The sequence below is a fragment of the Prunus mume genome, linkage group LG2 (genome assembly GCF_029339155.1).
Source record: "Prunus mume cultivar Tortuosa linkage group LG2, ASM2933915v1, whole genome shotgun sequence".
NCBI lineage: Eukaryota > Viridiplantae > Streptophyta > Magnoliopsida > Rosales > Rosaceae > Prunus > Prunus mume.
This window is the reverse complement of record NC_142699.1, coordinates 21083754-21152760: the sequence shown is the minus strand read 5'-3', so window position 1 is coordinate 21152760 and position 69007 is coordinate 21083754. Positions and strand designations below refer to the sequence as shown.

Genomic DNA, 69007 nt, shown 5'->3' with positions numbered 1-69007 from the left:
ATTTTCTATGTACCATCTACAAATTAACCTTTTTGTTTTATCAGATGACAATAAATAAAAAAAACCCAACCGGTGATAGGTTAGCAAAATATTCAAGATCTTCAAAATCTGGCATACCCTTTTCTTGATTCCATCCTCTTGAACCCTCAAATTTAATGACTAGTATTTATTTTATCTCCAAAATTTTATGATTTTGGAACTCTATCTTCTTATTTTTCTTTCGGCTGTCAAAAATAAGCAACTCCATCGCTTTCCGAAAAGGAATTCATATGATTCGGTTATCATGTCTGTCGATTTCCTATTTCTTTTATAACACGGCCACGGATTTGCAGGCTATAGCATCGACTGCTCAGCTCCATTTTTGTGTTTTTCTGATATGGATTTCTTGGATTTTGGTATCTTATTATGTATTTTGGGTTGTCAATTTGTTGATTTGTATGCCATCAAATAAATTAGGTTGCTGATATCTTATTCTGTAATTTAGGCTACATCTTTATCTCACTCTCTATTTGATGCCCTTAGCCTGTTGTAGACAATCTATTTATCATAAACTTTTTTTGATTTAAAGTTGAAGATAATCTACTCATCACCCAATTTGGTTTAAAATTCAAGAACATGAGAAACCATCTCTTATGTGTTAAACGTTATTGTCTCCTGGCATTATTGTGTATCGTGCTTGTTGCATATTTCAGGCTGTCTATGGGGATAATGGGCCATTTATGTATCATCATGGTTATGGTTATGCATCCTAGGACACATGCAACATCTTTGTTGTGCATCTGAATAGTGCATAGTCAATACTTCAAACGTGTGTCATTCTCGCGTAGCGCTACGTGTCATTAAAGTTTCATTTAGTGTATATTTATCTTAATAAATATACAAAAAATTAATATAAAAAATCAGAAAATACACAGAAAATTTCTACAAACTCCTTGCGACATTATCTTTGACTATGAATCGTGAAATTTCAATTTTGAGTATGAGAAATTTGAAGTAATAATTGGAGGAAGAGTTGTAGTGATGAAGGGTAATGATCTTTATACTTGGAGTTATACAAACTTGACTTCAAGAAATTTTTTGATTTTTTGACAAGTCAAAATTATATCTTAAATCTCAAAATATGTAGAAAATGTCACAAGGAGTTTGTAGGATTTTTGGGGGTATTTTTATGCTTTTTAATAAATTCATTATGATTTTTGGAAGTTAAAGAATTAAAAAATAGTAATAAATTGAAGAGAACGACAAGTGGCAGCACTTGATTGGTGTATTGTCAGTACTTCAGACGTCTATCAATCTCGCGTAGCGCCCCATGTCATTATAGTTTCATTTTGTGTGTATTTATCTTAATAAATACACACACAAAATGCATAAAAAAATCATAAAAATACACCGAAAATTTCAACAAAGTCCTTACGCCATTATCTTTGACTATGAAGTGTGAAAGTTGAAATTTGAGTTTGTGAAATTTGAAGTAATAATTGGAGGAAGAGTTGTAGTGATAAAGGGTAATGATCTTTACACTTGGTGTTATACAAACTTGACTTTGAGAAATTATTTGACTTTTTTATAAGTCAAAATTATATTTTAAATCTCAAAACATGTACAAAATGTCACAAGAAGTTCATATGATTTGACCCAAAAAAAAAAAAAATCATATGATTTTTTGAGTATTTTTCTGCTTTTTAATAAATTTAGTATGATTTTTGGAAGTTAAAGCATTAATAAAATAGTAATAAATGGAAGAGAATGACAAGTGGCAGCACCTGACTGGTGCATCGTCAGGACATGCGTCATTCTGGCGAGCACCGCATGTCATTAGAGTTTCATTTTGTGTATTTATCTTAATAAATACACACACAAAATGAATATGAAAAAATACACCGAAAATTTCTACAAACTTCTTGTAACATTATCATTGACTATGAATTGTGAAAGTTCAAATTTGAGTTTGAGAGATTCGAAGTAATAATTGGAGGAAGAGTTGTAGTCATGGAGAGTAATGATCTTTACACTTGGTGTTATACAAACTTGACTATGAAAAATTATTTGCTTTTTTTATAAGTCAAAATTATATGTTAAATCTCAAAACATGTAGAAAATGTCAAAAGGAGTTCATAAGATTTTTTGGGGTATCTTTCTGTTTTTTAATGAATTTATTATGATTTTTGGAAGTTAAGGCATTAGAAAATAGTAAACAATGGAAGAGAATGACAAGCGGTAGCATCTGAATGGTGCATCGTCAGATGTTCAGACATGTGTCATTCTCACGTAGCGCCACATGTCATTAAAGTTTCATTTTGTGTGTATTTATCTTAATAAATACACTAAAAATTAATTTACAAAATCATAAAATACACCAAAAATTTGTACATGTTTTGAGATTTAAAATATAATTTTGACTTATAAATATTTCAAATAATTTTTCAAAGTCAAGTCCATGTGTAAAGATAATTATTCTTCATTACTACAACTATTCATCCAATTATTACTTCAAATTTCCCAAACTCAATTTTGAACCTTCACGCTTCATAGTCGAAGATAATGTCGCAAGGAGTTTGTTCAAATTTTCAGCGTATTTTTCTAACTTTTTATTCATTTCTTGTGTATTTATCAAGATAAATACACACAAAATGAAACTCTAATGGCACGTGGCGCAACACAAGAATGACACACGTCTAAAGTACTAACGATGCATTGGTCAAGTGCTGCCAATTGTCATTCTCTTCCATTTATTACTATTTTTTAATGCTTTAAGTTCCAAAAATCAAAATAAATTCAATAAAAACCAGAAAAATAACCCCAAAAATAAAAATCCAACGAACTCCTTGTTACATTTGGGATTTAAAATATAATTTTGACTTATAAAAAAAAAAATTCAAAGTCAAGTTTGTATAATGTCAAATGTAAAGATCATTCATCACTACAACCCTTCGTCCCATTATTACTTCAAATTTCCCAAACTCAAAATTGAAATTTCACGCATCATAGTGGAAGATAATGTCGCAAGGAGTTTGTAGAAATTTTCTTTGTATTTTTCTGATTTTTTTATTCAATTTTTTTGTGTATTTATGAAACTCTAATGACACGCGGTGCTTACGCGAGAATGACACACATCAGAAGTATTGACAGAAAACCATTCAGGTACTGTCACTTGTCATTCTCTTCCATTTTTTACTATTTTTTAATGCTTTAACTTCCAAAATTTGTAATAAATTTATTAAAAAACAGAAAAATACCCCCAAAAATTCTACAAACTCATTATGACATTTTCTACATGTGTTGATATTTAAAATATAATTTTGACTTACCAAACATTCAAATAACTATAGTGATTCAATAGAATGTTGTAGTGTTGTTGGGTGCATAACCATAACCGAGATATTGCATGTGTTGTAGAGTGCATAACCATAACCATGATGATACATAAATGACCCATTATCCCCATAGACAGCCTGTAATATGCAACAAGCATGATACTCATCGATGCCATGATACAAAAAAGCATGATACACATGATGATACATAAATGAACCATTATCCCCATAGACAGCCTGAAATATGCAACAAGCATGATACACAATTATTCCAGGATACAAAAAAGTTTATCACGTAAGAGATGGTTTCTCATGTTCCTGAATTTTAAACCAAATTGGGTGACGAGTAGATTATCTTCAACTTTAAATAAAAAAAAGGTTAAAGATAAATAGATTGTCTACAACATGCTATGGGCATCAAGTAGGGAGTGAGGTAGAGATGCAGCCCAAATTACAGAATAAGATATCAATAACCTAAATTATTGGACTGCATACAAATCAGCAAATCAACAACCCAAAATACAGAATAAGATACCAAAATCCAAGAAATCCATATTAGAAAAGCGCAAAAATGGAGTAGAGCCACCGATTAGCATCATTCCAGTAAGAAAAATCAAAACAAAGGGCATCAATCTGGACATGACACCCTCCCTACCCCCCTCCCAGTCATCACCGCCCCACCTGGTCCACCCCTTCCCAGCCAAAACCATACATAGACCCACCTAACGCCCACCCGAAACCCAACCCAGATCTCATCCTCCACTCCTCACCTCTCATATCTTTCCTAAGAATCCTACAACCATCTCAAATTCAAATTTTTTTTGTAAAATCAGTATGCTTCAAGAAAAAAATTTCAAATCTGGAACTTGGGTTTGGTGGATGTCGAAAAGAGAATGGTAAAAGAGAAAGAGGGAGATAGAAAGTGGAGGGTGGGTGGGGGGAGGAGAAACAGAGGGATGATGGTCCTGATTCAGAGTCTCTTGTTGTTAGAGAAAAAATAGTTGTTCTAGTGGGGTCTTGATAGGGAATCTTCAAGACCATGCGGTCTTAACAATTTGGGTGCAGCGTATTGAGACAAGAGCCTTAACGTAGCTCCTTTGCTCATTTTCTTATTATTTGTCTTGACAAAGCAACAGGGCCTTTCTTTTGTTGCTGCCTTTTCTTCTCTTTGGCTGATACTTTCCCTGCCCAAGAAAAGAAAGTGTGATCCCTTCTTGTTTGCTGGCAGTAAGAATATCATCAATTGACTGTTGATGGTGATGGGTTTGACTCCAAAATGGATTGATCCTCAATAGAGTTTATAGGTTTTCCTTCCGAAATGGATTTATTATCCAAATAAAATTTTGGGGTTTCGCACCCATAAAGATTTCTCATACAAATAAATTTCAGATTTTCTCACTCCATAATGAATTTCGTATCCAATGATTTTTCCTTTATGACCTTGCGGGCTTTTATTTTCTTTGAAGCCTCCTATTTTTCCTCCACGGCGATAAGGGGCTTTTCTTTTCCCATAGCCGTGCCTTTTGTAGGCTAGCCATGAGAGATCTTTTTTGTGAAGTACTTTTCATTCAATAGTTAGCTCCATCAAAACAGGAACCACCAAACTTTCTTCAGAGTTTTCATTGGTTGGTTAAACTCCTTCAGGAGATTTGCACATGGGATCAACCCACCTATGAATTGTTTTATCCCTTGGCTTTGAAACTTGAAAAGCTTATTAGATAATTGGCTTTACTTTTTTTTTTTTTTTTTTTTTTGAAACACTTATCATCTATATTAGATAAGGCTTGTTGGACTTGGGCTTAGACAAACACAACCCTCTTTTCTTTTTTTTTGCGAATTTTTTTGGTTCAATATTATGTGTGTAAACCCAAAAATTCTGTGCAAAGGACTTGTCCAACATAATAACTTATATTTTCTATTTCCTAGTCATATACCTATCAATCTATAAATCTATATGTAAAACCCAATTTTAAATTTAAATGACCAATAGGATATAAGAGGTCATATTATTCCTATGTTTTTACATCATTGCCACAAGACTTCATATTTTATTTATAATTTATTTCAAGCATTTCATTAACTGCCATAATTGTAATTAATACTCCCTATTAATAACATATCATTCACCCATTTCTTTTGGTTGCCATTCCCTCTAACATATCGCCTCTAAAATGGCAAACCAAAAACAAAAATTTGTAAAATACATATCCAATAATGTACCTATGAAAAAAATATATGTGTATAACAATATAGGTATGTTATTTAAATAAAATATAGGTTAACCAAAAAATTTACAGAAAAATAGGTACACAATAATTTTAGAAAATATGAATACACAACAATTTATAAAATAAAAAATAATACGTAGATTATTACAAAATAATAGGTAGAAAATAGGTACACAATAATTTGTAGAAAATATAAATACACAATAATTTATATTAAAAAATAATAGGTGGATTATTATCCATAAAAAAACTAGGTACAATAAATGAAATTCAATTTCTAAAATAGGTAGATTATTATCCAAGAAAAAACTGGGTACAATAAATGAAATCCAATTTCTAAAATAGGTAGATTATTATCCAAGAAAGGTGGAACAAAATTTCAAAAATGCAATAAGGAAAACTGTCTTTTTCGGCCAGCACATTGTTGATTGTATTGATGAATTTTAATAATAAAATGGATAATTAATTGCAGACAAAATTTTCATAGGGAATCACCACAATAAATTGGGGAACCAAAAATTAAAACACAACTCCATTACCCGTTGAAATATAAATAAGGGTATTTTGGCAATCAAAAAATTATAATAAATCAGATATTGAGCTTAATAAGGCAACTTGATGAGTTTGATCCTAGTCATGGGTTTTTACTTATAAAAATTGGGTATTATTTTTAGGAACAAAAAGTAAAAGGTTCTAGGTAAGGTAAGTTAAATTTGAAGAGAGTAAGCCAAATTTAATGTACAAAATAATATTTATATTGATTTATCAAGTGTGTAAGTTACAGTCTCGGTAGGTATTCTTTCACAAAAATAAAAGAATTTCCTCTTATTCGATCTCCAAGAGTGTGTGCGGTTCAAAGGTGCCAAGTACTCGATCTTGAATCGGAATTTGAGACTTCGTCGAGGGCCTTCACGACTTGATCTCAAACACATTAGGACCACGAGTAGTCTCACGTGGTGGATAGTCTTCAACTTTGGTAATGAAGGAATCAACACGTGCTTATTATGCTTGTTGATTCTCCACGAGCTTGATAAATAACTTGAGAGTCTAGGAGTTGCTTTGGGTAGAGAGCTTTCTGGTTTTCCAAAGTGTGTGCGCCTCTTTTTCTCTAGGTCTTTTTGTTTGAATAAGAGCCTAGTATTTATACGCCAAGAATTGGGTCTTGGTTTGGAATCCCCAATCTGAATCCTTTCATTTGTAGGATTTTGATTTGATTTAAAATCAATTTCAATAATTTGGAAATTTGGCCAAATCGATTGACTTGATTAATATTTGATTTAAATCAAAGTCAATCACAGAAGATTCTTCCTTTAATTTTATCTCCAATTTGAACCACTTGATGCACTCCGTCGGATGTCGACACGTGTCACCTTTGACAACTAATCCAATTTTGATGAGTCGTACGCCACAAGGGTGAATTATGGGGCCCACAATTTAATCCACCAATTCTGCGTTTTTCTTCTTCAATTTTTCATAGGAATCATAAAGACTGTTGAATTACTTCATCACCACTTCTATCTCAGGTTCTTCAACATTGGAATTTTCATCTTTTTGCACATGAATTCTCCCAGAGAAAGCAACAATTTGATCTTCATTTTCTGAATTTGAATCAATATCAAACTCACTATTACTCCAAGTTACCGCCATTACTTTATTTTTCCCACTATTTTGCTTTTTCAAGTTATTTGCACATTCAGAGTCAAAGTGTCCACATCCATCATATTCAAAGCACTCGGTTGATCTTTAGAGCCCCTTTTCTCCATAGTTCTGGTTGTATGCGATAACTTGTCAGAAGTAAACTCACGAGGACGACTCCCTCTTGTACTTGAACCTAAATTTCCTCTTTGTTCACCAGGTCTTGAATTCTTAGATTTTAAAAACTTACGAAATTGTTTTGTAACCAAAGCATAATCTATTTTGTCTTTAGACACATTGTCACTCTCATCTTCTTTCACTGCATTTAGTGCAATGCCCTTGTTTTTCTTTATTTTTGGAAATTCCATCTCATAAGTGGTAAGAGAACCAATTAACTTAGTAAGTTTATAATTTTCAAATTCTTACACTCTTCAATCGCTATCTTCTTGGTGTGATACATCATAGGCAGAGATCTCAAAATCTTTTTCACTATTCTGTATTCAGGAATTGCATCACCAAGGTTGTTGCAAGCGTTCACCACCACACTCAATCTAACATAAACTCAGCAAATTTTTTAGCTTCAAGCATCTTTATATTTTCAAACTTAGTCATCAGTTGTTGAAGTTCTGATTCTCTGACAATGGCATTTCCTTCATAAGTAATTTCCAAAACATCCCAAGCCTCCTTTTGGTTTTGCAATGACATATAAACTCAAATTTTTCTGCTGATATTGCAGTGAAGAGGGAGTTGAGACCTTTTTTATTGTAGGCACTCATATCAGATTCTTCATCGGCAATCAGGAAACCCTACCTCAAGTCCAGCTAGCTAAAGTACCAAATTTACCCTTCGGAGATTCTCGGAGTTATCGAATCTACACTTTTGATCCAATTCCTTAGAGATTTTTCTTTTCTTTTCTTCTTCTTTTTCTTCTCCCTCCTGCCAAAATCTCACCTCCCCTAGTTCTTAAAAAGATTTCAGCTTCATTAAGAAAAATCTCTTAGGCTAGGTGACTCACCACCTTAGACTAGGTGACTCATCCCCATCCTTTCATAATGGAGGTTTTGAAAGCTTGAGGCAATGGAGGAAGAATGGGAGGAGGATGGTTTAATTCCCTCAACGTTTCATATTCTTCTTTTTTTTTTTTTTTTTTTTTGGCCTACAAGGATATTTTGGTAATTATCCACACATAGGGGTATTTTGGTCATGTTTGTCCAACTTCAAATTAAACACTCTTAATTTTATAGTCTCCATCCAAAATCACTTGATAAAATACCTATAATCATTCTCCACCATAATATTATTTTTCACTAAAATATGAAAATCCCCCTTGAATTTTTCGGGGTATTACAGATACATTTGGAATGTCAATGCCACATCACACGTGCAGCAGCATCTATTCTGTGCACACAAGAATACCACTTTTTTCTCTGTTTCACTTGAGCTAAATAAAAATGTTGTATATTGTTGTGGATGGAACAAGGAATTATGTTTACTGGGTTTGTTAAGGTCAGACCATCTCCAACCCTTGGGGTGGAAACTCAAATTTTGAGTTTAGCCTCCAAATACCATCTCCAACCCATGTATTTTGGGGGGTGGAAATTTGAGAAATCTCAATTCTTGGGTGGAATTCCAGTCCCTTTTTTGCCTGGATGATAATTTTGTGGGGCCAAAATCTGCTTTTTATTATTTTTTTTTGAAGCCCATGTGCTACACAATGTTTCAGTTTGGTTACACTGTTTAGCGAACTTTGTGCCAAAAATCTGATATTGCTTTGGTTTGTTTTTTTGTTTTTTTATTTTAAATATTCCAACAACTATATTTGTAATCAATAATCATGATTAATTTTAAGCAATCTCAACGGTAAAATTTAATGATTGTCGTTTATTTAAAAATGCTTAGATAATTTAAACACACTTACATAATTCAATGAAGAGTTCGAATTATTCCGGGCATACGTATGGTATTGTACTTATTTTTATTTTTTAAGTGAAATTCAATTATGTTTTGGAATTTTATTTTTTTTAGGTTAAAATGTTTAGAAAATTAAATCACGAGTGTTGAAACAAAAATAATGTCAAGAAAAATTAACAAGAAACAAAATTTAGGGGTTAATCATTCTTAAACAATTTAATAAAGTTGCGGACTCAAATTATGAGTCTATAAGATTGGAGGAAAAAAAAATTTGAGTCATGAAAATACATGAATAGTTGTATTTTGGAGGGTGAAAATTTGAGTTTAGCCCCAACATGGTTGGAGATGGTCTCAAGGTGTGTTTTTGTTTCAGAAAGGCCTTTTTTTTTTTTTTTTTTTTTTGCTCTCCTGTTGTGTTGTTGATTATTGGCCATGTTGGTTGTAATAATTCATTTTGGACTTGTTAAATTGCATTATCTTTGGCAGGTATTCCTACTCTCCTTCCCCGAAACGATACAGTAGGTCCCTTTCGAGGTATGTTTCGAGGTTGAGGTCAAGGTCAAGGTTGTGCTTTTAACCAAGCTACTTCTTATTTGGCCCTATTTATTGAATCTTTTTTACTATAATCCTAATTTAATTTCAGTTCTCCCTCTCTCTCCCATAAACATTTCGACTCGGCTTTGTTTCTCATCTGTCCTTTCCTTTCCTTCACTCTATTTATTCTTCTCTTCTCTTCTCTTCTCCTTTGATCCCATTTGTTACATTTCAATTGCAACTGCATGTAGTTCTCTCTCAAGCTTACATATTTGCTAATGGTATCTTTGAAAGAAAATGACATGCATTTGACCCAAACTCTGCCTTTTCTTTTTCTTTCTATTTTCTTCATAAATTGATATTTAAGAGTGTTTCTTAATGGGCTTTTGAGCCCCATTGCAACTTACAACCAAAATGCGATGGACTCACATTTTAATTTGTGTTCGAAAATCTTTTGTAATATGGAGTATGGGCCAACTACTTTTAGACCCACAACGATGTTTTGCAAGCCAGCCATACACCATATTTACTTAAAATATGCCATGTCTTAAGATTGAGAAGAATTGCCACGATAATATTTGAGTGTAGGGCTTACTGTCCATGGTTAATTACTCCAGGGGAGGGTTGTATCATAGCTTAAGATTTAGAAGCTATAAGGGAATAATTTCATATAATTGGTGATTGCCATGCAATGCAATCATGCAATCATGCAATCACCAAAATCATTCAGATACAAAGATTTTATGGGTAAAAGGGTCCCATAGATATTTTATTTCATTTCAAATTGTACACTTGTTTGGTTTTTCGGGTTGGTAATCAATTTGTAGTTTCTTCCAACCACTACATACAAGCAGTTAAAGACAATAAATCATCCAATTTGGTGAGCCACTTCTCTCCAAATTTTGAACATAATCTCGCATTGAGCTCATCAACCTACATTTAATTTCTTCCCCCTAAATATGAAACGGGGTCGTTGACCAATTATTACGTCTTTGGCTTAAATTGGTTTTCAACGCGTGAAGGGCCAACCCTTTCTCAACTGGTAAAAATTATAATGATTAAAGCCCTGAAATTAAGGTGATGAGAAAGTCTCTCCTTTTCTGACTTTCTTTTTTGTTCATTCATTTACCATTTCGTTTCGTACAAGACTCTCTCTCTCTCTCTCTCTCTCTCTCTCTCTCTCAATTCCATTATTATATAAACAAAAGAAAAATTCGGTGATTTACCACCTCAACAAAATGTCCACAATTTTGAGTTTGACATAGTAAACCTACCACGCTCCAATTTTTTTTTAATCATTTATTTAATTAATTATATGAATTAAAAATCCAATATTTGTGTTAATAAAGCAAACGATTGTAGTTAGTGGGATATGAACTTAATCCAATTGGAACGGTCTTATGAGTGGTTGAATATATAAAAGAGCCCGGGAAGGGAAAAATTGGAGACAACCGACTAACAACTATCTTTGAAGCTTTCAGCCACCAAACCCCAAAAAGCACACGACAAATCCAAAGCCATAGACATAGACAACTTCCATTCATTCGATGTCAACAAAAACAATACAGAAGCTTCCAACAGATTCAGTTTCAATAACCCCATCTCTTCAAATCCGCCAAAAGCTTCATGGCTATGATGATTCAGCAGCCATGGCAGCTGCTGCTTCTCAATCTCAACTTGTTCTTTGTTTTTTGCTTTAATGGTATTTTTGTCCTTCCTCTCTGTCATGGCCAAAATATTGAAACTTTCTATCCATTTACAGCCCTAGCTCCAGCTCTAGCTCCAGCTCCAGCTCCAGCTCCAACACCACAGATTGCTCCAATCTCTCCTTCATTGCCCCCGCCAACACAAGCAAAACCGCAGCCACAGCCAGTGCTGCCAGCTGCGCCACAAAAGTCTTCATCCAATGAGAGTTTGATTGCAAAGGCAGTGGGCACAACTGCAGCTTGCACTCTGGTGGTTTCTGGGTTGCTTTTCTTTTTAGTCCAACGGTTCGTGGTTGCAAAGCGGAGAAGAAAGATTAATGGTGGTGGCAGTGGTACTAGTAGCACAGGTTCCCAAGGAGGCCGGCCTCAGCCTCCTGTGGTGGATCGCAATGAGTTTGCAAGATATGATGGAAATCTTAAGGGGTTCATTGTTGATGAGAATGGCCTGGATGTGCTTTACTGGAGAAAGCTTGAAGAGAGAAACTCAAAGAAGAGTTTCAATAAGGAGGTTTTGTGCAATCCCAAGAATGGAGAAGAAATTAATGGTGATGATGATGATGATGATGATGATGCTGAAGGGATTAGAAGGAGAAAGCATGAGCCTATACAAGAAGTTCCTCTGCTCAGAGGAAAGTCTTCATCATCCCACATCAATGATGTATCAGAAGTAAGTGATCCGAATCGAATTAGATCAATGGCTCTCAAGGCTGTTGAGAAATCAGAGGCAGAAGTTGAGCTAACTATTCGATCATCAAGTCCTCCGCCTCCCCCTTCTCCACCACCAACACCGCCGCCGCCACCTCTGCTGCCTCCTTTGCCAATTTCAAATAAGAAAAGCCCCGCGGCACCTCCACCTCCTCCACCACCATCAACAATTGTAGCTATGAATAGTTCTGCACCGCCGGCCCCTCCACCACCAAAGCCTAAAGCACGTAGTTTGAACGCCCTGTCAAAACCGTCTACGGGGCCAAAAGGGATGGAGGGTGATAGTAAACCAGCAGAGTCTTCATCAGGAGCAGGAAATGGTCAGGTAAAACTGAAGCCACTGCATTGGGACAAAGTGAATACTAATAATACTCAGCATTCCATGGTCTGGGACAAGATTGATGGTTCATTTAGGTAATGATAAAAGTTCAATTTTACCAAGATTTATATGCAACACTTACCCCAATTGTATTTGGTTTTGAATATTCTGAAACTAACAATCTTGCTACTTTCAGATTTGATGGTGACCTTATGGAAGCTCTTTTTGGATATGTTGCCACCAACCGGTTATCCCCCAAAAGAGACAGCAACCAAGTGAACCCAAGAGGCACCAACGTTGGTCCATCACCACAGATCTGTATCCTAGATGCCAGGAAGTCCCAGAACATTGCAATTGTTATAAAGTCATTGACCATTTCTCGCAAGGAAATCCTTGATGTGCTCATGGAGGGTAGAGGTCTAAATGCAGAGACTCTTGAAAAGCTTGCTAGAATTGCCCCAACTGAAGAAGAACAATCGCAAATCCTTGAGTACAATGGAGATCCCACAAGGCTTGCCGATGCCGAATGCTTCCTTTACCACATTCTGAAAGCTGTCCCAACCGCTTTTACTCGACTTAATGCCATGCTCTTCAGATACAACTACGACTTGGAGATTCTGAACCTTAAGGGGTCTTTACGAACACTTGAACTAGGATGCAAGGAACTTCGAACGCGAGGACTGTTTATGAAACTGCTAGAGGCAATTCTCAAGGCTGGAAATCGCATGAATGCAGGAACTTCAAGAGGAAATGCACAAGCTTTCAACCTCAGTTCTCTTCGAAAGCTATCCGATGTTAGGAGCAGTGATGGGAAAACTACTCTTCTTCATTTTGTTGTGGAAGAAGTAATTCGGTCTGAGGGGAAACGGTGTGTTATCAACACAAATCATAGCTTGAGTCGGAGCAGCAGCCAGAGCCATAACAGAAACTTAAGCTCTGAGAATCTAAAACCAAAAGAGGACAGAGAGAAAGAGTATATGATGTTAGGATTGCCTATGGTTGGAGGCATCAGTGCTGAGTTCTCTAATGTGAAGAAGACAGCTGCTATAGATTATGACAGCTTTGCAGGGACATGCTCAGCTCTCACAACCCGTGTGGCAGAAATTAGAGAACTTGTAATCCAATGTGAGAACAATGGTGGTGGAAGATTTGTAAGAGAAATGAAGGCTTTTCTTGAAGCAGCCGAAGAAGAGCTAACGGTGGTGAGAGAACAGCAGAAAAGTGTGATGGAGTTAGTAAAGAAAACAACAGAATATTATCAAGCAGGGGCTTCTAAGGATAAAGGGGCACACTCATTTCAACTATTTGTCATAGTTAAAGATTTTCTAGGCATGGTGGATCAAGCATGTGTTGAAATTTCTCGAAATATACAGAAGAGGAAGACGGTGACAACAAGTTTAGGAACATCATCAGCAAACTCACCACCAAGGAACCCCGTAAGGTTCCCAATCTTACCTAAAAATTTCATGTCAGGAAATTCTAGGAGCACTAACAGTGACTCAGATAATGATTTCTGAATTGGATTTTAAAATGTATATAGATTTCGAAAGGCACAATTACAATCAGTATATAGCTGAGTGATTTTTCAAAGTTTCAAGTGTATTCAAAACCTTTGCAAACTTTCAGTCAATAGCTCGTAGTGTTGGTCTTCTTCTGTCTTTCCCAGTAATGCCTACATGCGTTTGATCCACAAATATTTATTCTTTCAATTATTCTTTGGTCTGAGATTATGGTGTAATCATAGTGTCCAGATTTCTGCAACCAACTATAAGATCTCCATGTAATTTTAATATTTCCCACAGTTACATCCTTTCATAGGCAATAAGTACAATTCTGATAACTATTTGGGATAATTAGAGTAGGAGACTAATTTGGCAACGAATGGCAGCAAAGGTAGGTCTTGTCTAGCCATCGAGATACACAGTTTTTCACTCATCATGATCATTTTGTCATCAGCTCAGCAATAATATTTAAGCATGCACCCTTGATGAGAACCAATTCCTTACACATATTTTCTCTTGTCTAGCCTGTGAAGATGTGTTTCACTGTAGATGAAGTGTGACGTTTCGGCCTAGCAGATTCGGTCACCGATGGGTTTCATTCTTGGAACTTTCCTACATATACCATAATCACAGTTCACATTAATTATGGAAAGAAAAAAACCTCAAAACGAATTAACCACACAAATAGCTCTTGAAATGCAGCGAAGTAACTCATTGTACAGATTGAAATGCTTGTGTTAAGGCATACATACATCTTTCCTTCTTGCACATGTGCATTTAATGTGTTGAACTTATTATATTTTTGCATATGCATAACAACCTTTAGTTTTTATACTTGTTCCGAAGAGCTCAACAAATGGGAGGCTTTAGACTCTAATGCAAAGTAAGCCCCTAAACCTGGCTTAAGTTAGACATGAAAGCTCATTTGTGACACAAGGAACTTCGCAAAAGAATGATAGATCTACTCAAAATATACAAAATGGAACAATTGATCTTATGCCATAAGATAAAACCACAATTACGCTATACCTTTTCTGAAGTACTTTTTGACATTTTTTGTCTGCGGTAAGAACCTGGCATGGGAGTAGTCTTAAAATTAAGGCTATGTCTCAGCTTTTTTATCTCTGCTTCGTTTTGACCCTGTGGCAAGCATACAGTTCTTAGAAATAACATTTTCAACTTTTGTAGTACTTATGATATAATTCTATTTCTGATGAGTTATATAGCAAGTCATAGGCTAATATGCTCCTTAAAAGAATAGTTATTTGTGAGATATACCTTTGACTTTGGTTGGTAGTGCAATCTCTCTGCCTCTTTGGGATTGGATTTTGCCTCCTTTCTTTTATCTACTCTTTCATCATTTCTCAAACCAAAAGATGATGGAGCAGCCTTAGGTGTTCCTTTTTCTAGAGACCTATGACGGAAAAATTTAATGCAAACAAAGTAATTCAGACACCAAATAAAGTTTAAATCCACAATGTGAAATAAGATAGCATATAACATGCAAAGCGTGATATTATGCAAGTATCAGATGGACAGAGGATGTATATTACAAATACATCTGTTGGCAGTCAAATGTGAGTTTAAGACATTACCCTCCATTCTCTTTTGGCAGGAGCACTGAAGTGGAAACTCTTGATTCTTTCCCCTTTGTAGAGAGCTGCTTGATAATGAAATTTCCATAATAAAACTTTGATGTTAGACACGCTAATGCAAAACTTACATATAAAATAAAAAGAAGCTGGTCATTTCTTCAAACAATAAAACGTACTTAAATGACAAACCTGCGTTGGTGTTGAAGATTTCTCTTCACTGGAGGATTTCGGTTGGTTGTAATTGTTTTGAAATGTCTTAAATGCTCGTCTGACAATGTCCTTATCTCCCATATTCTCCATAATGAAAGATTTTCTGGCGGTTGTCGGTGAAGCTGAATCAGACTTTGCGGGATCCAAACTAAGTGACATGTGCAAAGACTTAGGAGGAACTTTCTTGGTGTCCTCAATGGAAGGATTTTTGCTCCTAGGTAAAGATGAAGTGTTGCCCATTTTTACTGAGGATCGAGGTGCAGGTGTTGCAATAGAAGTTGATATAGACTTTGACGCTCTTGGGGTGGAAGTAGATATAGGCTTTGACACTCTAGCAGTGGAAGTTGATATAGGCTTTGACAATCTAGGGGTGGAAGTTGATATAGGCTTTGACACTCTAAGGGTGGAAGTTGATATAGGCTTTGACACTCTAGGGGTGGATTTCTGTGGTGTTTTAGTTATTTGTGGAATTGGTTTCTTCTTAACATTTGCCACATTTCTCTCCTTGCTCACTCCAGTAGTAACCTATAAAACAGAAAAATGCAAAAGATATAAGACATCAGACTTCAACCAAACAAGTTCTTAGATTATGAGATATAGAACACGGTATCTGCGGATAAGTTTTCCTAAATGGATTAAAGAAATAATTACTTCACCTTCTGAGATCCCTTCCGAAGAAGCAATCTTGGTTTTTTCTCTTTTTCCTCTTTAACTTCTGGAGCCTTTCCCATTTCATTGTCCAAACTCCTTGGAATTTCCTGTATCCCTTCAGACTCAGCAGGGACATTCTCCGCTTCTTTCTCTAAAATAAGTTCCTCCGGATTGTTCATGTTGGGACTAGCCGTAACGCTATCAGTTGTTTCTTTCTCTCCCTCTGTCAATGAGCTTTGACATTCTATGGTGATAACATCATCCTCCTTGAGATCATCCACATGAGTACTAATTGTCTGATTGTCAAAATTGGTTTCTTGATAATTTGCTTGGGTAGTACTTTGACTGTTAGTTAAATCAATTTCAAAATGTGTCCCGCAATCGATCTGATCTCCACCCTTCTGATCATCTGACCTAAAGGGATCATCTTGCATCTGCTTCTCTTGCTCCAGAAGCTCCTGAGCTTTCCTAGCAGCTATCTTCTTGTAATGGGCTTCAAAATAGGCCCTTTTCTGAGCCACTGAACCAGGCGTCGCACACCTCTCAACTTCTTCCAAGTACTTGTTTGGTGAGAATGTTGACCATTTCTCCCAAGACAGTGAATCATTCTCAAACCTACCGAACGAAACCGACACTTCCAGAGCAGGATTTGAAGAATTTGAAGCAGCTGCCTCTCCCACCTGTTTTATTCAACAGAAAAAACCAAAAATCCAAAAGCATATTCTGAAGCAAGAACAGAGACAACAAACTAGCAAATCTAGCAATCATATATTTTGAATCAATCAGCAACCCACAAAACATAAGGCTCAAAAGACAATAATTGCAAACAAATTTTACAGATTGGTCGCTTTTTTTATCAAATCTAGGGACAAAAAAGTGTACCTCATCAGCATCATTTGCGAAATCTACTATTGATTCACCCATTAGCTCTGCAAGGAAGGGGTTCAAATGTTGAGCTACCAGAGACCTACACAGCAGGACACAAACTGTGTACAGCACGGGGCTTTGACTAGCAGGGGGGCATATCACCAATCTATTGGATCACGCAAGAAAAATATACCAAGAGTAAGAAAAACCAGAATGGGGACAAAAAGAAAAAGACTTCAAAATTGCAAGAAGAAAAGAATTTTATAGATAAAAACATGTCCATGTGTTCTCCTCTGCTCGTTTTCTAGAGTAGCATTATCACTTTACCTTTTTCACTGTTTCTGGCACTTCTGGGAACTCCTACAATGATAAAGCCAATCAATCATCAAAACAAGACAATTGTATGGGAGAAAATTAAAAAAAGAAAGCTCAAAGCTCAAAGCTGAAAGCTGGAGATGACCCACAATATGTTTCCAAAAAAGATTTGGCTTTTACTAGCACCATTCCGAGATGAAAAGGTTAAACAGTCAAGGACTTTCTCTCTCTCAGTCTCAAGTACATGATGAATTGATGACTGGAAATTTGGAAATCAAAAACACACAGCACATGATGTCAAAATGGAAGTGTAATTAATAGGAAAATAGAGATTAGTTGGGTTATTATGAGGGTTCAACAACAAATTAGAGTGGCCATATTGAATAAACAAAGATTAAGACTGTCAATCTTAACAAACTTATAATATTTTTTTGGTGGGAAAAAAGTAGTAATAATGATACCTGTGGAAATCTCTCCTTTCGGGGCTTCAGAGATACACCAAGAAGTTGAAGACAGTGATCAGATCAGGCATGAAAATATGGTAGATGGACCACTTTAGAGTGCACTACAGTAAACAAAGACATGATAGTGAAAGTTACATGTGACAGGTTTCTAAGCCTCTAATCTAAGATCTAAAATTAATAATTATCTTAGCTACTTGGTACGCATGTGGTCCCTCCCCCCATTCAATTTTCAATTGGTTGAACCAAACTATACAAAGAAAACAAGAGTAAAACGACGTCGTTTGAGGATGGCGAACATATGGGCCCAAGGGGCCAAGCCCAATGAACCTACTGATGGCAAAATCACAACAATCTGCATCGTTGAGCCTTTCTGGGCTTTATCTCTCCTTTAACTTGCCTTGTATTTTCCTCCTCTATTGCCCTCTAAGCTACTCAATCGTCTACCCCAATTAACCACTAATTTTGCTAAGCATCATTGTCCCACATTTTCTCTATATATTGCTCCAAACTTTGCTTACTGGAAACCACACAACCAAAATGAGAATCAATTCTTCCTTTGTCCAATTATTTGTCACCCTAGCTCTTCTATTGGGCCAGGCCAAACCCGACCCGGATCCGCTTCAGGATTACTGCGTAGCAGATACAAAAATTCCCCAGTCATTTTACCTCAATGGCGCACCCTGCATCAATCCAAAGCTAGCAAACTCATCCCATTTCACCACATCTGTCCTATCCAAGCCAGGCAACCCGAAAGCTAACCCTTTCGGGTTCAACGCCACCCTGACAAACACGCTTAACCTACCCGGGGTCAACACATTGGGCCTGACCATGGCCCGGGTTGACATAGCGGCCAATGGGTTGGTGCCTCCACATTTGCACCCAAGGGCCTCAGAAGTCGCAATCTGCCTCAAAGGGCTCCTTCTTGTGGGCTTTGTGGACACCTCCAACCGTGTGTTTACCCAGCAACTGAAGCCTGGTGAGTCATTTGTGTTCCCAAAGAGCCTCGTTCATTTTCTGTACAACTACGACTCCGTGAACCAAGCACTGGTCTTGGCCGGGTTCAGTAGCCAGAACCCTGGTGCACAGATTGTTTCACTTGCCACCTTCACTTCAAAGCCTTCAATCCCAGTTGCTATATTGAAGAATGCTTTTCAAATTAGTGACCTGGACGTTGCCAGGATTCGAAAGAACTTGGGAGGTTGAACATATTTATTTGTTTATTATACATGTTGCTTTTGCATATATGGCTGCGAGGAAAGTGGAAAGTTTAGCTTAGGTTTTCAAATAAATACACATGCCAACGGTCACATATATATAACTATATAATATATTGTAATATGAATGGAAAATATGAAGCATGTGTAGAAATGGAAAGAATAAAGTGATTGGATCCCAGCTCATTTACTCAGCTCAGTCAGTCTCAGTGCAAGTTGCAATTGTAGTGAAAAAAACAATTGGTTTTATTGTGCACCTCTTCGCTGTCACGAAAACAAGAAAGGGCTTCTTTTCTATGTTTGGTACCCATCATCACAAAGCAACCAAATTTTTGTCAGCGCTTGGCAGTCATTCACTTGCAAAATTAACTTTGGGTAAAAAGAAACTTTCTGGTAATAACTTGATTCTTAGCAGTAAAAAGGTCAATCTTTATGAACCAAGTTTGATTTTTGATTTTTGATTTTTTAAATAAGCTATAGTCTAAATTACAAAAGGAATGGTTTCTCACACATACTGGTGTGTAAATCAACGTCATTTTTCATTTAGCTCAACTTCGTTGACAAAACCCTTAACCCGGAACCAAGTTTGATTTTGTTAAGCTCAAAGAGTTGGATGGAAAAAGTCCAATTTGAAGAATAGAAGCTCCAACTAACGATGTTCTTAGGAAATTTAGGGAATTTGGCAGCAGCTTATTGGCGTCTCTCTCTCGGCATCATGACATGAATACGTGGTACACAAATTTGCAAAAGCCTCCCAAACCACCCATTTTAATATCTTTTGTTGACGCACATCTTCCGCCAGAAACCGAATGAGCTTGCAACAAGAGTTTAAAAGCTCCTCCCCTCCAACTCCTAGCCACCCAATTAATTAAAATATATCATCTTTATGTTAGTATAAATTAAAATTATGAGTTATATAAAAATTGGAATTATAATTGGGTTGAAAATAACGAAGAGTTTTGTGTTGTGTCAGGCTGTGAGTCTGTGACGCTCCCAAGAAAGGTCCGTGAACCCATTCACAGATCACATTTTTACTATCTTCTTCATTGTCATTCATTTTCTTGGGGTCACTTTCAAATTTGCAATAATGGCAGTAATGGCGAGTCAGTGAAAGGGAAGAGAAGAGCATACACCAAAAACACAGCCTGTAAATAATTAAGATGAACAAAAATAAAAGAATGGAACTTGAAATGAAAGAAGCAAGAACAAGTGTATGATATTCTCTTCCCTCTTGAGACCCAGATTACATACAAAGAAATCATTCAATCGCCAAAATGGTCCCAAGAATTGGAACCTCCAAAATAGGAATTGAATTGAATCTGTCTCATATATGTAAAGCACCAAGAAAATTCAGAAACAAGAACTCCAGTGAAGAAGAAGAAGAAGACACATGAATTTTCTCCAACAATTTCACCTAAAATTCAACCAATCTGTACATGGCCCTATGGCTATCAAAAGAATAGAATCTCTGAACAATGTATGAAAGAATCATAACCCCGCCTCATGACAAATAGCTGGAAAACCCAATCAATGTAGAAGCAGAAATCGACGATAAAGCTTGGAACTTTGCTGCGTTGTGATGACGGAGCGGCTTGTAAAGATCGTAAGGCTCCCAAAGATGGTCAAGCGGACAAGGGTTCTTGGATTCAAGCCTAACCCAAGGCTTGCCTTTGCCACTCCAATGTAGCAAACTCACTGGACCAGGGTGAAGAGACCTGCAGCTCCCTCTGACGTTGTCGCCGCCAAGCCCGTGCTGGTTCCACCTGTGGTCTATAGCCTCCACGTTCCCGGCAAAAACCAGCAAAAATGGTGGCAAAGAACCCAAATCGTAAATCCTTCTCTTTCTCTGCAACTCCATCCAGTTCTCAATCCTCTTTCTGTAATTTCCCTGTCTCCACCTCACCAAGTCCATCACCATCACCCCTGTGTTGAAGTAGCAGGGTCTTCTTGAGGAAAAGACACGGGAAAGAACCGGGTCGGACCAGAACCCGTCGGTGAAATACTTAGTGAAGTTGGCGTGGCAGTACTCCGGGGCTCCGATGACCCGCAACCCGGACAGAGAAATGTTCCAGAGCCTGTGAATGTCGTCGACCACCAGCACATCCGAGTCCAAGTAAATGACCCGGTCCACGCATTGCCCCAAAATATCGCCCAGGTAATTTCTGGCGTAGTTGAGCGGGTTCTCGAGCGCCTGCCGAATCGAAGACGAGATGAGATTAATGACGGTGTCTTCCCGGAAGATGTAGACCTTGAAATTGAGGGAGGGGAAGGTGGATCGGACGAGTTGGGTCAGGACCCGTGGACTCGCCGGGTCGAACTCTGCGGCGACGAAGTGGAAGAAGACGTTCTCGGGGCAAGAAGCGTGCTTGAGAACCGAGTGTACGGCAGCCACGGAGCCTCTGAGATACTCGGAGTCGAGAGTCATGGCGATGTGGACCAGGGAAGGGTCGCAGGAGGACACCATTTCCTTGTTCATCGAAACGGCGCAGTCTGCTCCGTTACGGTAATCCGGCGCCTCAGAGAATCTCGCCCAGGCGGCGGAGGCGAGTTCGGAAGCATCTCCGGCGTCGATCGCCCTGGTCGGGAAGGAGCGAATCCCGATGCAGAACGGAGGGAAGAGGAGGGAGATACTGAGGACGAACAAAACGGCGGCGTATAGCCGGAATGGGAGCATTGCTCGCCGCTTTGGGAGGAGAAATGGGATTTGTTTGTTGTGTTTTCTTCTTCTTCTTCTTCTTCTTCTTCTTTTTCTTTTTCTTTTTTCTTTTTCTTTTTTCTTTTTTTGGGTGGAGAAAATGAATGTTGTAACAGCAATGGTGGGGAATGGTGGGGTGGGTGGGTGTGTGTGTGTGTCTGGGTGTCTGGGTGTGGAGATAGTTATTATAGAGAGAGAGAGGAAAGAGACGGTTGTGGAGATTTGCCATTTGTATAATAACTAATTAGGCAAAGAAAATAATTAATAGGCAAGGTCAAATGCAATCAAATCATAATGTGAAAATAAGGAAATAAAACAAACAAAAAAGGAAATAAAAAAGCCAGACACGCTTGTTGTTGCAAAAATGCGTTTCAAAAGGAAAAAACGAAACGCGGAAATAGAGACAGAGGAACAGGTTCGAGAAGGAGGAAGCATCTCCTCCTCCCTCTGTTTTTCTCTCTGTGTTTTTGTTCCATGATTTGACTTGACTTTCGAACCGCTGCTATATAGCATAGATTTCTGGTTTTAAAAAAACGACGTCGAAACTCTGAAGTAACGATGCTAAAGATTATCCATCATTTAACAAATTCATAATTACAATTTTATAATTATTTTATTTTTCAATCTTTGTACAATTAAAACATCAAAAAATAATTTTTAAAAATGGTTATCCAACTAAATTAAAGGTATTCTGGGTATATTTGTAACTGGGTTAAATTAGGTAACAATAGCACCGTACGTACATGGAAATTATTTGGAACAGTGTGTGCATGAATGATGAATTCCAAATTAGGATTAGGGCTGCGCTAATGAAATTAATTTGCATTTATGTTTAACAACCCTCAGTTTTGCTCCAAATTTGCAGAAGAACAAGGGTTTGGGATTTTGATTTAATGTTAATGGGGATGCTAAATATAAATAAATAAAAACTAAATTTAACAAATAAAGGGATACGGATTGATTTCATTAATGCATTATTGAAAACTCCGATGTCAGAATTAATACTCATTTAACTCTCTCTCTCTCTCTCTCTCTCTCTCCTACCGCATCTCCAGAATCACAAGTCTTTTCCTTGTCACCGCCCAACAAGCCTTAATTCTCATTCATTAAAGATTGATAGTGTGGACAACTGTACATTAATTTTATACAAATTTATAAATAAATCCAATCATAAATATGTATTTATAAAAAAGTTCAAGTACTATTTAAACATAGAAATACACCTAAAATTAACCCCAAAGTTAACTTTTTGGGTGTGTTTATAAATGAGTTTTGAGTGTGTGTAATGATGAGTTTTGGGTGTGTTTATATGTTTAAATAGTGCTTGGGTTTTTCTATAATTTCAACCCCCATTTTAGGTGTTTTAGTGAAACTCCCATTTAACGATTTTTCTTTTTTTTTTCTTTTTTTTAAAAATAAAATTCAAACACTAACAATGAGACTAGCAAAAACCAACTAGCCATTCAAGTCATTACAAATGTGTACCGCCATTATTATTTATGCTAGTCGAATATGAAATCTCATCCAATTGAATATAAACAAATACCATTATATAAAAGACTAGTTTATATTTTATATTATTTATTTATTTGACAACTGAGCAAATGAGAAAATACCTCGTAAACAAAAAAAACTATGAAAAGAAATATAGAAACGAAGTGCCAGGTCAGAGAAGGCAGCAAAAGACAGCTCAGCAACATGGGCGAGGAAATAACGCCCCTTTTTTGTTGTTGCAAATTTGGGACAAAGCTTTTATTCTTCGCCTCCACTGACCAAATGCCAGCTGTTTACTGATGCTGTTGGCGGCTGCGTTCAGCCTGGCAATAAGCATCTCTTCTCTGCCTCTGCCTCTTTCGCTTATGCCCCACGTGCCCCCACGTGCTCCCAAGTTCTCCCCTGCCTAATAATAAGTAACAAGTGGTGTTTCTGTTTCTCCTTTTTTCGTTTTATTAAACGCACGCAAATATGTATATGCTGCAGCATTTATACAAAAACCTTGCTGAATTAGTCAAATTAAGATTATTTAATTTTCAAACGGTATTGTGATTAAAATAAAATTTCCCAAACGGTATGGTACGTTATATTTTTTTCACATTACTATTCTAGTATAGACTCTGTTTTTCTTTATTGTGAAGGATAATTCATGTTTAGCATGTTATGTTGATCGACTATCAATCTCGATCATATATTTAAATGATATTTCACATGATAAATAATTAACACTATAATTTAACAATGTAACGTCTCAAAAAAATATATATATATTTTTCTTTTAGTAATATAAGTGTCTAGCTTCTCTGCAGCACTATAACCTGTACCCTTGTTTTATTCATGAACCTAAGGTGTGATTAATGATTTCCACCTACCACGCTCCATGATCCATGACCTGCATTTTTACCTAGTCAAGAGAAGAACACATCAAACATCATTTTCATGCATCCTACATATTCTTTATCATATTTATTTATTTATTTTTGGATGGCAACAGATCGCTAACATTGGTCTATATATGGTTGTTTTAATTAATTAATTTATTTACATAGACGACAGATTCTACAGAGTATAAATTATACCTCAATCAAATACATATGATATAGTGACAAATGAATGCATGCCAAGTATGATGTAACAAGTGATGTGACAATTCCAAGTACAAATTTCCTCTTTAATATTTAATACTTTTTTAAAGAGTTAGCTGGAGTGAGATGATTTGTTAGCCTAAGACTGCTTATCACTAAATTGACAGAAATTAATTATATGTTATGAATTACCGACACATGACAAATAAGAGGGTGGGACATGCCATTCGAGAAAACAATATATTAAATAATCACTTTTATGTACAAAATTAAATTAGGGGAAAATGACAAGATTTAGAAGAAACAAAATTGCTCTAATTGGAAAATTCGGATATGCTAATTATTAGAAACACCAAAGTCGACGCCCAAAATAATTAACTTCTTTACTTAGTTGAGTGGACGCCAAGAATTAGACAATTCTTTGCTTGTGTTGCTCTAGAAGTTTCCGTCTCCAACAATTATTGTATCAATTCTTTACTTTTAATGTTACATTATTGCTCTTTTTTTCACTTTCAATTTCAAACCTTTTTTTAAAAAATTAAAAATTAAAAATTCCATGGATTCGTCCTTTATACGTGTCAAAAAGCATTGCTTGTGCTGCACAAAGAAGAAACCAGGAAATTCAATCGAAAGAGATGATGCCATGCTTAAAAGTTCAAACCATACTTAACGACTAAGCATTTGGTTCAGACTGACGTAATAGTGCCCTACTATACACGCAAGAAACACAATGAATTGATTTATATTTTGTAATATGTATGGCGCCACTTCGTCCTATATTATAACTTACAATGTATATATAGAATTGTTGTTTGTTTTTAGAAAAATGAAGCGATAATAATATAATAGATGTGGAATGGGTCCGTGAACTTTTCAACCACAAAGATGTCCATCGAATTTTAAACAATAAGAATATGGCCTACCCAATCAACACCTTCTGCTTGACCAAAAAAAATATCAACACCTTCTGATAGAGTCATACTATTTTATCATACACGACACACAGGTATTTGTAAATTGTAATTTAAATATGGAGTGAGGTGGTAAAAAAAGGATTAAGAATTTAAATATTGGAATTAGGTTGATTGAGATTCCGGGCTAATTATACACGACACACAAGTTTACGAATTCCTCCTCCTACTGGCTAATTAATAACTTATCAAAAGCTATTTTCTTTTCTAGAAAAATACAGTATTTTTAATAATTAAAAATAAATAAAAAATCTGAAAAACGGTTCTAGAAAGACAGTAGTTGTTTTTCGGTTTGTTTTTTAGGTTTGCTTTGTGTTTTGAGAGTAAGAGAAACAGTTTTAACTGTCATTTTTAACAAACAAATCCAGAAAGCTTTTGAAAATATGCTTTACTTGATAAAGGTTTGCCTAAAGTGATGAGGAGGTTGTGGTTTTGGAATGGGATTCTCCTCTCTCAAGATAAAACAAAAATTAGTGTCACAACAAATCACAATTAGCTGCTGCTGGGCCCTGCAAACTCCAATGTTATATCCAGAATGTCTGCTTGCGTTACAGGATTGATGATCTAGAAAGCCAAATCAGACGGTCAGGATTGGTGTGGAAAATCACCAAGTCAGATTGTAAGACTGTACACAACAGTGGATTAAATGAAAGGATAATTGAGTGCACGTGTGGGAGGTAGGTTTTTAAGTTAAAAAACATTTAGAGCAAACAAAAAATGATTTTGTCGAATATTAGTTAATTAATTAATTAAATTAAAGAAAAATGGAAGGTGCGGAAGTTTGGTGGCAAAAGTGGGGGGTTGCATTGGATACTTTTGAGCCTCTGACGGTGGCCACAGCACTCAACCAAAATTGAATGATGCAACAACCACACAACACCAGAAGTTGGACAGACGAACGGTGCCGTTTGTACACATTCACATCACATGTGACTTTTTCAATCTGCCACGTGGATATATGCAATGCAAACAAAGCCATCGTCATAGTCACCAAAAAAGGAAGAAGAAGAAGAAGAAGAAAATTTGTAAGTGTTTTTTCTGGCTCGCCCGTGAAACAAGCGTGTTTCATGCTGCTCCTTCTTTCTTTCTTTCTTTCTTTCTTGAGAGAGAGAGAGAGAGTTCACAGATTTCATTCATATCGGGGGATCCATTTGTTTGTTGTTACGTAAAGGACTTGAGATTTTTCAATTTGGCATGAACAAGTGGCAACCGCTGAAAAAATGGTGTTACTTTCGTTTCTGGTGCACGGCAGTTGTCTTCTTCTTGTGATTTGAATTCGGTGTGGCCTAATTGTTGTGTGCTGCTGCCTTTTGGACCACCATCGATATAAATTATAATAGGCACAACACGAGAGAGAAGGTATCTCAATGCACGTGTAAAGTTCGACTGCCCAAGATAATTTATCACATCCTTTACAAAGGAACAGAAAGAAAAATAACAAAGATATCAAGAAAATAAACTGGGAATTGATTGGATGATCAAGCATCACGTAGACGACTTTAAGAAAGTTTTTGAAAAAAAAAAAAAAAACAAAATGACCAATATAATCAGAGATTACTTTCAAAGTTGATATGTAATAATCGAAGCTTATATAAAAATTTTAAAAAAACACTCTTAAGCAGATTCAAGATAACAATTCTACTCCTGAAAAACTAACTTTATTGAACCTAAAGCAAATACTCTTAGCTAAACATCTTCTTACCAACAATTTTGTTGTGATATTAGATTTAAGAAAATTAATAGTAAAGAAAAAATAATTTATAACTTTTTTAGTCCGAGTATAAGCAACATAGTTGTAACTCAAGAGCAGGTGAAATGAGATGAACAAAACTGCCCTGCAAAAACCTAATCCAATAATTGTATGGCATGTAATGCCAGTTAATAAGCTTCAATTACAACTGGGAGAAACAAGAAATCAAATGTCAAAAACACATCCAACATCCAACGGGCATTGAGCAGAAACGTAACTCTGGGAAAACATGCAGATTTCCCTTGAGCAACTGGGTAATATTTTCAAAGCAATCCCAAAAGTGTATCATTGTAAACCTCTCAAGTCTCGAGATCAACTACATTGCTTGCACGCAACGAGTCAGCCCCTGAATACTTGTGAGAAGAATCAATATCCTATACAAAATAGAAGGCGAACATCAAAATATATAGCCGGAAAGGGATGGCCATCTTAAATCGAACCATTTATTGTTTTTTTTTTCTTTTCCAGGAAATTGGAAGGTGTGGTTCATTTATGAGAACAAAGGGACCTTCAGGTTTGAGGGAGGGAACAATCATTGGTCATCGGCAACTTTCCACTCTAGTTTCATGGAAGCACAGTTCTGACTTCTTTCCTATCAGCTCCAAATGACTGCAATAAAACATTTATCAGTATCTATGAAAGGAAGGGTGACCGCATCAAATAAGTAGATTACATGTGAGAATTTAGCTGCAACTGCAGTAAGGATGCAAGTAAGAAAATCTTCTCAACACTAAATTTCAGTGGGAAAGAAAGAGGTAGTAGAGTTAGCAATGCAGGGTCATGCACAATAATCAAGTGATACCAATCAGCTACTGACCCCCCATTCAATAAACTTGAAGTCACACAAATGAATAGCAATTAACTTTGTTATGTCTATTTTCTTTGTTGTTGAGTCATTTGATCAGTCTTTCAAAGCCTACCCTCAACTTCTTGAAAATTTTTTAGGGAGGGTGAGAGAGAGGCAAACGGGGTGTGATCACAGAGAGAACAGTTCTTGAGAAAACAGGGGTAAATAAAGGGACAAGCCAGAATTTATCTTTTCAAAACCACGTCCATGTGGACAGATGACTATTTTACAATACATATGCAGGCTGGATCTGATGAAGTTATCTTTACTCTCACCAAGCACGTCTAAGATATGGTTATAATTTCAATGCATAACTTCTGTATGAAAACTTTTCTCAAGTTTTTTACTACTTAAAAAAAGGAGAATAAGTTGCGAAAGCTTTTTTAAGTTTCTTATGTTACGATTCCAATTTCTATAATTTGCAGGAATGTAATCTATAATGCTCCAATGATCATGATCTCGCTTTCACCTAATAGATGTTGGACAATAACTCGACTTTCAGACTGGTTCAATAACATAGATGATCAAAATTCTTTTATACCCAGGGAAAACTAATAATTTTTAAGAAAGTTATTATTGAAGAAGTTCTATGACTTATAAATATCAGTAACACATCATCACACTCGTATTGGTTAGCATCAGATACCCATCCAAAGCAGTAGTGTCAACTGGCAGTAACTAAAGAAGACAGAAGCTTCTGTTTACTGCCCATGGTGATACAACATAGATAATGAATATTGTGTGCATGTCTGTGTGTTGCTGTATACAAGGGAACAAATATTACCTCAGCCCCATAGCCTTTCACAAAGATATTTGTAAAGAGTTCGGAGGGTTCTGGCATTGGGCTTTCCTGGAAACAGGAAAAACAAACATAAAAAACAGGGTCACTGAACAATATCCGGTTACAATACCTATTATAAAAGCTAAAGAGAGGTCAGATGGCTACATGCATTCAGTTAAAATTAACAAAAATAAAAAAAAAGTTTATGAAATCAAATGACCACCACAGAAAGCTTCTTACTTTAGCTTTAGCAATGGCTTCATCAACTTCTTTCCTCACTTCCTTCTCAATATCCTGAAATAAAAGAAAGGAAAAGGATAAATACATATCAGTTTTCTCAGACCCCCACAGCATCAATAAGAGAGACAGGAATGGACCATATTCTAAAATTTTCCCTCAGTCATAAAAATAATTATCCAACAAAATAGAAATGACAGTAGATAGATACAATACAGAAACCACCCTAGTTGAAGAATATACCTTTAGCTCCTTCTCAGTAGCTAGATCATGAGCAAATATCAGCTTCCTTATTCTTTCAATTGGATCACGCTCCTAAATCATATAACCAAGTAAAATTATAAAAAGACACCTTTATGAAATTGTGGCATAATCTCCAGAATATGGAAAGGGAACAAGGTTTGGAACACATAACAAACCTGTCTCACACCAGAAATCTCATCACGTGTACGGTAGGTGCTCCCAGGATCAGACATGGAGTGCCCATGGTACCTGTAAGTGTCCATTTCAAGAATCTAACCACCAGAAGCAAGAGGACTTGTCAGGCAACAAGTATCATGTAGAGCGACAACAAATTACACAATTATAACTAGTCTGCAAGTCAGAGCCAGAAAAGTTGGAAAAATCTCGCATGACTTCTCATATTACACATAACCAGACCATTTCAAAAGGCCCAAGTAATCCTAAAGGGCTAAAAACTTTATCTAACCCACAGCCTGGGTCTGAACGAAGGTATTCATCATTGAACCACATCGTGCTTCTCTTAACTACAGAAATGATGTTGAATTGAAAAAGGGAGGAATTTTTCCCATTTAATCTAAAACTTGGACCACAAATTTCACAACTTTTGTCATTTGCAAAGCATTCTATTTCTCTTTCCTTTCACAGATGGCATACAAATGCTGCAAAGGCAACTCTTGAAATAGCAACTGCATTGCTTACCCAACAAACTACTAGGGTCCATATAACCGTATACCCAAGTTTATACTAGAATTCTAAAGGATCATGTATCAAATTCCTGAAGGGGTGCAACTCCTAGAACTAAGAGAATAGCTCAAACAATTACTGTCAGAACTGCCCCTGGAATAGAGCTAAGACAATTTCCCTAGGGACATGATTAATTCCTCATAGACCACACGCTTGATAGCTGATTGTAGCTTCAATCTACTATACTATTAGCATACTCTAGCAGCTATGGCATAAACTGCATACAATTGCAATCACAATGCAATTAGTGGATCGCCTGCAAAAAATTCATTTGGCATACCTAGCAACAATCATGTTTTTCTTTTATATGTGGAACTGTGAGCCAAAACGACAGAAGATTTGTTGAGTGGCCTAACATAACAGTAAGGCAATCCATGTTGCTATAGTTTGCACAAGGAATTTCAAAAAAATGTCAGACTAACAAATGGAGAAATAACTCACAATGGGTCCATTCTTCAAAGCATGCTCCTTAGCAAATTTGCATGCCTGCTTTACTGCAAACACATCCATGCCATCTACCTGAAGATTGATCACAAAACATTAGCCAAATGAAAACAAATTAATACTAGAAATTATCACCTATAATGTTTCTACCGTTATAATTCGAGCGATAGAATCGATGTTTTTACCAATCACACAACCATCATTTCTTAATGTAGCTAAACTTCAAAGCAAATACATAAGCAGTAACCAATGAAATGCAACAAACAAGATTGTATCCGACCTTCAAGCCAGGAACATAATCTCCACGCTTGTAGTATGATGGACTCTTAGCTGCTCTCCACTCTGCCGTACCCATTCCATCTGTGTCAAACGCACGCCCAAATCATTCAAAATGTGTAATTAATTTTGTTTCTTATCATTAAAAAACCCAAGAAGAAACAATTCTTCCACTACTTACAGTGATTATTCTCACAGACCAAAATGGCAGGCAGATCCCAAAGCGCAGAAATATTAAGCGCCTCGAACAACTGCCCCTGATTGGCCGCACCGTCACCATACAGAGCAAATGTCACCGTTTCATCCTTGGAGTACTTCTGCCCAAAAGCCAAGCCACATCCCAGCGGAACCTGAGCCCCAACAATACCGTGACCGCCATAGAACCCAGCGTCCTTCTTGTAAAAATGCATGGACCCACCTTTCCCCTTGGAGCAGCCACCCTGGCGGCCCATGAGCTCGGAGAAAACCTGCAGAAGGGTCCCGCCGCGGCCGAGGAAGGTGCAATGGTCACGGTAGGCGGTTATGATGCAGTCCTTTTTGGTAATTGCGGCCTCCATGCCGATGGCGACGGCCTCCTGGCCGTCGTACAGATGGCAAAACCCTCGGATGAGCTTGGCCTTGTAGAGCGAGTCGGCCGCGATCTCCATCCGGCGCATCAACGCCATGTCGCGGAAGAACGTCATAAGCTCTTTGGGCGTGGTATCGACGGTGCGGGACGGCACGTCGCACCTGTGGGAGGTGAAGGGGACCGATGTCTCGATCGTGAGGGTGGTGGAGTCATCAGCGGCGGATGAGATCGGACGGCGGAGAGATGGGGTGAAGGATAGGGCGGAGGTGAGCGGTTTGAGGAGCTTGGAGCCGGAAGATGAAGACGAGGCGAGGCGGGATAGAGCCATCTCTGACCGTTGGATCGTTTTCCGGCTGTGTGGGATGGGAGCTGAGACTGGTGGAAGGAGGGTTTGTGGAACACTGGGCTGGGGCGGTTTGGTAGGAAAGAAGTAGGAGAGGAATCGAAAATGTTTTAATTGTTAAAATAATTAAAAAATTGTCTTAGTTGGGTACTGTCGTTATTTTGTGGCGGAGTGATTTCTTTGACTTAATAATAATTTGTATTTCCTTTCCCTTTTTTTTTCCCCAAAATTTGTGTTCCCTTCCTACTTGTGCAGGTGTCTTGCTCTCTCTAATTTTTTTTGTTTTTTTTGTTTTTTTTCATGTTTTTATTCTTCTTCTTAATTTCACTTAGCACAAAAATAAATTTGTGCATATGTTTGACTCTAAATTTCCGTACATATTATATGCTAGAAATGCCATTTTGGGGTTTGGTGGAAGTAAGCAAAGATGTGCTGCATGTGGTTTGGTGGGTGCACATATTATATATGCCTACAAATTTGGTGGCTGGGTGGGTTCCCTTTATTTTCTTCTTTTCGCCAATATCTTACACGAAGTTTTTTAATATACAAATGAATCATGAAGGCCTTCTTAGCAAAAAAATGTATTTTAGATTTAATATACATATGATGCACAATAAGCTCGAAAGTAAACAAATAAAATCACATAGAAAAAAAAAGGTAAAAGTTCTATGCCCGAGTTTTATTTTGATCATTCAACTAATTTTCGTACAATTTTGATTATCCTCATTCATGTCAATTCAATTTTTTCGTCTCATTATGTAAATTTGGGCACAAGCATCTTCTAAAACGGCCTAACCATCTCTCTACTACCAATTTCTCCCAAATTGACCTAACTATCCTATTTCCTTCAAATTGAAACCCTAACTCACTAAAATCCCACCCTAACACAACAATAAAATTTAATTTTGCCTCTAATTGCTTAAAATGAACTCAAAAGTTGAATTTACCTTTGAAAAGCACCTCACGTGATTAAATTTGACGGAATAATTGAATTGCACGAATGAGAGAATTGAATGACCAAAATAGATAGCACGAATATTTAGTTCAAAAAATTAAAATGAAAAACCAGATATAACAATAGTTGAAACCCAAAACTCAAAAATTTCTTTCATCCTTATATTTCTTACAAATATAAATGAGAGCCCAATAGAGGCCCTGGTCATCGATTATTGGACCCAACTTGTGTACTACTGCTGCCCAGCTTAAGTAGTTGAGAAATCTACACGTCAACGGCACCTATTTTGAACTTCCCGGTCCAAATCAACAGTAACGAACAAATGGTTCAATTCAAATCAACGGTACTTTAATCGAAAACAGTTACGCAACGGAAGCGACGTCGCATCGTCACTGTCCTGCCCACTCCCAAAATATCACAATAAAAAACGATAAGCCCACAACTGAGCTGGAGCTGCTGGGGTGCCCAAAAATCTCTCCCGCCATGGACACTCTCTCTATCCTCACACCTCCTCACACCTTCACGCGCCTCCTTTCTCTCAAACGCTCTTCTTATCCCCTGCTTCACCATCTCACCCAAACCACCCATGCCCTAGGGTTTTGTTCCCCCAAATCCCCTCCTACATATTCTCCAAGCTCACTGCGTTTTCGAGTCACTTTCCAATCCCCAAGCTCAGCCTTCCCTGCAAAATCTCAACTCTCCAATGCCGACGAAGAAGAAGACGAAGACGAGTACGAAGAGGAGGACGACGACGAAGACGTGGCTGCGGATGAGTACGACGACGTTCCCGGCGATATTATGTCGGACGGACTCGAACAGAGCGACGATGAAATCGATACTTCAGTGGCGGCCGCAGAGCCGTCGACTCGGCCCGAGGAGTTCAAGTGGCAGAGAGTGGAGAAGCTGTGCAGCGAAGTCAAAGTGTTTGGCGAGGAAATGATAGATGACGAAGAGCTCGCTTCTATCTACGATTTCCGAATCGATAAATTTCAGGTGAGTTTCAATTTCGAATACACCATTGAAGATTTTATGAATCGTATGAATTCTGATTTACATTAATTTTGGATAGAGATTAGCGATACAAGCATTCTTGAGAGGTTCGTCCGTGGTGGTATCGGCACCCACGAGCAGTGGAAAGACTCTGATAGCAGAAGCTGCTTCCGTTGCAACCGTAGCCAGAGGAAGGAGATTGTTTTACACAACCCCGCTGAAGGCCTTGTCCAATCAGAAGTTTCGAGAATTTCGGTATGCAAGTGATATTACTCTGACGAGAAAAGAATATATACATTTCTTGGTGAAGTTTATGTAAAGTTCTGAAGTAATTGGTCCTTGTAATTAGCAATGTAGGTGATGTACTTGTAATATGTTGAATTGAATTAGCTGATGCATTGTTGTAATCTCAGTGAGACTTTTGGCGACGACAATGTCGGCCTTCTTACTGGAGATTCGGCAGTGAACAAAGATGCTCAGGTTTTAATTATGACCACAGAGATCTTGCGCAACATGTTGTATCAGAGGTATAAACAACTTATTTAATCAGTCCTAGTAGCTGTAGTTTATTGATTTATGCTCTTAGTTTTGCAGTTCAACTTCTGAGTTTATTCTTGGAATAAGGGATGGTATTTCACTTTAGCTTCTTAATGCAGCGTGGGAATGGCTTCTTCTGGGGATGGACTTTTTCATGTGGATGTTATTGTCCTGGATGAAGTTCATTATCTAAGTGACATGTACCGGGGTACTGTGTGGGAAGAAATCGTAAGTGCAATTTGTTTCCAGGAAACTGCTTCAATGCCAATGATATTGTCATAGTGTTTCGTTATATAATCTATGAAATATATCAGGTTATTTATTGCCCCAAAAAAGTTCAACTCATATGTTTGTCAGCAACAGTTGCAAATCCAGATGAATTGGCTGGTTGGATTGGTCAGGTATTTTGCTCCTTTGATGATTTAATGCTCTACATTCACTGAAAATATATTACATTTTGACACACGGTATTTTGCTCCTTTCATCCTGTTTCCAGATTCATGGTAAAACTGAATTGGTAACTTCATCAAGGCGTCCAGTACCATTGACTTGGCATTTCTCAACGAAGACTTCTTTGTTACCACTTCTTGATAAGACAGGAAAGCACATGAATAGGTACTTTGCTTCTCATTATGATTAGTTTTTGTTATTTTTATTGTATACTTAACTCTTAGTTTTTACCCAATCAAAATTTCTTGGAGATTCTCTTCTGTAATATGGAGTAGCAATGCCTTTCCATTTGACCTTTTTCGAGAAAGGATTGGACTAGTTCAGCTTTATCTGACATGGTTAAGCTTCATCAGAGTTAATCTGCGAAACATTATGGAAATTTAAGGTTTATCTTACAATTACCATGAAGATTGTCAGTATAGGACCATCCAGTAATATTTAAAGTTTACGTTTTCTTTGAATGGAACAGGAGGTTGTCAGTCAATTATCTTCAACTTAATGCTTCAGGAACAAAATCTTACAAAGATGATGGGTCTAGAAGGAGGAGTTCAAGAAGACGTGCAAGTGAGATGAGCTATGATGACAGTACTGGTAACATGTCTAGACGACCACTTTCAAAGAATGACATCAACTTAATACACCGTTCACAAGTATGATTCATGCATTAATTTTTTTAGACAAATACAAAAGCAAGCCTTGTTTTCATTTTTGTTTTGGTTTTGCTAGGGACACACTGATTGATTAGGGTTGTTATGTACCTGACCTGTGGTTGTTCCATAAACGATTGGCCTATAAATTTGACCATTTGAATTATTATTTTTTTCATTTCTTTTTGCTCTTTAGGTACCTCAAATTACGGATACATTATGGCACCTTAAGTCTCGAGATATGCTGCCAGCTATATGGTTTATTTTTAGCAGGAAAGGATGTGATGCCGCTGTTCAGTATGTTCAAGATAACAATCTCTTGGATGACTGTGAGATGAGTGAGGTTCAACTAGCCTTGAAGAGGTTCCGCATTAAGTATCCTGATGCTATCAGGGAGACTGCTGTGAAGGGTTTACTGCAAGGGGTTGCTGCACATCATGCTGGCTGTCTACCTTTATGGAAATCATTCATAGAAGAGCTGTTTCAGCGAGGACTGGTTAAGGTTGTCTTTGCTACAGAAACACTTGCTGCAGGAATCAACATGCCTGCTAGGACAGCCATTATTGCATCCCTCAGCAAAAGAAGCGACGGTGGACGTACCCAATTAAGCCCAAATGAGCTGTTTCAAATGGCTGGGCGTGCTGGACGTAGAGGGATTGATGAAAGGGGTCATGTAGTGCTTGTTCAAAGTCCTTATGAAGGTGCTGAAGCCTGTTGCAAGATTGTTTTTGCTGGACTTGAACCTTTGGTGTCCCAGTTTACAGCTTCATATGGAATGGTGCTAAATCTTCTTGCTGGTGCAAAAGTTACCCATAGATCAAATGAATCAGATGACACGGAAGCTTCCCAATCAGGGCGAACTTTGGAAGAAGCTAGAAAGTTAGTCGAGCAAAGTTTTGGAAACTATGTTGGCAGCAATGTTATGCTTGCTGCAAAAGAAGAGCTTACTAGAATTCAGAAAGAAATTGAGATACTGACTTTGGAAATTAGCGATGATGCCATCGATAGAAAGAGCAGGAAGCTTCTATCTGGACCAGCATATAAGGAGATTGCAGATCTACACGAAGAATTAAGAGCAGAGAAACGCCTAAGAACTGAACTTAGAAGAAGAATGGAATCTCAGAAACTATCTTCACTGAGACCCATGTTAGAGGAGTTTGAAAATGGACACTTGCCCTTTTTGTGCCTGCAGTACAAGGATTCTGAAGGAGTTCAACACTCTATCCCGGCTGTTTATCTGGGGAAGGTTGACTCATTCAGTAGTTCAAAGCTTAAGCACATGGTTTCTGCGGATGATGCTTTTGCACTAAACGCAGTAACCTCAGAGTTTGAATCAAATTTAGTTTTTGAACCATCATATTATGTGGCTCTTGGTTCAGATAATTCTTGGTATCTATTTACAGAAAAGTGGATTAAAACAGTTTATAAGACGGGCTTCCCAAATGTTGCTTTAGCTCTAGGAGATGCTTTGCCTCGGGAAATTATGAGTATGCTTCTGGATAAGACGGAACTGAAGTGGGAGAAGCTTGGTGAGTCTGAACTTGGTGGTTTTTGGAACATGGAAGGATCTCTCGAGACATGGTCTTGGAGTTTGAATGTTCCTGTCTTGAATAGTCTCTCTGAGCATGATGAGCTTTTGCATAAGTCAGAAGCATACCATAACGCTGTTGAGCGTTACAAAGATCAAAGAAATAAAGTTTCACGTCTGAAGAAAAAGATATCACGTACACAAGGCTTCAGAGAATACAAGAAAATCGTTGACATGGCCAAGTTTACAGAGGAAAAGATTAAACGCTTGAAGGGTAGATCAAGACGTTTGACTAATCGAATTGAACAAATTGAACCCTCTGGTTGGAAGGAATTCTTGCAGATCAGCAACGTCATACACGAGACTCGGGCATTGGATATTAATACTCATGTCATGTTTCCACTTGGTGTAACCGCAGCTGCTATTCGAGGAGAAAATGAACTCTGGCTTGCCATGGTTCTTCGAAATAAAATCTTAATAGATTTGAAGCCTCCGGAACTTGCTGCTGTCTGTGCAAGTTTAGTATCTGAAGGGATCAAAGTTCGTCCTTGGAAAAACAACAGCTACATATATGAACCTTCTAGTACAGTAGTCGACGTGGTCAACTTCTTGGATGAGCAGAGAAGCTCTTTTTTACAGCTTCAAGAGAAGCATGGTGTGAACAAGCCTTGCTATTTGGACACCCAGTTTTCAGGTATGGTTGAAGCCTGGGTTTCTGGGTTGACCTGGAGGGAAATCATGATGGACTGCGCGATGGATGAGGGTGACTTAGCGCGGCTCCTACGACGAACAATCGATCTGCTAGTGCAAATTCCTAAGTTGCCGGACATTGACCCGCTACTGCAAAGCAATGCAAAGACGGCGTCAAATATTATGGACCGTCCTCCCATAAGTGAGCTGGCTGGATGAATGACATTATATTCTAACAAATTGAAATTTGTAGACCAACAATTTCATAACATCATGTACTGTGCCTATTGGCCGTCTCAGAGCCGATCAAGCTCTTTCATTCTTTTTTCATCTGAAGAAAACAAGTTCAAAGTCGATATCTAAAACAAACAATAGGTAAAGTCACCCAGAATGTAGTCTTGGGAGCATGATCTTTTATCAGCTGTAATTGTATCAATAAAATTATCTTGTACAATCAAATCAGTTTCTACTGCTCACCATGTGGAGAGTATCTTATATATAATAAATAAATAAATAAAAGGGTTTTTAGGTTAGATTTTTTAAGAATTTCATTGCTATTGTTCAAGGAAAAATATGTGGTAAGAAAGTAATTGTACAAATGATTAGTCTATCCTGAAGGATCCCCAAGTGAGTAGTTTTTTCTTCTTTTTTGGATTCATGGGTCGATATGGCTGTGCAGCAAAGTCAACCTAATCACGATGTGTTTATTTTTATATGTTCTTTCAATTTTAAAACACAATTGTTTCAAGCTTTAAGCCTATCATTGGTTCCATCACAGCTGTTCATTGTCATCCAGATTTACTGCATTATTATGGATTTCCTCGACGGAGGGCTTAAAAGAAACAAACACTGCAAGGAACCTTAGAATGGAAACCGCTGTCTGGCAAGCATTCAGTAGGACTAATTTCAGAATTTATAAAATAGTCTAGAGCCATACAAGTTTGACATAATTAACAATCTCAATCCACGCACTGCAAATACTAGACAAAAATAACAGGATGTACAACTCGACAAAAAGTACGATTATGCAAGATCTATACACAAACCTCTCAGGCATATTTCAAGAATTTTTCTGCTTTTTTGAGGCCTCATTTCTCATCGACATTGACATACCTACGGACCAACAATTAGCATGGTGCGAAATAAAGGTAATGGTCAATATTTAACAATTGACGTTCATACGGACAGCAAGTAAAATCAGCCAGGCTATTTTAATGACCGAAACATATAAGAGAAGTGTCCACTATAAAATTAATACGCCAGAAATAAAATAAATTATAAAAGATTAACAAAAATTATCGATGAATAAATTGAAAATGTATCTCAAGTTTACAACACAAATTACCTATATTTACATGAATGCGGCTCAAAGTGCCAACTCAAAGTATACAACTTTCGAGCCGTATCCTCCTCAATGCTTTATTTGATCGGAGAGACAGAACTACGAGAATACAAGGTAATCCCACAAAAGCTTTTTTCGCTCACAGCGCCTCAAATTTTTCGAATTTCCAGCGCCAGGGTATGTAATGTGTGCAAAATGCTACTGCAGAACCGAAAGACAAATATATTACAAAATAGTAAGGCTTCTCCTTTCATCTCAACATGTGAAGAAATTAAGTTTTGGCATTTAAACAAAAAGCAAAGAAATATTCTTTTTCCAATTGCATGGATGAAATGTCAAGTTCCGAGATTAAGAAGCTCGAGACATTCACTTTTCCGTTAAATATCAACATCTTACATGCATCTACTGCAAGCATGTGAGTGGAAGAAAATTGGCATTAAAAACATGCATGCAAAAAGCAAAAACCAGATACGTACATACCATATTTACTTGATGGTCAAAATAGGGCATATCATGAGCCAGAAAGCAACCGGTGAAACCGCTCTACTCTACTTGAACCATTGGAAGACCTGGCCAGCTTTTGGCATGAACTGTCCCGATGCAAAGTTTTCCTTTTCCTTTTTGTCCGAAACAGAAAGTCTTCTGTATCTAAAACGTATGAGACCTACCACATACAAAACTCTAATTGATTAACAGAAGCAGAAAACCAGATAAACAAACCGAATAATAGAAAGACAATACCCATAATGCCACAATTTAATGCAAAACATATCATCATAATGCACCTAAATATAACTAGCTATTATAGCAGAGTACTAAATGAAGTACCTTGGATGAATGGCAAGCTATCTTACACTCCAAACCATTGGTGACTTTAAGTCCTTCCATGGCCTCACAGATAGCAGACAATTCATCACTACTACCATACGCACATTTGTTCCTGCAAACATCACCAAAGCATTATTAGTCATGACACTCAGCTTCCTAAACTTCGCTCTTAATTATAGACAACATACCTCTTCAAGAAGATCCCCGACTTCTCTTTTTTGTCAGGAAGAACTGAGAGGAATTCATTGTGCAGATAAGCAGAAAAATTAGGGTCCATGGAAACAGCAGTCATTTCAGGCTTATCATGCCCAAAATCCATAAGCTGAATAGATACCCGGGTTGGTAAGGATGACTGTAAAAAAACAAATCATGATAATAAATTTACAGAGCTGAAATTCTATAATCCTATAAAGTACTACAACTTATAATACCACATAAAGGGCCTACACATTCAATGCGATAAATGTTCTCATCATGAAGAAGAACACGAGCATTTTCGTGATAAACCACATCTACAAATCTTCCTGGCTTTCTTGATTTTTCAAATGCATAAAGTTGGACAAGTTTATTGTCCATCTCATCACTGGCAACTGTTTGAAGCTGAAAAAAGTACATGAAGCGGAATATTTGTGGTCAACAAAGGAGAAGGGAAAGAAACTTGAAGAAAGGGAAAAAAAGGAAAGAAAATTAAAGGGCAACGAACCTGTTTAACAAGCTTGTAGATCAGCTTGTCTAATGTGAATAGAACATATGATTGTGTCCCAATGATGGCTCGACAATCATCCTCAAATTTTGTATTGTCAGAAGAACCGTCAAGCAAATTGTAAAGTGCATTCATGAATCTGTACCATATAATAAGGAGTTAGGAAGTACATTCACTTCAAAGTTGCGAATAAAACAAGGAGACCAAAGCAAAGGTACCTAGCATAAGAATCCGAAGGGCTCATATCATTTGAAGCCCGCCACTTCCTCTCAGCAGATGATGAATTAGTCTTTGCCGATTGTATTCTCTCATATAATGTCTGTCAAATTAGTGAAAAGGTTGGGATACAAGTATATCTAAACCAACATCCACTAAATTCAGAAGAATACAGACACACACACACAAAGGACAATCTATTGGTCAAAGTTAAGTACTTGCATAAAACCCATTAGATTAGATATGGACGGTTGAGATACAACTAACCCACTTTGATCCGCTATGTATCTAGGAAGTTCATATATGATCTAATGGCTGAAATGCAGTTACTTAAGTATGTAAGAAATAAACATACACACTGTGGTGTGGTAGAAGAAACCTTACTTGGTGAAGCCTAAAAAGCACATAGAACGAATCATTGCCATAGAAAACCCTAGAGTCCTTCTCCTTGTCATGTAAAGCTGAAGGAACATGCTTTGCAAGAGGCTTCACAGTCAGGAGAAAACGTTCTGAAAGCGGTAAAGATATTCCGTCTCCTTCAACATCATGGGCATCAGCCATCCCTTCAGCTTCACCTTCACTCTCTGCCTTGGTATCATGCTCATCATTGTCCCCGTCTTCCTCACGCTCTTCACGAGAACATTCCTCTCCATCACCAGACTCACTACCAGAAACATCACCATTCTCGGAAGCATTTTCACTATCCTCTGATGACCTCTGAGCGCTTTCCTCACCTTCATCGTCAGCATCAGCATCATTTTCTCCCCCCGTCTCTCCACCGCATATTTCTTCTTCCGCATGTCTGGCTTGATATTGCCTGCCAACAACACCATCCTTTGGTTTTTGGACAGCCCCCAAACCAGCTTCTCTGTAATTTGCAAAATTATCCTCCTCAAAATCTCCGTTTGGAGATATTTCACCTTCCTCTCTTTCAATCTTGAAGTGTCTAGCAGACTCTTCAAGATATCTGAGACCTTTGGTGCCTTCTCCGATTGCTCCATTTGAGGATATAACAGGTCTTGTAGAATCACCACCCTGTGACGTCAATAGGAACATAAAAATCTTAAGCAGATACTTACCATGACAATACATAGATCAATATCCAAGACCTATCATCAGCTATAGTCAATCCAAACGCCAGATTCATGGGTAGTGAGGAATACAATCAATGGATTGACTTCTTAAAAGCTGGCATTAGACTTTATTTTATGATATACAAGTAAACCGCAGATTTATTTAACCGTCTAATTTCAATTCATCAAGATCCTAAACTATACCTTCAAGATGGTAACTTTAAATATCAAGTTTACGCTCTCAATAAAATCTAAAGAAGAAGGCTGCAGAATTTGCCAGCAAAGCCAACAGTTTATATAGACTCTAATTTCAGCTCATTTGATAGGTATGTTGTTAGAAATCTTTCAGCTTTTACCAAACAAACTCATGAGAAGACTCAACATGCCATGCACAGTATTCCACAAATCAGTAGAAAAGTCTGCCACAACATACTGTACAAAATCCTGTGTACAAAATCAAAAAATATACTATATGAAACTCTCTTTGTTCCCATCTTAACTAAAATGTTCAATATACATAAGAACCAAAATTAAAACCATTCACACATTGCAGAGTTAAATATTCTCTTAATAAACCTTCAACCATGAGTAATGAAACTATTAACTAAAATTAGTTTCATCATAAATGTATCACTGCACAGTTAACCTTACCTCTGATGAAGGTAACTCAAGCCCACCGTCAACAGTGCCATTACCTGGTCTGGATGGAGTAGGACTAAGCCCTTTCAGAAAGAAAAAATGGAGGGGTATTCAGAAATCTAGTTTCGAAAATAATAGTAAGAAAACAAAAGAAGCAATATGTCCGGTTAGTACAGATAAAAACTTTCAGTGGTAACATTCTGCAAACCTGATGAGTTTTCTTGATTAGTTCTTCCATTACTTTGCTCCAACCCAGGGGGTGATAAATTAGAACTGACTAATCTTTCATTGGAATTGTCTTGTTTGCTAACTCCAGACGTTTCATCGGCTGTAGATGCATTACTCTGCACTTTACCTTGTTGAGAGGTATTGCAGAAAGTATCACCTTTACACGCAGCACGATCAATGTCAAGGGAACTTTCATCTTTAACCCCATTAGCCCCATTTACTGCCCAAGTCCTGCAAGAGCTTGACTGTTCAGGTTGAATGCTTTCATCTCCATTTCTTGACGAATTTAACTGTTTGGAATTCGTTGCAGTAGCACCGCCACCAGGACTGCCATCAGTGTCTCCCGCACTCACAGTACCATTTTTCCCAGTATGATTTTTCACTTTCACTACATCTTCAGTATCTTCTGCACCTTGAGGCCGAGTAGGAACACCAAGCATTGGTTCAAGGAAGGTTGTCCATATCTTCATAACTTTATCCAATTGCTCGGTAGTGCAAACTTCTCCACAAGAATATTTGATGAGTTGATACAGATCTTCATGGATTTCAGTATCAGGGTACTCAAATTCCAAATTGGGAATAATAGGTCGTCTATTTCCAGCAGCGATTGAGAGAAGAACGTCATCTTCCTTCCGCTTCTTCTCACTGATCTCTTTAATCTCCGCCAGCAAGGCTGCAAAAGTTTGTTCATATCCACAAGAGGAAAGTGGAAACAATCAATAATTCCCATTGTAAAAAGCGTGATTGCAAAAAATGGAAGAATATAGATTCTTAATAAATTAAAAGGAAACGAAAGAAAAAAGCCTGCTTTAATTAATAAAAAGAATAGCATGGCCTGCCCAAAAAGGAAGATTAACAGTGTAGAATATGATCTCATTGATCTTTTACTTCAAGTAGCATACATAATTATAGTGGAAACTACGATATGAAGTTTTTAGATTACCTTTTGTGCTTAAGCTCTTTGTGTCCTGTTGCTTGAAGTAGAAGCTACGATGATCAAGTGACTTGTGATAGTTCTTGGCATATATATCAGCCCAAACTTTATTAAAATCAGAACGACACCTTGCCCACTCTTCTTGCTTTTGCTTCAAACGGGTTAATATAACAGGCAAAGCTAATGGACCATTTTTTCTCAACACATCCATCACATCAAGCCCATGGTCACCATATAATCGCTCAATGCACCTCAGATTCAGAGCTAGAAAAGAAGAGAGGAGAAGAGTCCCATCAAATATATATATATATATATATATATATAAAGAAAAAAGATAATCAACAACTGAGCTCAGATTACATAAACAGGCATTCCTCAATTCAGTCATTAAAAAATATATAACCTGTGAAGTGTTCTTCAATACGGATTGGACTGTCCATCTTGATCGTATTGTTATTGATCTTTTCTAATAGTTCTTCAACACGCTTGGTCGTTACATTCACGGACTCTAACAACATATCCAGTTCAAACCTAAGAAAAATTACCCAGTGACAAAGTCAATATAGCCAAAAACTGGAAATCCTTTCAAATAATTGGTAGTGCAATGAAGGGTAAAATATAGATGCAAACAACAAGCACAAGTTTCTCGATTTTTTCGATATTTGCCTACCAGAAAACAAATGTCAGAAACAAAACACAGGTTTCATAATTTAAAAATCAGTATGCAATTTAAGTGCAAGAATGACAAAATAAAACCTATATGCCAATCACAATGAAGACAATTGGGGAGCAAGAAAAGAAAAACAGAGAACAGCCACATTCAGTTGATGCCTCTTGGAAACAAATAAATAAATCAATAAAGAGAAAATCAACGTAGATACTGAAAATCTAAGGCCAACCTATCATCCTCACAACGAAACAGGCTTTCTTCATACTGGTTTTTGCGCATGTGTTTAAAAGAGTAATCCTCACTTCCAGAAGTGACGGATACCCAATGATCATTCAATACTTCAGACGCAAGCTCCGTTCTTTGGCTAGCAGAAGGTATCGGATACTGCAAGACATATATAAATACAAATTTCTGTAAAAGCATCAAACCTCCTTAAAAGTAAACATAGATGATTATCTAAGAAAGCATCACATACATTCTTTGGAAGGAGACGATAGCTTGGAGTGCAGCGCTCACAGTTAGAGAGGTCAAGCTCATTAATAGGTTTTGCCAAGTATTTATCCTTGCTGGAAAATATAGAAATCTTCTGGCCTCCGACTTCTTTATTTCCAGAGGCACCATTTTTCTCAAGTCGTTCCCTTTCTCGAGTTTCACGCTCTCTATCTTTAACCCCATCATCCCTTTCACGATCTCTATCCCTATCCCTATCCTCTACCTTCACTGATCTGGGTAAATGTCCTTCATTCCACAAGGACTCTGTGATGAATCAAGAATTAAGAGTTGATTTTCGGGTCTATAGACAAAGTACAAAACTCAAAATGCATGTAAACCTCAAATTGAATTCAGAAAAAAAAAAAAAAAAATTTAAAAAAAAAAAAAAGGAAGCCCGTGCCAGTGCCCGAGCTCTTAAGATAAACTAAGAGGAGGATCTAACTTATTGGAACAAAAGGGAACAAATTATGTTACGTACTTTTACTCATGACACCAGCAAGGAACCCATCTGCAGGACAGGACTCAATTAGATATAGTGTTAATCACAGTACATAGAGCAGGTAAAAATAAAAATTAGACTAAACCATTACCTTTCTTCTCACAACATGCCAAAAATTCATCAAACCCATCCATAAGATCCGGATACCTTCCAAGTAAATCACCCACCTACAAAAGCAGAAATCTACAAATTAGAGATTGTATTCTGATTAAAGTCCTTAAACGAGTAAGGAGATGATAACAGTTTACATCTATAATTCATGCACGTCTTACCAGAGACTGCAATTCGGATCTTGTAATAATTTCCTTGCTAAAAATATGGAGGCACTTCAGAAATTCCTGGTAATCATCAGGATTTCGTAACTTCTCCTTCACCTTGTCACAGTAAGCAAACTCCTGGCCATACATACCTGCCATGAGATGCAATGAGTAAAAGAAGCTACTGAAGGAACAAGAACAAACAGGCAGATAAAGTGCTCAACAAAAAAGAAAGAATGTAGAAACAATACTATACTTGATACTGACACTAAACTTATGCCTGTGCAATGACCTTGGCTATCCAAGGTCTGACAGTACTTACTTCCCCCCACCCCCTCCCCTTTCTCACACACACAAATACATATAGGAATTACTAGATGGATAGCTTTTCTGTACTAAGTAGTTGATCTCAATAAGTTTTGGTTATTATGTAAATGAGTTCAAAAACATCATAATCCTCACTTTTGGCAGAATTTTTATCATCATAAGAGGATGAAATGAGATGTTCTGCAAAGTTTTCATCGCCTTCCCCACCTGGATGCAATTGTTCAGTAGCCAAGTCTTCAGTCCTACGAGCAGATTTCCGTTTGTGGGGAAAATGTTGCATGTTGAAGTCCCTACTGCCATCATGGTCGAAATCTCTATCATCCCGGTCACGTTCTCGTCTTTCTCTATCTTCTCTCCTCTCCTTCTCCTTCTCACCACGCCTCCTTTGCTCTTTGTCCACTTTCATCAGAGCTCTATCATGGTCAGGATCAGGACGGTCAACACTGAGATCGTGGTCAGCATAAGAACCCATGGTCCTTTCTTTCTGGCAACAATGCACATGTACCAGATATTAGCTTCAACAACGATGAGATATTAATATGAAAAATAAAACATAAAAAGTTGACACAAGGCTGAGAGGCTGAGAATGAAATAAACCTTGTCAACATGCATTTGCCGCATAGGGGGCATAGCAGAGCTCCTATCACGGAGCATTGCATTTCTATGCGATGGAGCAAAGTGAATGGAGGCTGTTCCTGAAGTATCAGGTAAAAAGTGAGTAAACTCCACAAGTAAGTCTGAGTGCTCTTGGAAAAGTGCTGCAACCTGCAAAAGGTCAAATTGAAATTCTGAAACATGAGATAAATGAACATGATCAAATGTAGGGATAAGGTATGTGAAAGATGCACCAACACACCTCCTGGTAAACCTCTGTGATGGACTTGTTTTCCTTTCTGTACATATTCAGAATGTCTAAAAAAGATTTATAAACATGGTCATCACCTTGAAATCGGGTCTGCAGGTAGAGAATTCATCAAGTTAGAAAACTTTATAGAAAACCTATGACCTCAGATTAAGCTATGAAGTGATGTTCCCACCTTAATCTTGTTCACGAAATTGATAGCTTCTTCAAATTCAACAGGCTTCTTTTGAGGAGGCTGTTGCTCATCCTCAAGTGGGAGGGTGATTTCATATCCCTTTGGCAAGAAGGTATTGAAACCTAATATTAGCTCTCGATGCCCTTTAAATAAATCCTTCACCCTCTCTATCACACCCGCAGTGTCAATTCTACAATCAACACAATACACACAAACTCAAGTCAACAACACAAGCTCATATAAGCAAATGTCCACCCAACCCTCCATCGAGTAAAATAAGTTTACAAAGTCAAGTAAAGCAGGTGTCATAATCGAACCTTTGGGCCTTAAAGTCTTTCATGACTTCAAGAAATTCTTCGTATTTATCCCTGTTGTCTTGAAAAATATCCTTCACTGCCTTTAGATATGCTAAGGCATCACTTGTTGTTAGTTTCTGGGCAGCTGCTCCGCCCATCATCTGGGGTTGCCCCGAACTTCATTGCACAGAAAGAAACTTTGAAATTAGTTAACGTGCATCATTTCCAAACTCTTCCAGCAGATCAATAGCCCGGAAAACATATTTTTCACATCAAATTAAACATCATCTTAATTTTTATTCCACAAAAAGGAGAGATAAGAAAAGCCTGCACACATGACAAGGATAATAATTTCTATTTTTGGTGTGTCCTCTATCCACACCCGAGGAAGATTGAAACTTCTGAAAGAATTGGTCCAAAGACCTAAACAAAAATCTGATCTTTTGTCAGCAAGCCAAACGTTTAATTTCGAAGCTTTTTACTGTGAAATGACCATTTGATTTTAAGATACAAATCAAAAGTGCACGCACAAACAGTAAATCAACAAGCAAGGACTCGTCAAATTCAAACATCATCATCAAGCAGAATATACATGGATAATCAACCACAAACATTAACATAAAGCAAAACTAAAGCAAACAAAAAAAATATTAAGAAAAAAAAAAAGAGAAGGAGATGAAGAACTTACGGCTCTCCTCGAGAGGAAACCATGGGCCGCTTGAGTTGTGAGGTCATAAAAACGTCTTCTCTGGACCTCTTCATCTCCGTCACAAACTCTTTCCCTCTTCAACCACAAATCATGCTTCAAACTGCGATTCAAAGCCCAAGGTAATCCTACAAAAACCAACTCGCTCATTCAAACACAAGCAACAAGCACAGAGCAGATCTAAAACCAAATAACAAAAATTGCAACACAAAAGGTGAGCAAAAGTGACATACAAACAAGAATTCTAATCCCAAGCTCTGAACAGATCACCTTTCCGCAGCCAAATTCCTAACCACAAGAGAAAATTCGAGAGTAATTAACATTTACTTGAAGATAACGCAATGCTTAGATAAAATTTTCCGGGAAAAATACTGGACAATCTGGAAACGAAGATTACAAAGAGATCGTTAAGTCGTCGAATAGCCACCAAAGTCCTCCAGAACAAGCTTTTTTGTAAGCCAAACTCAAAAGAGCACACAAGGAGAAAGTTATATTGCGAAAATTATCGTGATTCTCTTAGCAACCTAAGGTGGGAGGGAATACGATATTAAGAAGCCAAATTATAAACTTTTCACCTTACGTTTTTTCCTTTTTTATCTTTCTCGGAAGACAAACAGAAAACCAGAGAGAGAGAGAGAGAGAGAGAGGGAGAGAGAGTTTAGAAAATGTGGTATATATAATATGGGGATATAAATACAAGGCAACACTACTCTCCTACAGCGAGAAGGAAAAAAAAATGGGTTGTGGAGAGAGAGAGAGGAAGGGAGTCATTATTTCGCTTATTTTTTTTCCCGGTCACATTAGGATTGTTTCCCGGTCGCATTAGGATGTGTTTACCGGTTATAGGCGGTTAAGGTCCTCCCACGTAATGAAAATTAGGGCTTTTGTCTCTATTAGGAGGTACTTAACTCCTCTGCACGAGTTAATTACAAAGGGGGCAGTGGCGAATTTTGGTGATTAAGTTGATGTGTTAGGGGTATATGAGTCACATTGTTAAACTTGTGGCTTTTTAGCAGGGTCAGGTGAGTGGTGGATATGTCAAAATTTTGGGCATCCCTTGCTTTTGGCGATTTAGGGTTAGGGCAAAGGCAAAAGGGGGAGGAAAGAAGCCCGCAGATGTTATCTGTTATTGTTGTTGGTGTTTTTCTTTTGGGTGCTGCTGGTTTGGTATGAGTCCGTGAGTGGTTGTAGTAAATGGAGGTGGGTTTTGTAGATCATGATTTTTGATGATGAAATTGCGTCTAACGAAGCACTTGTCAAAGGGTAATTTAGCTTTGTAATCAATTTTCAGATTTGGGGTTTTTTTTTTCTTTTGCTTAGCCTTTAAATATGATTTATCTGAGGATGTGGCTACAATTTCGATGTGAAAACTGTGATGGGCTGGGTCTCTGGTTAATGAAGGCCTTCTGGGTTTGGGGAGCTCACTTAGGTTGTGATTTAGATTTACAATGCTTTGCTTTTAAGCAGAGCTAGGGCAACTTCAAAAGCCGACAGGGTCCTAGAATCCAACCTCAACTCAACTATGTAGTTCAACAAACATGCATTTCTGTAAGATTTGTTTTCCTCCTCCAGTTTTAGTGTCAAAATACTTGAACTGAAAACATGGCCCTATTTATGTGGGCAGTTAGATAGAAGCCCAAAAGGATAATAATGGATCAACACTCAAGGAGTGGCCCAATGGCTTCATAAATTTTTGCCCAATGGTGCCTTACATGTATGAGAGCCTAAACTTTGAATCCCTATGAGATTATCCCATCCTTTGGATCTTGATACTCTGTGATTTCACCTATTAGTCATGTTAGTTTATGTCCTCTCAATTTTTATAATTAGATATCCCGGTCTTTCCAATTTGTTGTAATGTGATTCTGCCGTTAGGGTTTCCATCAAATCTCATGTTCATTGTCTATGTGGCATTTATGGGTCTCACATTTTTGTTTAAGTAATATTCATAGAATATTTTTTAAAAAAATACCCCATCATCCCCAAGCCATTCCCCGACTCTAATCCCAAGGCCCATGCCACTGCCCAAATTAATCCCAACTCAGAGCCTTGACTCGACGACCACTGCCGCCTCTGCCTCCACCACTGCCTTCACCTTCACCTTCACCTCCATCACTGCCCAGGTTCATCTAAAAAAATCCCAAGTAACCCAATACCAAAACCCAATCTCCAAACCCCAAATCCCTCATCTCCGAAATCCAAACCCCCAATCCCCAACTCAAAGCCTTGACCCTAAATTGAATACAAAAATACGCTAGGGAGCTTTTATAGCCACTTGAAAAAACCTATTATGCACTTCTTCTTATAAAAGGAAAGAGTGCAATATAAATATAAAATTAAATTAGTAATCAAATACCATAAAAATCATGAATGGGGAATAGTTGATCCAATTCCATAATTTCTATATATAGGTTCCCCGATTCATTAATTTCCCTTATTCCTTATAAGCAAACATGACATCAAGGAATTGTTATTCTCCACAACAATGATTATGCACTAATTATTATCTATATATATAAAGCAAACAACAGAAAATAGTAAAATATTCAAAATACCAAAAAATGTCATTGATTAATGCAAACATTAAGAATTAAAATTATTAATTAAATAAGGATAATATGGTAAATTCACACTTTTTCATATATCTATAAATATAAAGCAAAATGCAGAGAATGGTGAAACATTCAAAATACCAGAAAATATCATTAGTTAATTCAAATATTAAGAATCGAAATTATTAATTAAATGAGGATAATATGGTAAATTCACTTTTTCACATTTAAACAATTAAAAATAAAAATAAAATCAGATAATAGCTTCTACTTTTATAGAACGTAACTACCCATATTATATTTTTTTTAATTCTAAAAATATAAAAATAAAATAAAAAACTCAATTGGCACATGCGTGAGCATGTGCCAAGGGACTAGTATATATAAAGTAAAAGGTAGAAAATAGTGAAACATTCAAAATACCAGAAAATGCCATTGGTTAATGTAAAAATTAGGATTTGAAATTATTAATTAAATGAAGATAATATGATAAATTCACACTTTTTCATATTAAAAAAATTAAAATTAAAAGAAAATTAAGATAATGGATCTTATTTTTATGGAACACAACTATCTATTATATTTTTTAATTCTAAAATAAATTTTAAATTTTTTTAATTTATAAAAATAAAAAAATAAAGCCTCTCACAAACGCGGAAACGCGTGTAGAAATGCTAGTATTTAAAAAAATATATATATAATATGTCATATTTTTATGAAACATAACAACTCATTATCTTTTTTAATTATAAAATAAATATATATTTTAAATATATATTTTTCTAATTAAAAAAAAAATCAATTGGCATTGTGGTCTTTGGGCTTTCCTAGCAACTGGCCCAACCTACGTGGGGAATTGGGTCCGTTTCCAAGGTCCCGCTGAGGCCCATGGTTAACTGGTATATAAGCCATGATCACCGGCTGGGCAAGTAGACCCCCTGAGCCTGCCTTCATATAGTTAAGAGGCCTACCCTATCTTTATGAGACCCAACCCCTTCACCAAGGGAGAAGGTCCATTTTAGCAATATGCAGCCAAAACCAGAACTAGAAGCAGTAGATGATTGTCCTGTCTTGTCTTGCTGCAGTTGATTGAAGTTGCAGCCTCCTTCTCCTGCCCTGAGCCTGCCTTCATGTAGTTAAGGGGCCTACCCTATCTTTTACGAGACCCAACCCCTTCACCAAGGGAGAAGGCCCATTTTAGCATATGCAGCCAAAACCAGAACCAGAAGCTGTAGATGATTGTCCTGTCTTGTCTTGCTGCAGTTGATTGAAGTTGCAGCATCCTCCTCCTCCTCCCTCCATGTGGAATTATTAAATATTCCAATGATACATATATTCCGAACATTGTAAGTGCCACGTAAACAGTAGAATTATGACCCATCTCTGGTCCCATTTCCAGTGGCAGTGCCCTACAACTCTAGGACAGATCCCCAATCAATCATGCATCTTATTAGATTCTTAATCATAGGGCAGAGAAAGAAAGGGTTCGTATATTTAATTCCATTTAAGTCTCACTAGTGTACGTTCCATAGCTTTCACCTACATCAAGTCATAAATTTATTTGCACCACAATTATTTGACGAATTATATATGCTATATATATTATGTGAAACCACAACGGCCAGGAGATATTATATTGATTCAGCTCAGTTCTTCCTTTTAAGCTGAGTATAGTATGTGTATTATACTTGCTCATAACATTGCTGCTTAAATGTCATAAATAGACTTCGCAATGACTCGAGTGTCAACCTTAAACTCTATGATATATATATATATGCATGTCTAATCTCATTCATTTTTGAGTATCGAACATAAGATTGGATTAAGTTGATCAACTCGTTAATTCTACTTGTCTTGCCCACCAATCAAGCTCGTAGGGTATGGCAATCATCAAACTTCTCCAACATATACAATGAATATATATATACTTGATCCCACATACATGTAAAATTGTCACACGCATAAAAAGGGTACTATCTAGTTGGAGAATGGAGACGTGGTCAAATGCTGCATGCTAACATACTAACAGGGTTAAGCGAAGAAGTGGAGAATGTTTTTGTGGGGATGCATATGCATAATGCAGTGCCTCAGCCTCATATCACATGCCTCCTGAATCTCATCTGTATATATTAACTGATGATGAATTAAGTTTTGGTACAACCAAGCAAATAAATAAGTATATTTGTCCATATCGACTTGGCCATATCATTCAAATTTATACGGAAACACAAGCTGCATGTGAGAGTGTCGAGTGAGAGGGAAAACACACATATGGAAATGGAAGAGAAGCCAAAAAAAGACATAGGGGATATTTACTTGAAAGAATTCGATGGTTTTGGTCTACATTTTGGCCTCCCCCATGTGAAAGGCCTAGCAGCAATCCAACGAAGAGCTTATCAGATGGGGTCTGCTTCTCAGTCAAACAACATGGCCATGCATGCCCATGGACCACTGGCCGGCCAGGCGCCCAATCCAATATATCCACATAATTTAGAGCCATCTCCTCATTTCTTTAAAACAGCATCGTATAATAAGTATTTATGTTAATAATTAATTATATATTTTTAATCTCGATTGTTAGATTGCATTCGAATGTAATCTAACGAACAAAATTAAAAATATAAAATTAATTTTTAACATAAAATACTTATTAAATATCTAATTATTTTAAACTTGGAGGTCCGAGAGCTCGAATTATTATTTTAGCCAAGTGGTCTTTCAGTAAAGTTATGAGTTTCCATAATTTTAATTTGATTTGACAAGGAGCAATAGACAAAGTTTGTGTCGGTTTATTATCAATAGTTTGCACCCACAGAACAGAATTGCGTGTTTGTTTTCATTATTAATCAGGCCAACAACAGCGCTTGTAGACCATCTAAAAGGAAACATTTATTATTTGGCACTATTATATTATGGCATAAAAGTCCAAACGACAACAACACTTCAAATGACAAACACGAGATCGGGAGGACCAATCCGCCCAACTCAAAGTTATATCTCGTGTGTACTGTCTATAGCTCTTCAGATCTATATGCCGCTGTTTTTTCATATAGCTGCATTAAACGAGTCTCCGGGCACATTGAGATCACCTACTATGCAATGCGTTCAAAGAGATCAGTTTTTGGTTCAAATTTTTTATTATACATACAAGCGATATTAAATGAATGAATTTGAACTCATGACCTTGAATACAAGAATAACTGCTCTTAACCACTTAAACTACAACTCTCTTATAGCTTGATTTTTTTATAATCATAAAGTGGGAAGTCAAAACTCGTTAAAAATGAGGAGGGATGAGAAAAGAGAGAAGGAACTTCCTCCTTTTCCCGTGAATTTGCATTTCATATCTCAAGAGAGAGACTCAAATTCAAACTCACATGCGTGTTCATCTTCAGTTTTCTCTCCTCTGAAGAAACATGTCCCTCATTCATGATTAGGTTCCCGTGCTATAACGACATCGAATATGTGTAGTGGACGTACGAAGTTGACAAATGAAAAGATCGACTGGCTGATTCTTCTCACCCATATATATCATGATTCATGAACGCTGGTTTCAGCTTTGAAGGCAAGTATGCAAGGGTTATGGATATACTTCAATATTATAGTTAAGATAACGTAAAGCTTATTGATGTTTAAATGATATTTTAATTTGCATTTCAGTATCTTTTTCGTAATCAATTATTTAAATTGACAGTTTAATAATATAATATTTAATTAATACATTAGAATACTATTCAACGAGTTCATTTTAATGATTATACATGTTGTGTTAAGTATGAGGCATGCATCTTTGTTAAGCTAATTGTGCTTATTGGGTGTTTAGTTGTCTTGCCCTCTCTCTCTCTCTCTCTCTCTCCCCCTACATGTCTTCCACTTTCTACGCAATCAAATGGGACATAATTAAATAATTAAAGCAATTACATTCCAAAAATTCGTTGCAGTACTAACTCTACTTTTGCTAACTACTATTTTATGCAAAAGCAGCACAAACAAAAACTGATATATTCCAAACACCATGCTCAGTTGTTGCTCGCTTTAGTATTTTTAATTCATCTCAAAACCATTCAAAATTCCTCGGAATCTCAAGCTACCTAATCTAACATCCACTTTTTTTGTAATGCATATAATTTTCCATGACCAATAGTACTTACAAGTTTACAACTATATCTAGTTAAAAAGAAGGGTTAATTTGAATATGCTCAATCAGTAGTATTAGTACCCAAACATGCCTTTTTCGATCGAAATATAGTACGCGAAAGCAACCGAAGAGGACCGGAAGCTGCCAAACCGTTTTGCATCAAAAAACAAAAGAATCATAGAGATGTCACATGAATTCTTACTTATTTAGCGTCACCATACACATTCCCTTAAAATTAGGGCTACCCTTATGATGCATGCCAGTTGCAGTTTAGCATTTTCTCTCTTAGCTTCCTTGATGATCTTTTTCTTTTTCATAATCTCATTCATTCGAACTTAAATCACGGGGGCTCTTTATTTATCTTTTGTACCAACTTGGGGCTCTTTCAGTTAAAAAGCATCAAATATGCTGTAATTGCGATATGGCCATATTGCGGGTTTTGTATTAGCATATAGAGCTAGCTATTAGGTTTGGTAGGTAAAGATGGATAAAGGGTCGTCTTTCAACGACCCCGTTTTAAGCCCCACAGCCGAATCTCTAGGGTTAGGTCCCAGCTAAATGAAACACACTAAACATCGTGATTAGCATAACATGAGTTTATTCTTTCACAAAGGAGCAAATTAATTAGCAGACCCCATAACTTCAAATTTAAAAATTCAAAGAAAAGATTAACCAAAACCAGGTAGTGGGTCCTAATCAATTAGAGTCTACATCAAGTAAAATTGAAGTCAGAAACAGAAGGCATCTTTTTTGCACCACACCCCAACTTTTTTTTATTTTTTTCTTTTGCTAGAAGAGAAGAGACACTCTTGCTAGATTTAGTTCATTGAATATTCAAGATTTAGGTGTCACGTGACTTCCTGGTTCTAGGTCACTTTAACAAGGTTGTGCCTCCCTTATCTTCTCACTCTCGATCACATGCTCCCCAGTACCTAATTTTGTTATTCACTCTTTCTGGCTTTAGCCTTTATAAATTTATTTTTTTTAAACCGGAGGATATTGTATTCATAACTTACGCCACAAGAGCAATACAAATATATTAACCATAAAGGTCATTACAACGACTCATAAAAAGGTTACAACCAAAACAAAAAATTCATTGACAACATCAAACTCATAGAATTCACCTCCACTCAATGCCACACAAATTTTTTCTTTGTTATTTTCAATCTTTTTAACCCTCAGAGGTAAGCACAGAAAGATGCTCCCTGCAATCACATGTGGAATATATGTGTGATGCGTGTGTTTATTACCTAGCTTCATGCATGGCACATTGGCTAACATGATGTCGTATAAGTTTTGGATAAGATTTAACTTAATTAATAATTATTAGGGGATTGTCAAACCCCTTAATTAAGTTGGAAACCCTGCCAATCATTATAAGCTCATTGGCTCTTAGCAACGTGGCCTGCTAATTTCTTTCGTTCGTATATTAGCTTCTTCCCATGTGGCATCTGAAATATATATCTCCATGCATGTGCTTGCCCCAAAATAAACTCCAATAATCCAACTGCCATAAATGATGTATATAACTCATAAAATTTAAGATTCAATTATTATCCAAGAAAGCATATGAACAACTCAACATAAGATATACACTAGGAAACGATACTTAAACGATCAAACTAGATAAATAAAAATTTAAAATCCTCACTTATAATGCAATACATTTAGTCTACAACCTGTTCATTTGTGCCCTTTTGGTTTATTTGGTTTTTTATTTTTTATTTTGTTTTATTTTTTATCTAATTTTTTGCTTGTTTTTTCTGGCTCTGTGTTTGTTGTAGGATGCAAGTTTCTGGTGTTGTCAAGATTTTGTTGATGTGGTGATTGAAGGGATGTTCATGCTTCCTCTTCTTTCTCTCTCTTTTCTTGTGGTTTTCCCGTGGTTTTTTCAAGGTTTCCCCTTAAGTTGTTCAGACGTGAATCTTTTTTTAGATCAAACATTTGTTCATGTCTCTCATGTTTGAGTTGTAGATTGTATTGACTGTTTTTAGTACTATCTTTTGTACACTCTTATAGTGCTTATTATTTTTGAATAAAATATCTATTTCAAATAAATTTTAAAGTTTTTTTTATTAACAAATGTATACTATGCAAAATAATGTGTTCTTTTGCACTCCGTTCGACTCAATTATACACGTAGCAGTCTAAAACTCTAAATTTCAAAGCTGCTATTATTAGTAGATGCCATATGGTCAAAATAATGTAGTTGTCCTTTTACACCTAGTTTGATTTTACTCCGTATTAAAAACCAGTAAAAAGAAAAATGAAGTTGGCCCCTTTGGCACACTGGGTAGTTACTTTCCCCGCGTAAAAATAAATAAATAAAAATGTACCGAAATGTTGAGTCTTCCTCTACCAGGTCCACTCAGCGCTCCTCCCTCTCAAACATTTAAAACCCCCACAAAGACCAGTCCAACTGACACACCCATCACTCCCCCGAACTCTGCCGCCAAATCACTCTCCACACCCCCACCACCGCCTCAACCGCCTCAACCCAATTCCAGTGCCAACAAACAACCCTACCTCCTCATCCCTCAATTAAAATCAACCCTTCTACTTCATTGCAGCATATCATCAAACACCTAACCACGCAAACAATGGCGTCTTCTCTCTCAAGAAGATTCTCACTCGGCAGCCCGCCGCAACCAGCCTCCACGTCGTCGTCCCCGGATCTGAAGCAGCGAGTCATAACCTGCCTTAACAAGCTCGCGGACCGCGACACTCTGGCGATGGCCACCGCCGAGCTCGACGCCATTGCCAGAAACCTCTCCCACGACTCCTTCGCTACCTTCCTCATCTGCATTCACAACACCGACTCTTCCTCCAAGCCACCCGTCCGCAAGCAGTGCGTTTCTCTCCTCGCTCTACTGTCCAACTCCCACGGCGACGTTCTGGCTCCCTTTTTGTCCAAGATGATCTCCACCATCCAGCGCCGACTCCGCGACCCCGACTCTGCCGTCCGATCCGCTTGCGTCGACGCCGTCGCCGCGATGTCGTCACAGATCACGACGCCGTCGTTTTCTTCGGCGTTTTTAAAGCCGTTGATGGACACGCTGGCGATGGAGCAGGACTCTAATTCTCAGATCGGCTCCGCGCTGTGCCTGGCCGCCGCGATCGACGCCGCGCCCGACCCTGACCCGGTGCAGCTGAAGAGGAGCTTGGCGCGGCTGGGGAAGCTGGCGAAGAGCGAGAGTTTCAAGGCGAAGGCAGCGCTTCTGGTGCTTGTTGGGAGCATTGTCGGCGCCGGCGGCGCGTCAAACCGCGGCGTGTTGGACTGGCTTGTGCCGTGCGTGGTTGAGTTTTTGAGCAGTGAGGACTGGGCCGTGAGGAAGGCCGCGGCTGAGGCGCTTGGGAAGGTGGCCTCGGTGGAGAGAGATTTGACGGCGATGTATAAAGCTTCGTGTTTGAATGTCCTGGAAAGTCGGAGATTTGATAAGGTATATTGTCTTCCCTCCTCCCCAATCGGTTGTTTGGTTGCTGAGAAAGGGTAGGAGAAGAGGAGAAAGTATTGTGACTTCAATCATTTCAGTAATTGTATTTCTTTTTCGAATGTACTTTTTTCCAGATTTTTATTAATTTCATTCTTTAACAGGTGAAGGTAGTCCGGGAGACTATGAACCATACGTTGGACTTGTGGAAGGTTCTTATTGCAGGAGATTCCGAGGAGATTTCTGGTCCAATTCAATCCAGATCTTCAACTGGTAAGGCATTTTCTTTGTTTGAGAAACATCGAGTTATAAACGACAGAGATGCCTGCAAGTTCATTACTTGTTCATAAATTTGGTCAAACAGTTTTATCACATGAGAAAGCAAACAAAAGGGAAAATGTGATTTGTTTCCAATGAATCTGAATTCTAAAGCTATTGTTTTAGTTATGAAATTATTTCCGTATGGTGTTAATTTGTCCAATTTCAGTAAGTCCTGTTGTGCTCTTCATTCTGCTATTACCTTTGAAGTTAAACACCTTTTGAACCTGTCTAATGTCATCTAATCTTCTGTCTGCATCTCTTCTGTTTTCTTTTTGGACTTTTTCCCATGGGGCCAGATAATGGGTTTGGTGGATGCTTTCCTCCCATATCCAAAAGTTCCGATGATTCCAGTTTTAGGACCCCTCAACCAAAGAAAACAGTCCCCACCACAAACAGGTCCCCTCCATCCGATGGTTCTTTGGTGACCACAGCCAAAAAAGGAAATGAGAGAAAATCAGAAACATCCTTGTTCTCTAAGCAGGACCACAAGAAACCCTCTGATTGGAAAATTGAAATCGCAATGCCAAACTCTCCCTCTTCAAAGCTGGTCCGTAAGGATGGTATTCTAAGGAGTGACTCTGGAGATCCGGAAGCAGGAAAGAATGAGCACATTGGAAATAACATGCCAGAAACTAAACGTGTTCTCTTCAGTAAGATCCATGATGAAAAAGTACACAAATTTGGTGGTTTAAAATCTGGGTCTCGTGTGGTTCCATTTAATGAGGATGAGAACTTTGACTCAGATGTTGTAGTCAGCAATGCTGCAGAAGAAGTTTATGAGAGCCAAAAGGATGCTGAAGATCTCAATTTGATCCGTGAACAACTTATTCAGATTGAAAACCAGCAGTCCAGTCTATTAAACCTTCTCCAGGTATGTTCCTGATACTTGTTTACCTTTTCTCTTAACCAGAAATGTTTGCACCACAGGATTATAGCACAACCTGAGGCATTATAAGTATTTTTCTTTTATTTTTTTGTTCAACTTTATTTTAAGGTGGTGTTATTATTGTTAATTGAAGTTAGTCTGCTTTGATTTACACACTTGAGGCTCTCATAGCTCATTGTTGCTGCTCTCCGCAAAGTTAAAAACTTGATAATGGGAATGAGATAAAACATGCCTACAGGCGTTGTTAGTTGGTCTGACCATTTTTCTCTTAGTCTCTACTTACTGGATTTATTAGTCAATTTTGCCATTTCAAAGTTTTATTCTTGAAAATCATATCCTATTACCTACTTAAGGCATCAGGAGAAGATTTCATTATTCATAGTGATGCACAATTCTTAGAAAGCTTCTGGTCTGCTGACCTAATCCCCTGTTAAAAATGTGTTCAGAGATTTATTGGGAGCTCTCAGAGTGGGTTGAACTCTCTTGAGACACGTGTACATGGCCTTGAGATGGCACTGGATGAAATATCATATGATTTGGCCATAACAAGTGGAAGGATTCCAAACACTGAATCTGCAGAAAACACATGCTGCAAGCTTCCCGGTGCAGAATTCTTGAGTTCCAAGTTCTGGCGTAGAACTGATGGGCGATGTTCTACTGCAAGGCTCTCTTCTGGAACCATCCCCTCACTCAATGCTATTCCTAACATACCTAATAGAGATAACAGTGCTGAATCATGTGCGTTTGACAGTGAAAGATTTCAGCACCAAAGTAGGGGTGCGTTTACCGTTAACTCAGTGGCAGAAATTCATGATGCCCAAAGGTTGAATACAAGGCACTATCCAGACAAAACACCAAAGACCATAGTCCGAGATGCTGAGAGGGTTCAAGCTTGCAATGCCAGTCGGCTTGGGATTTCACCAGTTACGTCTATAGCATCAAGGAACCCGAGTAGAAGGTAAGGATAACTGATATCAAAACGTAGCAATGTATTTTGTACTGCTAATTCTGTTGTTTCATTAAATTTCTTGTCTGCCTATTAACACAATGCTGGATCCACTTTTTGTTGCATTTATACTTAGCAGTAGTTTTTCTCAAAATAATTCCTATGCAGAACTTCTTAGTGGATCTTCTGCAACAATGTATTGAATATGTTTTTGCATTGAAATTATAATTGTTGGCACAAGATCACCACTGTTAATAGAATTTTGTGAATCTGATTAAATATCACTTTAGCTATCACAGTTTCACTGCTTTGGTAACATTTTCCTGATTGGCTCTGAAATTAGAACATTTTCTGTTAACAAAACACCCAGTGCCAAGACATTGCGAAGTTTTCAATTGTGGGTTGTCGAGTATGTATGCAAAACTTCAACAATCTTATTAGGATTTTAGACCCTCCAAAAATTTGAGTGCAATATTTATTTTGTTTCCGTTAGATTAAGGTTGCCGTTCCACACAAATTGGTTAGTGGAGCTGTCATCATATCATATACAACGCAGCTTCTCACTGAAGTTCTGATTGCAATGATCTTGAGTAGTTGAATCGTAAATCAACTTCCCACTATGTTGGAAACTCTGATTGCTTGATTTTTTGCTTTTCTGTGTTATGTTTTTTTCCTTGAACATTTTCTCCCTATAGCATATAATTCTGTACTTTGCACGCTATCCTCAATGATATGATTTAAAAGCGACTGTGTCTTTTTGTTTCTCAGATCATCCGCCTAAGATAGAAGAATCATAGAATTGTTTGAAGTGGAAAATGTTTGATGATTGATGGATCTATTTCTTAGTAGAGAGAGACAAGCATCATGGGGCATGGAAAGACCTGAAGACATTAAATTGAATGCCGATCAAGTGTTCATATATGTAGGTGGGCATAATTTATGAAATTTCTAATTCAATGTGGCATATTGATGCACAGGAGGATAGTGGGAGCAAAGGGGGCTCCATTTATAATTACACGTGCCCTCGTCGTCGTTGTCGTCGTCCTTTTCCTCCTAAAAGCAGCTTTCAGATTTAATTGCAATAGACCAGAGTAGAGTCTTCGTAGCATGTGTTATATTTATTACTTACCTGCACCAATTGCCGGTAAAGGGAGGGAAACTAAATCTGTACAAACTCATCTGTTCTTGGATTGTTGTTACTCTACTTGCTGTATATATATGATGAGATCAGTAAATGAGTTTTCTTATTTCTGCAAATATAAACGCGTCCGTAGACTGTCTGGTTCGTACAATACACATATTAGAACGTGGGCTGCTATATTAAAAACTAAGCATGCCACACCGACATGGTGGTTTTTCAGCAACAATTTGTTTGTAGCAAGCGACAACTCTCTGTAACTCATGTCGTTGTACAGCTGGCTTTAGCTTCAAGCGATCCCAAGTGCCATCACCATCTAAATAATTCCATAACTAAACCCTAAACCCTGAACTTAGTTTAAGAGTCTAAATAACCATAACAATTTATGGCTGTCAACATTAATCTAATTTCCCGCCCATTCCACCACTAAACAAGAAAAATCATTTCGGCTTAAAAACAACGCAAACTGTTAAAATCCAAACAAAGCCATACATTATTAAATATATGCTCTCGCCTAGGAAATGGCCCGAATTGGCACCAGGTTGGGCCGGACGGAAAACAAACTCTAAAACTGATGTTCTTGGGCTCCCTTTTTCTACAAGCTGGAGCCGGCAAATGCAAGTTTAAAAAAATAAAAAATCGAATGGGTAGTCTAAATTACTCTAATAAATTACTTTAATCTATGAAAGGAGGATTGAACTCAAGTGCAAAGTAGCGCCATTGGCTGGTGGAGCCGCTTTAAGGCTAAGGGTAGCCTTAGTCCCCCCAATTTTCTAAATTCCTATCTATATTTACATGTTGTCTTGGATAAATAGTAAGAGGAAGCTTGTTTATATGGCCCCCTTCCAACAAATTTGTACATAAAGAACGGAAAATTATTTAGCTTTAATACGTAAGTTTTAATTACATATGCATTTTTTAAATTAATATTTACAATTCTAGCTTCGCCCTCAACACATTACTTGCCAATTAGCCTAACTTTATCTGCGTGCAAATGCAAAAGTTATAAAGTAGGCTAATGTGCACCCAGCCCAAGGGTATCATGGAAAACTTCGAATTTTGTTCGGATGCTGCACTTTGTCAAAAGTTGAGTGCATTTAGAAAACCCCTTTTATCTTTAGGTCAGAAAATGACCTAATTCTCGGGGACAACAAGTTTGGGCTGTGGAGATGGCAGGCAGGATAGAAACTTGGCCATTTTCGACCTGCAACTTGGAAAGGCTCCATTTGGGGCTGGACCATGCCAGACAGGCTTATCAGTTTACAATATTCCCTTGTCCTCCTATCCTAACTTATAAATTATAATAATGTACTAATATTCTAATCTTTTGATATTAATTTAAGAACTAGTGGACCGAATTTGACATATATAATTTCCCCTTCAACTGGACTTATGCAGACCAATAACGGTAGTGGTATATGATGTCAATGACCTAAATACTTTCCAACACTTTCTGAATTTTAATTAATAAGAGCAAGACTTGTTCTTGGTGTTCCTAAAGAATATGCTCAAACGCCAAATGTATTCATTTCTGTCATTACAGTCTTTCCCATAAACTTACTATACGAGAAAAATACTATAATTTTCTGTTGTTTTCTAAACTGTCTTAGTCTGTCAATATTCAATGTATCTTTAAAAAAAAAATGCGAGTTATAGTCTAAATTATAAGAGAATGATGAAAATTTCTCACACACACTGTTAAGGTGTCATCAGAGTTTAAACATGACCACTGATATGCAAGACAATACTCTTTTCCATTGGGTTAGGCCCCGTTGGTATATTCAATGTATCAAAAGGGATTGCCTTTTTCTACCTCTTGATTCTTATTTCTTGAATGCTAATCATAATTCAAAAGAAAGAAATAGAGAAAGCTGAGAATATGGAGTTCCACCTTGAATATTATTAATATCCCTCTGAATTATCATAAATTTCAACCAGGCATATGTCATCTTTTACTTTATAAATGCTTTTATTCACTGGCCTCTCTGATTACTATGTTGAATTAGACTACAAACCCTTCAAAATCAAGCTTTAAAATGGACGAACCATAATTTTATTACCCAAATTCAAAGCTACGCCAACATTATTCTTTTTATTTATTTGTATATTTATCAGTTTTTCTTTTCTTGTCAACTTCTTTCGGGCAAGAAAACATGTACCCAATAACGCATTTTCCGGTCACTGTCCGTTGCTCTGCTAATTACCACGAGTGCTTCAAGGCTCTTCAATTACCAACGGTTTTTCTTTTCTTTTCTTTTCTTTTCTTAGGAAAAAAAAAAGAAAAAGAAAAAAGAAAAAAGAAACCCATTGGAAAATGGTGACTTGTTGACTCATTCATTTTGCAGAGAATATATATCTTTCCGAGTATGCAAGAAATGAATCACAACGATAGAGAGAGGTGGTTCGCATTACCGTGGGAAGCACATGTTGAAACATGGGAAATTATGCACCTTAATTCGTGCTTTACACGGTATCCTTATAAGTCCTAAAACCCAACCCTTTTGCCAGCTAATAGCTAATAGGACCCCCCTTCTTGACCAAAAAACCAAAACAAGAAAGAAGAAGAAAAGAAAAAGCTTCATGCTCTTGTGGAATGAATGTCTACCAATACCAGCTCATTAGACAACACATGGATGCCCAATTGTCAATGTGGAAACAACTCCTACTTGCAATTTGCTATAAACTAATTTTTTCTTTGAGTAAATATTAAAATGCATGAAGCATATATCAGTGAAAGTTTTGAGATTGTATATGTCATATCTGGTTTTGGACATTAAAGAGGCAACTTTACAAAGTGTAAGACAACGAGAAATTAGCATATGTGAGTGAGATCAAATTAGGGCAGTGCGGACACATGAACTACAAATATCTTGTAAATGATTTTAATTGATTGAACTACAAACATCTTGCAAATTCGCTTTATAATAAGATAGTTTAGAATATAACTTTCCCAAACAAAACAAAAAAGACTAGAAATTAAAGCAACACAAACACTAAAGTTCACAAATGTCTTTCATTAAATAAAACGTCTCATGATTTCCAAATCACACTTTAAATCTGAAATTGTATTGTTAAAAGACAGACGGTATCCTAAAGCTATGCAATACACGTTTTATTTTGTTGAACTTCTGTGAAATACCTTCACCTTAACAGGAGCATTCGTAGAAGAATCATTGGACTTTCAAGCAATAAACCACTGGCCGCTAAAGCAGAGGAATAAATGGGTCAGCGACATGTGAATGAAACTTATGGTTGTCACCATTGAAGAATAAAAATAAGATCAAACAAAATTTATGACCAAGGGCACCTTATCTTGCCGTATTTTTATATTTTGTACACCGGTAATGACATAATCAAATTACAAATTATGTGAGGTGGGTGTTGTGTCAATTTTCATTGACTAATCAAATTAAGTCGCATTCGGATCATTTGACAGAAGAATTTAAAAGTAATTTTTACGTTAATAAAAATTTAAACATGTTTCTAATATAGCTATCACTATGACTACTTATGACTATTTTTCTAATCAATGTTTTTGATATTGGAATTGTAGTTTTAGTTGATGAAGAGTGCATAAAGTGAATAGGCTCGCAATCAAGCATTCATGTGTATGGAAAAGGGAGAGCAGAGCAGTAACGACAATTAACAACAAAAGTGTAAAAAACAGGTGTAGTTTCTGAGCAACCTCCTCCGCTAAATCATGTATGGTGTCTTTTAGTTCAAGCCTTATTATACAAATAATATGCTCAGAAAAATGAAGCCCCGAAAAAAGCGTCCACCTCAAATCCCAATTATTTCGGTCGGTCAGCCAATTTTATTCTCTTCTTCTTGGCTCAACAGTCACATCCCAATTCAGCAAAAACACTTTAACTAATAATCAAGACTGATTAGCATTAACTAATCACCGGTTAATCTCCACCACCACCCTCTGCCCCAGTCAACACTTCTTTCTTCTTCTTCACCACCCCCCACCAGCAGCCCCCCTTTATAGACTCTCTCTCTCTCTCTTCCTCAAATGGTCGGAGACGCCAGACCCATTTCTCAAAACCCCGAAAGTTTTCTACTTTCATAAAAACCCACTTGTCGGCAGCCGCAGCAGATCTATTCAAAACCCACCCCAATCCCCTACCCCTTCTAATTATTCTCAGAAAAACTCCCACTTTTTTGGGTTTTTTTCTTTCCATTTTTGGCAACAAATGTCAGGTATGGACTCATCAGAGCAACGCCGCAAGCGGAAGCGCATGCTTCGGTCCTACTCACAAGCAAAGTACTACTTGTCCCTGAGAAGGCCTCTCATTCTCTGCTTCTCCTTCTTCATCTTCCTCTTGCTCCTGTCCTCCGAACGCTTCCGTCCGGCGTCGTTTCGGCCCGTCCTCACCGCCTCCACCACCACGCTCTCCCTCCTATCCTCCACCGCAAGCAATTCGATTCTCGAGTCTTTCACTAACAGAAACAGCAACAGCAACACCAGAGACTCGACCCCTCTTCGAGTTCAAGATCGAGTCTTGTTTCCCGATCACGTTCTTCTCATTGTGCCCAATAGGTTTCGCCAAAACGACCAATTGGAGTGCGTTTACCATAGATTATCCAACGGTTCAGATGAGCTTCTTCAAGATGGAGAAAAGAATCCGCACCTGGATTTTGCTATTCGACCGGTTTTGTCCACCGACGTCTACGACGAGCTCCGTTCCATAGCAAGGTGTCCGCTGCCGTCGAATAATTACTCGGAGGCCGTCGATTTGCGGAGGCGTGGCGGTGGTTACGATTGGACTGCTGGGATTAACGGGACGGCTTATCCTTGGGACAGAGTAGTTTACGAGGCGGTTATTGATGGAGACACGGCGGTTGTGTTCGTTAAGGGGTTGAACCTCAGGCCCCACAGGAAATCGGATCCGACCCGACTCACTTGCCATTTCGGGTTGGGCAACAATGGCAATTGGGAAAAAGACCAGGGTTTTGTGCTCACCACTGAAGCTGTCACGGCCGCTCAGGAAGTTGTCCGGTGCTTGCTGCCCCGGACTATCCGAAACAACCCGGATAAGACCCATGGAGTTCGGGTCACGATTGGTTACAACACTGGCAGGGCCAGAGCTCCAGTTCATGTCACTCTGCCTTCTGTAGCCACAATTTACAGTTCTAAATCCACTGTGAGAAACGAAAATCAGAAGAAGAAGAAGCACGAGCTTTGTGCTTGCACCATGTTGTGGAACCAAGCACCAGCGCTAAAAGAGTGGGTTATGTACCATGCTTGGCTTGGAGTTGAGCGCTGGTTCATTTACGACAACAACAGTGACGACGGGATTGAAGATGTGGTTCAGGAGCTTGAGTTGCAGGCCTACAATGTCAGCAGGCAGAGCTGGCCATGGATCAAAACCCAAGAAGCAGGCTTTTCGCGTTGTGCTTTGAGAGCGAGAGACGAGTGCCATTGGGTTGGCTTCTTTGATGTCGATGAGTTCTTCTACTTCCCTAGGGCGTTTCGGCACCACAGAGGAGACGGTGTTCCTGGTGAAAACTCGCTTCGAAACCTCGTTTCGAATTATTCCTATTCGCCGACGATTGGGGAGATCAGAACAGATTGCCATAGCTTTGGGCCATCTGGGCTGAGCTCACATCCATCGCAGGGTGTCACTGTTGGGTACACTTGCAGGCTGCAAAGCCCTGAGAGGCACAAGTCTATAGTAAGGGCAGATTTGCTTGATGTTACTCTGCTCAATGTGGTTCACCATTTTAGGCTGAGACAAGGTTTCAGGCACCTGAATGTGCCTGAAAATGTTGCTGTCATAAACCATTACAAATACCAGGTTTGGGAGACTTTCAGGGCCAAGTTTTTCAGAAGGGTAGCAACCTATGTTGTTGATTGGCAGGAGGATCAAAACCAGGGGTCAAAAGATAGGGCACCTGGTCTAGGAACTGAGGCCATTGAGCCACCCAATTGGCGGTTGAGGTTCTGCGAGGTTTGGGACACTGGCCTTAAAGACTATGTTTTGGGTTACTTTGCTGATCCTGCAACTGGGTCACTGCCATGGGAGAAGTCTCTTCTGTGACGAATACAAAGTGCAGAGCTGGGTGCTTTCAGATTGACGCCCGTGTATAACAGAGAGTAAATCACACACAGAACAGAAGCCATTCTTTTCATTGTAATTTTTTCCTTTTTTGTATCTGATTATTCTTTTTCTTTTTTTCATACACATGCAATGAATTAATTACAGACTTCTTACACGGTGTAAATTTTGTGACAATATGAAATGAAATTTTCCCTTGCTTGTATAATGAATACAAATTCATTTTCTTAATTAAAATAAATGAATTATGCATTCTTTTCTCCCCTTTTTCTGGGTGTCATTTTAGTCATCATGCTCTTGATGTGATTTAAGGAAATCAAATTGGAGGTAACATTAAGTACGTTCAGTGATAACCAAATGAACCGAAGTTCATTAAAGAGGGAAAAAAGAACGTTGGAAATTTGGAATGACCAAATGATTTTAGGGACGATAATTAATGGTAAAGCGATTATTCAATAATTTACATCACAAATAACACATTGATTAGGAAGACAGGCTTTGCAGCGAACATGATCGATGCAACGCATGCGAATTTGTTCTTTACGTCTAATCTATTTCTATTGAAGCTAAGGTGGTAAAACCGCAATCAAAGCACAACTTGGCTCATTCAACATTCTTCTTACTAAAGAAATTGAACAAAATTACGTGCATTTACAATCAAAATGTGGTGCTTGAGTATTTTAAGAATTAGAATATCCGAATACCAATGCTTCCCTTAGTATAGAATTCCCAGTAAGCAGCTCTGAAGAATCCGTTTTATGCGCATGATCCATGATATTTAACTGACTGATAGTACAAGAAACATATTATGTGCATACATTACATATCTAAGGACAACAGTGCTATCAATCGGGTATTGCAGCAGAATTTCCTGGCACCAGAATATGATCGCAATAATCGCCATTCTTCGTTCTCTGTTATGATAAATCTGTTGCTTGAGAATCCTGAGAATGAAAATAAACACCTTATAAATTAGATAGAAGAGAGATATTTTATATATATATTCTCCATGCTCAAATTGAAAACTTGACTGCAAATATGTCACATAATCCTTTTTTCCCATGCAAATGTAATAATTTGAAATGATTTTACGCTGTGTGATGCAGTCAGTACAAATCAGAAATGAGAAAGTACCTGGCTTAAGGCCACAGCCATTGCATGAAGGGATAATATCAACAAGCTTCATAGTTTAATTACTTGAAAACTGGATCTTGCACAACTAATGGGGGGTTATCCACATATTTTGCTAGAGTAGAATCCAGCTTCTCTCCAATTAATGAAATCCATGCCTGTAAACATTTCAATTTTTAGTGCAACTACATGAAAAATAGATAAATGCATATAACAATAAATAAACAGACTGCTTAATTAATTGACTATGTCAACGAGTTTGATCAACCGGCCACAAGTTAGATACTTTCATTTTGAAGAATATAGGTTTACTGATATATACACTATCAAAAGCACATAACAAGAAAGAAATATGAAGGAATATGATCCTTGTATGCAAAAGCCCTTTGTCTAACTGTGTCAAACCAATTGATTGAAACTCACACACAATTGCACTCTCTTAATGTATAGATGACAGTTACAAGTAATTTTTTTTTTTTTTTTTTTTCAGAGTTCAATATTTTCAAAGTCGAAAAGGACACACCTGATCTGCAGATGTGAATCCTCTAACCGTGTCACCACCAATTATTGTGATCCCTTTGTCTCCAAGTGGCTGCAATATTACTGCCTGGAAAAGTTGGGAATCGTGTTATCCATCGTTAAAAGCAGATATACAAGGTGAGTTCTAATGCACATAATTGAAGAAACTAAGAAAGATGTATCTTTAA

At 37.5% G+C, this 69007-nt stretch overlaps 10 protein-coding genes across 15 annotated transcripts in view; 5 read left to right on the top strand and 5 right to left on the bottom strand.

Moving 5' to 3' along the window:
• Positions 1-11110: 11110 nt before the first annotated feature.
• FH8 (formin 8) lies at positions 11111-14077 on the top strand. Its single transcript, XM_008223252.2, has 2 exons — positions 11111-12447; positions 12549-14077. The coding sequence occupies exons 1-2, from the start codon at positions 11249-11251 to the stop codon at positions 13867-13869; spliced, it is 2520 nt and encodes an 839-aa protein (XP_008221474.2). The 5' UTR covers positions 11111-11248; the 3' UTR covers positions 13870-14077.
• Positions 14078-14104: 27 nt separating this feature from the next.
• Positions 14105-18355, bottom strand: LOC103321452 (neurofilament heavy protein). 4 transcript variants are annotated; one of them, XM_008223253.2, is made up of 10 exons: positions 17954-18069; positions 17642-17751; positions 17505-17537; positions 17193-17343; positions 16316-16990; positions 15639-16184; positions 15450-15514; positions 15133-15268; positions 14884-14994; positions 14105-14466 (listed from the first exon to the last, which is right to left on the bottom strand). In XM_008223253.2, the coding sequence occupies exons 4-10, from the start codon at positions 17232-17234 to the stop codon at positions 14437-14439; spliced, it is 1605 nt and encodes a 534-aa protein (XP_008221475.2). In that variant the 5' UTR covers positions 17235-17343; positions 17505-17537; positions 17642-17751; positions 17954-18069; the 3' UTR covers positions 14105-14436. The 4 variants fall into 4 exon arrangements, with proteins under 4 accessions (XP_008221475.2, XP_088901471.1, XP_088901470.1 ...); XM_089045345.1 differs by lacking the exon at positions 17642-17751 and having other exon boundaries at positions 17954-18355; XM_089045344.1 differs by lacking the exon at positions 17954-18069 and having other exon boundaries at positions 17642-17782.
• Positions 18356-18493: 138 nt separating this feature from the next.
• On the top strand, positions 18494-19369 carry GLP7 (germin-like protein 7). Its single transcript, XM_008223257.2, has one exon. The coding sequence runs from the start codon at positions 18494-18496 to the stop codon at positions 19157-19159; it is 666 nt and encodes a 221-aa protein (XP_008221479.2). The 3' UTR covers positions 19160-19369.
• A 992-nt stretch (positions 19370-20361) lies between these two features.
• LGT8 (glucosyl transferase family 8) lies at positions 20362-22035 on the bottom strand. The gene has a single exon (XM_008223258.3). The coding sequence runs from the start codon at positions 21842-21844 to the stop codon at positions 20672-20674; it is 1173 nt and encodes a 390-aa protein (XP_008221480.2). The 5' UTR covers positions 21845-22035; the 3' UTR covers positions 20362-20671.
• A 5211-nt stretch (positions 22036-27246) lies between these two features.
• On the bottom strand, positions 27247-32003 carry LOC103321455 (pyruvate dehydrogenase complex E1 alpha subunit). Its single transcript, XM_008223259.3, has 8 exons — positions 30919-32003; positions 30742-30821; positions 30459-30536; positions 29450-29545; positions 29274-29345; positions 29034-29087; positions 28797-28862; positions 27247-27774 (listed from the first exon to the last, which is right to left on the bottom strand). The coding sequence occupies exons 1-8, from the start codon at positions 31631-31633 to the stop codon at positions 27730-27732; spliced, it is 1206 nt and encodes a 401-aa protein (XP_008221481.2). The 5' UTR covers positions 31634-32003; the 3' UTR covers positions 27247-27729.
• Positions 32004-33041: 1038 nt separating this feature from the next.
• Positions 33042-37799, top strand: EMB25 (DEAD/DEAH box helicase). Its single transcript, XM_008223263.3, has 8 exons — positions 33042-33596; positions 33673-33848; positions 34007-34120; positions 34250-34358; positions 34445-34531; positions 34627-34745; positions 35050-35230; positions 35424-37799. Exons 1-8 carry the CDS (start codon positions 33087-33089, stop codon positions 37662-37664), a joined length of 3537 nt encoding a protein of 1178 aa, XP_008221485.2. The 5' UTR covers positions 33042-33086; the 3' UTR covers positions 37665-37799.
• A 931-nt stretch (positions 37800-38730) lies between these two features.
• Positions 38731-48352, bottom strand: SNL4 (SIN3-like 4). Of its 3 annotated transcripts, none has more exons than XM_008223262.2 (25): positions 48090-48352; positions 47926-47980; positions 47675-47820; positions 47008-47163; positions 46691-46880; positions 46510-46608; positions 46251-46418; positions 45861-46137; positions 45342-45478; positions 45161-45236; positions 45049-45078; positions 44554-44834; positions 44308-44462; positions 43812-43939; positions 43418-43672; positions 42455-43147; positions 42259-42329; positions 40919-41569; positions 40537-40637; positions 40319-40457; positions 40063-40215; positions 39804-39967; positions 39616-39727; positions 39268-39451; positions 38731-38988 (listed from the first exon to the last, which is right to left on the bottom strand). In XM_008223262.2, the coding sequence occupies exons 3-24, from the start codon at positions 47746-47748 to the stop codon at positions 39299-39301; spliced, it is 4263 nt and encodes a 1420-aa protein (XP_008221484.1). In that variant the 5' UTR covers positions 47749-47820; positions 47926-47980; positions 48090-48352; the 3' UTR covers positions 38731-38988; positions 39268-39298. The 3 variants fall into 3 exon arrangements, with proteins under 3 accessions (XP_008221484.1, XP_016647559.1, XP_088901469.1); XM_016792073.2 differs by having other exon boundaries at positions 45789-46137; positions 48090-48229; XM_089045343.1 differs by lacking the exon at positions 45049-45078 and having other exon boundaries at positions 45789-46137; positions 48090-48229.
• Positions 48353-56773: 8421 nt separating this feature from the next.
• On the top strand, positions 56774-61232 carry LOC103321477 (ARM repeat superfamily protein). The gene is made up of 5 exons (XM_089046180.1): positions 56774-57825; positions 57981-58089; positions 58434-59008; positions 59470-59981; positions 60738-61232. Exons 1-5 carry the CDS (start codon positions 56986-56988, stop codon positions 60748-60750), a joined length of 2049 nt encoding a protein of 682 aa, XP_088902306.1. The 5' UTR covers positions 56774-56985; the 3' UTR covers positions 60751-61232.
• A 3555-nt stretch (positions 61233-64787) lies between these two features.
• On the top strand, positions 64788-67429 carry LOC103321458 (glycosyltransferase family protein (DUF23)). Its single transcript, XM_008223264.3, has one exon. It carries the CDS (start codon positions 65304-65306, stop codon positions 67149-67151), a length of 1848 nt encoding a protein of 615 aa, XP_008221486.2. The 5' UTR covers positions 64788-65303; the 3' UTR covers positions 67152-67429.
• A 328-nt stretch (positions 67430-67757) lies between these two features.
• The window catches only part of CCB4 (cofactor assembly of complex C), a 2732-nt gene continuing 1482 nt past the window's right edge, over positions 67758-69007 (bottom strand). Inside the window, exons 6-8 of the mRNA XM_008223265.3 lie at positions 68824-68907; positions 68304-68458; positions 67758-68113 (exon numbers count right to left, since the gene is read on the bottom strand). Coding sequence (XP_008221487.2) covers positions 68363-68458; positions 68824-68907 — 180 coding nt within the window. The 3' untranslated portion in view covers positions 67758-68113; positions 68304-68362. The remainder of the gene's footprint in view (positions 68114-68303; positions 68459-68823; positions 68908-69007) is intronic.

Bases quoted from the DNA above. Each gene is read 5' to 3' on its own strand.
- LOC103321477 (XM_089046180.1), top strand. From the start codon at position 56,986: ATGGCGTCTTCTCTCTCAAGAAGATTCTCACTCGGCAGCCCGCCGCAA. The intron at 57,826-57,980 runs GTATATTGTCTT...ATTCTTTAACAG, and splicing joins AAAGTCGGAGATTTGATAAG to GTGAAGGTAGTCCGGGAGAC. The intron at 58,090-58,433 runs GTAAGGCATTTT...CCATGGGGCCAG, and splicing joins TCAATCCAGATCTTCAACTG to ATAATGGGTTTGGTGGATGC.
- LGT8 (XM_008223258.3), bottom strand. From the start codon at position 21,844: ATGCTCCCATTCCGGCTATACGCCGCCGTTTTGTTCGTCCTCAGTATC.
- LOC103321452 (XM_089045345.1), bottom strand. From the start codon at position 17,234: ATGGGTGAATCAATAGTAGATTTCGCAAATGATGCTGATGAG. The intron at 15,515-15,638 runs GTTTGTCATTTA...ATTATCAAGCAG, and splicing joins AATCTTCAACACCAACGCAG to CTCTCTACAAAGGGGAAAGA. The intron at 14,467-14,883 runs GTATAGCGTAAT...TGGTATATGTAG, and splicing joins CAAAAAGTACTTCAGAAAAG to GAAAGTTCCAAGAATGAAAC.
- LOC103321455 (XM_008223259.3), bottom strand. From the start codon at position 31,633: ATGGCTCTATCCCGCCTCGCCTCGTCTTCATCTTCCGGCTCCAAGCTC. The intron at 30,537-30,741 runs GTCGGATACAAT...ATCAATCTTCAG, and splicing joins ATTATGTTCCTGGCTTGAAG to GTAGATGGCATGGATGTGTT. The intron at 29,088-29,273 runs GTATATTCTTCA...CTTTTATTTCAG, and splicing joins CTACTGAGAAGGAGCTAAAG to GATATTGAGAAGGAAGTGAG.
- GLP7 (XM_008223257.2), top strand. From the start codon at position 18,494: ATGAGAATCAATTCTTCCTTTGTCCAATTATTTGTCACCCTAGCTCTT.
- SNL4 (XM_016792073.2), bottom strand. From the start codon at position 47,748: ATGAAGAGGTCCAGAGAAGACGTTTTTATGACCTCACAACTCAAGCGG. The intron at 46,419-46,509 runs GTGTGTTGGTGC...GACCTTTTGCAG, and splicing joins TCACAGAGGTTTACCAGGAG to GTTGCAGCACTTTTCCAAGA. The intron at 39,728-39,803 runs GTATGTTGTCTA...TGATGTTTGCAG, and splicing joins TCGGGGATCTTCTTGAAGAG to GAACAAATGTGCGTATGGTA.
- EMB25 (XM_008223263.3), top strand. From the start codon at position 33,087: ATGGACACTCTCTCTATCCTCACACCTCCTCACACCTTCACGCGCCTC. The intron at 34,532-34,626 runs GTATTTTGCTCC...TCCTGTTTCCAG, and splicing joins TGGCTGGTTGGATTGGTCAG to ATTCATGGTAAAACTGAATT. The intron at 35,231-35,423 runs GTATGATTCATG...TTTGCTCTTTAG, and splicing joins ACTTAATACACCGTTCACAA to GTACCTCAAATTACGGATAC.
- LOC103321458 (XM_008223264.3), top strand. From the start codon at position 65,304: ATGTCAGGTATGGACTCATCAGAGCAACGCCGCAAGCGGAAGCGCATG.
- FH8 (XM_008223252.2), top strand. From the start codon at position 11,249: ATGGCTATGATGATTCAGCAGCCATGGCAGCTGCTGCTTCTCAATCTC. The intron at 12,448-12,548 runs GTAATGATAAAA...TGCTACTTTCAG, and splicing joins AAGATTGATGGTTCATTTAG to ATTTGATGGTGACCTTATGG.